The sequence below is a fragment of the Calliphora vicina genome, chromosome 2 (assembly GCF_958450345.1).
Source record: "Calliphora vicina chromosome 2, idCalVici1.1, whole genome shotgun sequence".
Taxonomy (NCBI): Eukaryota; Metazoa; Arthropoda; class Insecta; order Diptera; family Calliphoridae; genus Calliphora; species Calliphora vicina.
This window is the reverse complement of record NC_088781.1, coordinates 37,468,961-37,541,049: the sequence shown is the minus strand read 5'-3', so window position 1 is coordinate 37,541,049 and position 72,089 is coordinate 37,468,961. Positions and strand designations below refer to the sequence as shown.

At 30.4% G+C, this 72,089-nt stretch overlaps 4 protein-coding genes across 4 annotated transcripts; 1 reads left to right on the top strand and 3 right to left on the bottom strand.

Moving 5' to 3' along the window:
- Nucleotides 1–2,479: 2,479 nt before the first annotated feature.
- On the top strand, nucleotides 2,480–4,904 carry LOC135952131 (mucin-2). The gene is made up of 3 exons (XM_065501935.1): nucleotides 2,480–2,595; nucleotides 2,669–3,043; nucleotides 3,112–4,904. The coding sequence occupies exons 1-3, from the start codon at nucleotides 2,539–2,541 to the stop codon at nucleotides 4,792–4,794; spliced, it is 2,115 nt and encodes a 704-aa protein (XP_065358007.1). The 5' UTR covers nucleotides 2,480–2,538; the 3' UTR covers nucleotides 4,795–4,904.
- Nucleotides 4,905–42,295: 37,391 nt separating this feature from the next.
- On the bottom strand, nucleotides 42,296–46,556 carry LOC135951284 (angiopoietin-related protein 1-like). The gene is made up of 8 exons (XM_065500901.1): nucleotides 46,478–46,556; nucleotides 46,299–46,411; nucleotides 45,712–45,834; nucleotides 45,559–45,653; nucleotides 43,454–43,541; nucleotides 43,268–43,384; nucleotides 42,577–43,206; nucleotides 42,296–42,508 (listed from the first exon to the last, which is right to left on the bottom strand). The coding sequence occupies exons 1-8, from the start codon at nucleotides 46,529–46,531 to the stop codon at nucleotides 42,406–42,408; spliced, it is 1,323 nt and encodes a 440-aa protein (XP_065356973.1). The 5' UTR covers nucleotides 46,532–46,556; the 3' UTR covers nucleotides 42,296–42,405.
- Nucleotides 46,557–49,435: 2,879 nt separating this feature from the next.
- Nucleotides 49,436–50,653, bottom strand: LOC135951519 (angiopoietin-related protein 2-like). Its single transcript, XM_065501181.1, has 4 exons — nucleotides 50,587–50,653; nucleotides 50,395–50,511; nucleotides 49,703–50,335; nucleotides 49,436–49,644 (listed from the first exon to the last, which is right to left on the bottom strand). The coding sequence occupies exons 1-4, from the start codon at nucleotides 50,604–50,606 to the stop codon at nucleotides 49,539–49,541; spliced, it is 876 nt and encodes a 291-aa protein (XP_065357253.1). The 5' UTR covers nucleotides 50,607–50,653; the 3' UTR covers nucleotides 49,436–49,538.
- Nucleotides 50,654–50,737: 84 nt separating this feature from the next.
- Nucleotides 50,738–63,333, bottom strand: LOC135950391 (uncharacterized). Its single transcript, XM_065499938.1, has 6 exons — nucleotides 63,257–63,333; nucleotides 53,054–53,121; nucleotides 52,894–52,958; nucleotides 51,122–51,212; nucleotides 50,935–51,051; nucleotides 50,738–50,858 (listed from the first exon to the last, which is right to left on the bottom strand). Exons 1-6 carry the CDS (start codon nucleotides 63,302–63,304, stop codon nucleotides 50,738–50,740), a joined length of 510 nt encoding a protein of 169 aa, XP_065356010.1. The 5' UTR covers nucleotides 63,305–63,333.
- Nucleotides 63,334–72,089: the final 8,756 nt, after the last annotated feature.

Here is a 72,089-nt window from a genome sequence, read left to right as displayed (position 1 = left end):
CAAATTTCATGATACTTTTATTTTTCATAAAGAAACACTTAAAATTTGCATTTGTGTAAAAACTTAACCCTTAAATGCATGATTTTTACTTTTATTTTTCTATAAAGTATCAAATATTTAGTTGATTTTTATTTATTATATTTCCTTTAGCTTTAGTTTGATTTAGAATTTCGTTAGCTGAAACTTTTGGTACTCCATTTGATTTTTCTGAATTAGAATCTGAATTATATTCGTCTAAAATTAAGTGGAACTGGAATGTAGACAATTGGCAACAATATGCATTAAAGGGTTAACCCTTTATCTATCGTAGTAAAATTTGGTTCTAAAAATTTAGTTTATCCTTAAAAAAATCCGCTCTGCCGATATATACCGTGTGCTATCTTATTAACTGTTGATGCATTTAAACTATATATAGGGCCATTCAAAAAATTCTGATTAAATTCTTATGAATTTAAAAAATATATGTATATATTTTCAACCTATTTTTGTAGGTATTTTAAAGTACCATCAAAAAATTGTGTTTATGGCTTAAAAATGCGGGATTTACAATAGATGGCGTATCTATTTTTGATTTTTTCTTCTAATAACTCATTTGTCATTTTGAAAGGTAAATATCTGTCATTTATTCTCACTTAGTTATTGAAAATTATAGTGTTTCTAGTTTGGTAAGATTTAGTTTTCATGTTCTTCGAAAATGTCGAATTTTGTGCCAACAAAGCGTCATATAATTTGAAAAAAAAGTGATGCTGAAGCATATAGACTGCATCGGTGTCAACATGCGAGAGATGGTTTGTGCGTTTGACACCGAGCACAAATATCGCCCAGTCCAGCCAAATGAGTTTGAAGACCAAGAACTGGAGACATTACTCCATGAAGATTGTTGTCAAACTCAACAAGAGCTTGCAAAATCATTGGGAGTAGGATTCACCCAAAAGCAGTGAAATTGCTTATAGCACGAATTGAAGCTGAGAGACTTTGAATAACGATTTTGTATTTTGTCTGCTTCAACGCTCTAAAATAAAATCATTTTGCATCGCATCATCACTTGCGATGAAAAATGGATCCACTACGATAACACGAAGCGTAAGAGATCGTATGTGAAGCCCGGCCAGCTAGCCGAATCGACACCAAAGCCAAATATCCATGGCGCTAAGGTAATTCTCGTTATTTGGTGGGACCAAAAAATTCCTATCTATTATGAGCTACTGAAATCTGGCGAGACCATAACAGGGAACCTTTACCGCACGCAACTGATTTGTTTGAAGCGAAAATATGCGGCAAGATATAAAACTGTAATATTCCATCATGACAACGCTAGGCTATATGTTGCAATAGCTATTAAAAACTATTTAGAATTAAGTGGTTGGGAAGTTTCCCCTCACTCCCTTTGCAGAACACTCACTCTGGGATAGACTTCACTTCAGAATAGGGTATCGGAAATTGGCTTGATTCGTTCTTGGTCTCGCAATATGAACAGCCCTTTTGGCTCTGAATCATATGGTCAATACAATGGCCAATACTTTGAATAAATTTGTAAAATTTGTATTAATCCCGCAGAACTCAGTTTTTCTTCATCGTGTCAGATGAAAAAATTATATAAAATGAAAATACTTCAACCCAAAAAGTTTAGCAGTCCTTAAAAATATATGCTTTTCCCCAGAGACAAAAATTTTGTTTGAGAACACTCAAAAAATATTATTTTCATAAAAATGTTCCCATTATAGCTTTTGTAGTTGCGATGTGGTCAACATACGCTTAAAATTGGATATGTCCTGGGATACCTTTCCTGAGCTCTTTAATTCTTTTTTTGACGAGGGCCCAAATCCACAGGCCGAAGTTCTGTACAGTTGGGTTGATTTGACTCTTGGGTGGACAGTTGGGTGAATTTGACTCCCGTGGTACAAAATTTTGCTAATTAAAGTGATTCTCAGAAGTAGGCCTTATATTGGAGCTATGACTATGACTAAGAACATGTATCACTATAATTGTTCCTTAACTATATTAATAAATATTACAATTGAAAATAAAGTACATAATTAAATGCATTTTACAAGTACCAGTGATTAATAGGCTCATAAATTCTTACTAAAAACTTAATTGTCTGACATAGTAAGGGCCAAAAGAAGATAAGTTATCATCAACTGGCGATTCCCAACGTCTAGCTACGTTACTGCCTAAATCAGGTATTATCAAAAAGATATAAAAAGTTTTGATAAGAAAGTGTTGAAAACAAATGATTCTAAGAATTAGGCAAATATATGCATGTAGTTATATATATTTTAATAAAATAAAATTCTACAATGGCATGTTATAAAAATTATTTAGACACTTTATCAAATGCTGTGAGTCAGTGTTATATTATTGTATAAAATGAAATTATTGTATTTGTAATTAGTTATTTATTATCATTCTGTTATCTTTGATAAAAGTAAATAAATAAATAAAAACACAGAAAAAAGCTAAATTTTGTATATTTAAATATAATGAATGTGAAAACATTTATTTAATTCGGAAGTGAAAACTAGACGAAACGCAACCATGAAAGTTGCATATGGTGTTTTGGCCATAGTATTGCTGGTCTTCAGCAATAATTTGGTAAGTTTTATATGGATTTTCTTTTAATAATGTAATAAATTTAATCATTTAGTTTTACTTCTTTCAATACTAGACTTCTGGTTATGTTTTGGACTCAACTGAAAATAGAAATGAAGATTTAAGTGATACGATTCAAGCATGGAATCTATTATACGATGCCATTTTCAAGAGTAACGACGTGGAAAAACATTTTAAACTGCCTGAAGATGTTCCCATTGGTTTGGAAAACTTCCAATGTTTTCTAGACTACAAATTGAGAAATATAGAGATATTGTCACAAGTTGGCCAGGAAATCAGACAATGTGTTGATGTTTCTTCGAAGGATTTGGAACATTATTTTAAACGACACTCTTTTAAGCGCCTAAGGAAACATTTGTCACGTGACATTATACGTTGCAAGAACAGAAGTAAGGATTCTGATTCATATCTGGACTGTTTTGTTGATGTTGTAAGTAGAAAATTGTGTTTTTAATAAAATTGGCTTGAGTTTTTTTATTGGTATACTTTAATATTTAGGTTCTTAAAAGTTTTAAAGATTTGAAACTTGAAAATCAACATGTTAACAAGGCTACCAAAAAGTGTGTACGTTTCGCATTAGAACAGCTGTCTAGTGATTTAATTAATACAAATGAAAAACTACAAACTTGTTTGGCAGATAACTCGTATCCTCCATTAGCTGTAAACTCTACGGTTTCTCCGCAATTAAACTCTACTTGGAGTCCTGTGCAAAATTCAACTTGGGGTCCCTGGCCCAACACAACCTGGAATCCCTGGCCAAATACAACATGGAATCCTTGGCCTAATACCACATGGAATCCCTGGCCCAACACAACCTGGAATCCCTGGCCTAATACCACATGGAATCCTTGGCCCAATACCACATGGAATCCTTGGCCGAACACAACATGGAATCCCTGGCCTAATTCAACTTGGAACCCTTGGGAAAATAGTACCGCAGTACCACCAAATTTGAACACAACTTGGAGTCCCTGGCCCAACACTACATGGAATCCTTGGCCTAATACCACTTGGAATCCCTGGCCCAACTCAACCTGGAATCCATGGCCAAATACGACATGGAATCCCTGGCCTAACACAACATGGAATCCATGGCCTAATTCAACTTGGAACCCTTGGGAAAATAGTACCGCGGTACCACCAAATTTGAACACAACTTGGGGTCCCTGGCCCAACACTACATGGAATCCTTGGCCTAATACCACTTGGAATCCCTGGCCCAACACAACCTGGAATCCATGGCCAAATACGACATGGAATCCCTGGCCTAACACAACATGGAGTCCCTGGCCTAACTCAACTTGGAATCCTTGGGAAAATAGTACCGCAGTATCACCAAATTTGAACACCACTTGGAGTCCCTGGCCCAACACTACATGGAATCCCTGGCCTAATACCACATGGAGTCCCTGGCCTAACTCAACGTGGAATCCCTGGCCGAATACCACATGGAATCCATGGCCTAATTCAACTTGGAACCCTTGGGAAAATAGCACCGCAGTACCACCAAATTTGAACACAACATGGAGTCCATGGCCAAATACGACTTGGAATCCCTGGCCTAACTCAACATGGAATCCTTGGCCGAATACCACATGGAGTCCATGGCCTAATTCAACTTGGAACCCTTGGGAAAATAGTACCACAGTACCGCCAAATTTGAACACAACTTGGAGTCCCTGGCCCAACACAACATGGAATCCCTGGCCCAACACAACATGGAATCCCTGGCCCAACACAACATGGAATCCCTGGCCGAATACCACTTGGAATCCCTGGCCCAATACAACCTGGAATCCCTGGCCCAACACAACATGGAATCCCTGGCCGAATACTACTTGGAATCCATGGCCTAACACAACCTGGAATCCCTGGCCTAATACCACATGGAATCCCTGGCCCAATACCACTTGGAACCCTTGGCAGAATAGTACCGCATTACCACCATCTGTTAATTCAACATGGAACCCTTGGCCCAACTCCACCTGGAATCCCTGGCAAAATACAACATTAAGTCCAGCACAAAATCTCACCACTACGTCGCCATCCTCGTCCAATACCACTTGGAGTTCGCCACTAAACACAACAGAGAACGGCAATAATGTTACGACAACAATTGCAACAGATACTCCTACTACATGGTGGGGCAAGGTATGGAAAAAGATTACCTCAATATTTTAAAAAAAATTAACGTCATAAGATAAAGAAAAATCATTGTAAATAAAATTCAAACATTAAGTGTAAATAATAAAACAGTCAAGCAATATAAAAATAAAATAATAATTTTTAAATACACGTTTTTTGACGTTATTGATAAAATACAGTGGGAGATAAGAGAACAATTACAAGATAAAAACAAGTAAGAGTACTATATTCGGCCGTGCCGAATCTTAAATACCCTCCACCTAAATATGATGGTATAAAAACTGAAATAATATAACAATTGTTAGAAAGACTGGTTTAAGCAGAAGATATATTATTTCAAATGTTTAAGCAGAAGATATTTTATTTCAAATGTACAAAAAAAAATTCAGCAATTTATAACTGAAATTCCTATTAGAACGTATGGAATTGAACAATTTATATACTTAATAATTAGTTAACACGTTTGGATCAACATTTTGCCCATTTAACCTAAAGTGAAGAAACAGAGTATAAAAAAGGTATACTAATATATTTAGACAAATTTCAAAATATTTGGTTGTGTTACTTATGTGTGAGCTATGACCTATTATGACTCGATTGTCATAAAATATTTTTACGTGATTTTTATGTATTTATATGAGAGCTGTGGCCAATTATGCACCAATATTCACAAAATTCAGTATTATGATTTTTGAATACAAATTACTGATCTGTGTACTATTTTGGTTTAATATATGGATGCTATGACCTATTATGGTCCTAAGTGTTTAAGGGCTATTTTTGTAGAATTTCATATAAACAACGCTATTAACAAGAGTGGACCTTATATGGGAGCTATGCCGAATTATGGACCAATATTTAAAAAATCTTGTAGTACGATTCTTGGATACAAATTAATGATCGGTGTAAAATTTTGGTTCAGTATAGATTTTTTTGGATATTTGTGCAGGTTAATGTGTTTTCCTGGAGTCGTTCTTATATGGAAGTTATGACCAATTATGGGCCTATCATCATAAAATTTGGAACATCGATTTTTGTATATAGTGAATAAATTTGTTTTGGATTTCAACCTGATAACTATATTTGTAAGAAATTTATGAGGATTTTAGTGATTTTCGGGAGTGGACCTTATACAGGAGCTATGGATAAATATGGACCGATATTCACAAAATCCAGAAGTATGATTACTGGATACAAATTATTGATCTGTGCGTTATTTCATTTTGATATCGATATGTTTTTAATATTTTTTAAGGTTAATATATTTTTTCGGAAATGGGCCTTATAGGGGAACTGCGACCAATTATCGGCCAATCTGCATAAAATTTGGTACAGTGATATCTATATATATGAGTATAATTTTTGTCGAATTTTAGCATGATAAATGGATTTATAAGAGATTTATGAGTACTTAACTGATTTTTGGAAGTTGACCTTATATGGAAGCTATGGTCAAATATGGACCGATATTCACAAAATCCAGTAGTATGATTTCTAAGTATAAATATACGGATGTGTGTGAAATTTTGTTTTGATATTGATATTTTTTAGATATTTATGTAGGTTATTGTGTTTTTCGGAAGTGGTCCTTATATGGGAGCTATAACCAATTATGGACCGATCTTCATAGAATTAGGTACAACGATTTTGGTATATATGGGGATTATTTATGTCGAATTTCGACTTGATAGCGACATTTATAAGACATTTATGCTTATTTAAGAGATTTTCGGATTTACTTTATATGTGGGCTATGGTCAAATATGGGCTGCGAAAAATTTTGTAATATAATTTTTTTTACCACGAAACTTATTTTTGCTGTATTTTCTATGGATAGTGCTATTCTGTAGGCGTTTATAGACCATAGCATCATATTTCGAGAAGAAATTTGTATGGGGGCTAGGAGAAATCATTGACCGATTCTTATAATTTTCACCAGAGTTACTCCTTTTATCATGAAAGTAACGAGTGCAAAATTTTACGATATTAGCTGCCATATATTTACATAAAATTTCCAAAAATATGTGAAAATTATCAATTTTTTTTTAATTCATAACTTTGGTTCCACTTTACCGATTTCGCTGATTTTCAATACCCGACTGCTTAGGACAATAGTAAACATTTTTCTTGCAACTCTACTAAGTTTGTTTGTGTATTTTGGACGTGGGCGTGCTTTACACGGACGGACAGAGAGACGGACATGGCTCAATCGACTTAGAATTTCATAAGGATCAATAATATATATACTTTGTTGGGTCTCAGATGAATATTTCTCAATGTTACACACAGAATGACAAACTTATATATACCTTCATTCACCACTTATGGTGGTGGAGGGTATAATAAATATAGCAGATATTTAGAGAATGTGGTTTTAAACTTTATTATATACATGTTGAGCTTCTGTAGGTGGTAGAATGCAGTCCGATTATTAATGTTCAAGACATTTTCTGAGGGGGACCTGCGATACATATTACAGTATAATTTCAGAGTATTTAGAATTTATTTGTGCAACATTTTATCAGGATTTCCGCATAATCAACATATCTATAGCTGCTCAAACTGTATTCTGGTCAGACATTTGTATAAAGGCTAGGTGAAATCATTGACCGATATTGCCTATTTTCAATTCCAAACAAACCTTCTCATCACAGAGTAATTTTCAGCCATCTAGCTCCTTTCCTTTGTGCCATATCGTATTTTCAACAGACCGACAAACGGACGGAAATAGCTAGATCGCCTTAGAATCTTACGAGGACCCATAATCTATATTGCAACAAAAATATACAAACGGAATGACAAAATCAATTTAACCCCCATCTTTTTTAATGGTGAGTATAATAAGTATGTACATTACATATGAAATATTAAAGTAAGTAAATACTCGTATACATTTTCAAGTTTCTTCACATTAAATTTAATCAGTTTATTACAGGATTCCAATTTAAATCCACTGCTCCCTAATAAACATATTTTTATATTTTTTTACGGAAATCATAACCTTTTTCCACCTTTCTGCCGTTATGATTTTTTAGCCTCCCACATTAATCATGTTTTAGGGAAACAATTTATTTTTTGGTAAATCACGTGTCAAAAAATAAATGTCCCTTTTTTATGGAAACAAAAATAAACCTAAAAATATCATACACCTCCCAGGAGTATGTATGCTTAACATTTCCACATAGTTTATGTAACTAATAATAACTCAATAGAATAAATGACACAGTCATTACAAACACTCATGCAGGAACTTCTAAAACAAAATCCATAACTAAATGAACTTGTAACTACAGCATGTAGCAGCATCAATCTTAAAAACAAAATTCGTTTATATTCAAAAACATAAATGAAAAGAAAGGAAAAATAACTGATATAAGGATAATAAACGTTAAGAAGATAATGTTGCAGAGAAAGAGAAAAATGAAATACACATTATCATACCTTCTGATGTAGGCGACATAGCATGTAAATTTCGTCATGCATACAAAGGAATGTCATCAACTAAATCACCAATGCCACCATCGCCATTAGCATCATCTACTATAATGATAAATCTGCTTTAGTTAGCAATGGGATGTAGGAGCATTAAAAAGAATGAAGAAAAAAAAGGAAATATGAAGAACAAAATAAATGTTAGGTTTAGTAGACATTGCTGTTAACTATATGTCTAAACTATTTACATAGATGGGAAAAATCGACTCAAATCTGGTTCGTTGTTTGATGAAGAAGGTTGGCCTAGTACAGGCGCGGATCCAGGGGGATTAAAAAAGGAAAACCGAAAAGTTTTAATATAAAAAAAAAAATTGAAAATAAAATTTTAATTTATCGAACCAAGCACCCCAAGTTCGATACCTGGCAGAGGACGAAAAAATTTAAATCGTGGTTTTCGAGTTTTTAAAATTAACCTCCCTCTAAACAATCCATCCAAGAAGCCCCACTCCTCCACTTGGAAAAGAGGGATAACATCATGGAAAAGGTCAGGCAGCCCGAAATCCCCTGGGAGAAAAAGGTAGGAATCAAAGATCAGCAAGGTTCCCCACCACTACACCAAATACACAGAGGGCGTTGTTTCTAGGCAACAACAGATGGCATCACCATTATCCTAGACCAGCTACAGCAGACCAATTATCTACTTAGCTGGAACAACAACCGATTAACGAAACTGACAAAATTCAATAATTACAATCGATTGAATCCTTTTGGCAACATCATACATGTATCCGAGGACCCGCTACAGCAGACCAATCATCTAATTAGCTGGAACAACAACCGTTTAAACTGATACAAACAATAACAATGGATTTAATGGCAAGATCGTACATGGAGACGCACGATACTCCAATAATTAGGACAGTGCAATCTACATTGGAAATACGCGAAAAACAACTGCAAAAATTCGTATAAGACGGAGATGCTTTGTCGAAGGTAAATGCCCCCAAGAGGGGTAGTGGAGAAAAAAAATTAAACGAATTCATTCCTGAAAGAACGGCTTGATGCATCTGAATTTTACTATGCTAGATTAATGCATGTAAATATTATCGGGATCAAAATATTGTTATGAAAATGTATTATCAACTTGAATTTAACGGTTTGTAATGGCTGCTTGCAACATTCATCATATTTATTAACACTTCCATCAGTAGAAACTCCTACTCATCAACAATAATGACAACAGACTGTTAACATTGTTTTTAAGTATGACAACATTAACTGGTAAATAACTGGTAAAGCTTTAACATTAAAGCTGCTAAAAGCTCTAGGTGAACACTCCAATTTTGTTCGTTACATAATTCATGAAACTACTAGAAGATGACACTGTGTTTATAAATAGTAACATCGTATTGCAGAGGAGTTATTATATCATAGGCGCTGTCAGACTTAACATTGTATTACTAGGTATTCTTGTAAATTTTAAAGTATGTGTATTAAAATATAGTGACTATTTAAACTGTTGTGTTAATTTAAATAAAGAAATGTTAAAATTTGTAAGCAATAACTCAAGTGTTGGCATAATCGCAATGCTGTTTCTGTGACACCATACTTTATACATCTAATTAAGTTATTTCGTTAAATTTATCTCAACGACTATAAATATTATGACAGTAAAGATATAAGAGAAGGGATATTACTTATAGCCTGCATTTTTAATCGCCATGAGGACCTGTCCCACTCATGCTCTGGGTGCATCCCACCCTTACATTTATTGGTAATGGCGGAGACCTATAGTAGTGCATCCAGACTACCGGGAATATCCCGTGTAATGTCGGGAGATCTGGTTGGGCACATGTGCATTCTAGGCATCTTTGCAAATGATCCTAGTATTGCAATATCGGACTATATGTCACTCTGGTGTTAAATAGGAAGTTTAGGGTCCTTATACCTGCAAGGGACGAGTAGTTAAATCAAACATGATGGCAAAATAATACCGATCAAGTATGGTTTACTGATGGTTCCAAACAGGCTAATGGTGACACTGGGGTTGGTATCTATGATCCCAATTTTCAAAGGGGTATCCCAATGGGTATCCCAATGCTGGCGACCGAGCAAAAGGCGGTATAACTTTCAATGTAATCTCCTAATGTCGGCGCTAATAATTTACGGACCTGACTTTACCGGCAAACAAAAGCACACGTTACTGCAATTCAGGAAGTCTCATGGTGGGAAAAGACAGTTTCCATCTAGAAATGCTCGAATTCGGATGTGGATTCGTAGTTAACAAGAGACTGCGTTATTTGCTCCACCGTTTCGGGTATTTATGCGTTTAAGTGGACGCTATTAGAATATGGGTGTAATTTTTAAATACCTCGTTAATTTCTTCTCGGAAATTAATTCAAAATTCTGTCTTCAGGCAAAGGCAGAAGCTGTTGGTGATATAAGATTTCATCACAGACTCGTACATAGGCTAACTTCTTTAAATAACTTAATGACAAAAGGAATGCTACAAGCGTTGTGGATGTAGGCTCAATGCGAGGTGCAAAGATCTACTCAGATCGTTGTATCTGAGGTGCGAAAAGGATTATATAGATCAATAGACGTATGCAACAATAGATGAAGAAAAATTTATACTTTTCTTTAAAACAATCGTCGCAGAGTAATCGTATAAACTTTATACTATAAAGGCAAAAGGAAGCATGAAGTACTACGAAGGGAAATACTGAATGTTATGGTGAATGTGTGCCATGGGTTTCAATATGCGAAAGATGGCTTGTGCAATTCGGAAGTGATCATTTTGACATGGAATTCAAATATCTCCCTGGCCATCCAAACAAGATTGAAGACCAAGAATTTAAAGTATTACTTCATGAAGATTATTGTCCAACTCAACAGGAGCTTGTACAAGAAACCGTAATATTACATCATGACAACGCTTGGCTACATGTTGCAACAATACCTGTTAAAAACTATTCAGAATGAAGTAGATGGGAGGTTTTGCATCACCCGCCTTATAATCCATACCTTGCCCCATCTGGCTACTATTTCTTCGATCGAAGAGGAACGCTCTCTCTGTGATTCGCTTTACTTTAGAACAGAAAATCAGATATTGGCTTGATTCGTTCTTGGCCTTAAAAAATTAGCAATTCCTTTTATGACATTTATAATAAAAATCACAACTTAATTGTTATTTTCGAATTTTTGATTATTATTTTTTTTGTCAGACTTTCATTTTTATTTTTTTGTCAGAAATAACTGATATTTTTTGTCAGAGGAGTACACCGGGACATAAATCAACTTAAATGGACATTACTACCTCACTAAGTAGGAGAATAACAATGTTTCATAAATTTTTACCACTAGTTTTTTGTGCTGCTATTTTTAACAATCAGGTGATGAAAATACCATTTAAAAACATAGAAATGAAACGAAGTAAATATAATCCTTAGTATTATTATGAAGTCTCTACTTTGTTTTGCAGATACGCAAATAACTTTAAATGCTTAAGCTTTATATATTTTTGTTAAAACACTTCTTCTTAAATAAATTATACTTTTTTCTCTATATCATCAGCAAAGCTAAGTTTTTGTACTTTAAAAAAAAAATAAAACTGATTTCTTAATTTAGTATTTTAAAAAATGTAAAACAAAGCTCATTTTTCTTTAAGAAAACTTTAAAACTAATTGTAAATACAAATTTATTACACTTTTGTACTTTTCCTATATTCACTCTGTCAATATTTTTAATTAAATTCATATCACAGGCATTCCTTTAATGTTCCAATCACTAAGCTGATGTTTCTTTTGTTCAAAATCCTCTAAAGATGACTTTGTTTGTGTAAAGACAAATATAAAGTTATATTGCATAAAATTCTTGTGCTCCAACCGAGACATGTTGGCACCATGACAACACTTTAATTATGATTTCCATATCGAAAAGGCAACAGCAGGATTTTGAACTCTTTGACCAAATACTCACATAAGTATGAAGGATTTTGTGTAAAATTAATTTAAAATATCATAGATATAGAAAACAATAAAGGATTGGTATGCACATTTCTGTACAATGCAAAATATTAGTAGTATTAAAAACAAAGACAGAAATTTTATTAAGTATTATTTGTTATGTTTAAATAATTCACAAAGGATTCAAATATCATCATTGTTAATCCAAAACAAGTAAGAGAGCTATATTCGGCTATGCCGAATCTTATATACCCTTCTCCAAATTATACTTCAAAATACAAATTTTAAATATTTTTGGGTAAACAAAATTTATTTTTTTTTTCATTTTATTTTTTAAAAAAATGAATTGTTATTGGAAATTTTTTTAAATTTTAAAAGTATTTTTCTTAAATTGAAAAAAAAAATTTTGTTTTTAAATTTTATTTTGGTGAAAATAAAATTCAGGTTAAAAAATATTTTTCCGATTTTGACCCATTGTAGGTCCAACTTACTATGGTCTTATATACGTCGCACAGTGGTATGAGAAAAAAAAAGAGGGAAATAAATCTGTAACTTCTTAACGCTTAGTCCGATTTGAATGAAATTTCACACGCGCAAAGTTTTGTCGAGTTTATGTTTTGAATTTGGACCTCATGGGCCCACCAGGAGCGCGGCCAGGTGTCCCCAAAGTAGGACACCTTGGGTATGTTCAATTTTAAAAATGATCCTATTTCTTCGTTTGTGTTCCGATTTCAAATTACGTATATGGAATATTCTCGTCGATTTCTACATAAAACCTCGTCGTAGATATCAATTATCTCTTATAGCTTAGGAGATATTCGCATTTGAAAATTAAATTTTCAACATTTTTACCCACCCTACTCCAGTTTTTTGATGACCGCGGTTCCAAAAATTTCCCGATTTTCTCCATTTTTCTTTTATAGGTTCAACAACAAACGTATATATCAAATAAAGAAAGAATTGTTTAAAAAGCAAAGTTCCAATTTTGAATTTAAAAAATTTAAAAAAAAGTACTTTTATTCTTTTTAAGTTATCTAAAAAATTTATAAGAGGATGTATAAGGGGCATTTCATGTCAAGTGAACCAACTTTTGAAATCGATGTCTTCCGATCGGGATGAAATTTGCACCAAGGTTAGCTCTATTGGATAGACACAATTTTCAACAACATCGGTCGAGAACTCTCTGAGTTATAGGGGGTAAAATTTTGACAATTTGGTCAAACAGGGGTTTTTTCTTATCCATGTAACTTATTACCTATTGTTCTTAGCAAAATGCGTCCCAAATAGTATAGATAGCTATTTCTTCGATCTTTCGAAAAAAAAATATTTAAAAAAAAAATAAAAAATTTTTAATATTTTTTTTCCGAAATCAAAAACTTTTTTTTTTTCTTAAAATAAAGTTTAGATATTTTCCTTGAACACCTACTTGGTCGCTTAGTGGGATGCGAGTGGGATATCTATCAAAATAAATATTTTGTAACTCAAAACATAAAATTTTTGACTTTTTTTGCAAAATCAAAAACTTTGTTGACTTTTTTTTTCAAAATGGACCCTTTTTTAATCTTTTTTTTAGGTCAAACAAAAGCTTAGATATTATCCTTGAAGACCCCTTTGGTCGCTTAGTGGGATGCGAGTGGGATATCTATCAAAATAAATATTTTTTAACTCAAGACTTACAATTTTTGACTTTTTTTTTTGCAAATACGATTTTTTTTCCAAATGGGCCCTTTTTTTAAAATTTTGTAGTCAAAAGAAAGCTTAGGTCCATTCCTTTAAGATATTTTTAGTCCCTTAGTGGGATGCGAGTGGGATATCTATCAAAATAAATATTTTGTAACGCAAGACATACAATTTTTTATTTTTTTTTTGCAAAATCAAAATTTTTTTCCAATATGGGCCCTTTTTTAATTTTTTTTTTGCTCAAAAGAAAGCCTAGGTCCATTCCTTTAAGATATTTTTAGTCCCTTAGTGGGATGCGAGTGGGATATCTATCAAAATAAATATTTTGTAACAATTTTTTAATTTTTTTTTGCAAAATCGAAATTTTTTTCCAATATGGGACTTTTTTTTAAAAATTTTTTTTTGCTCAAAAGAAAGCTTAGGTCTTTTCCTTTAAGACCTATTTTGTCACTTAGGAAGATGTGAGTAGGATATCTATTAAAATAAAAATGTTGTAACTCAAGACATTCAATTATTGACTTTTTTTTTGCAAATTCGAATTTTTTTTCAAAATGGGGCCTTTTTTAAAAATTTTTTTTAGTCAAAAGAAAGCATAGGTCCATTCCTTTAAGATATTTTAGGTCCCTTAGTGGGATACGAGTGGGATATCTATCAAAATAAATATTTTGTAACTCAAGATATACAATTTTTGATTTTTTGGCAAAATCAAAAACTTTTTTGACTATTTTTTAAAATGGGCCCTTTTTGTAATTTTTTTTTTTGCTATAAAGAAAGCTTAGGCCTATTCCTTTAAGATGGTTTTGATCGCTTAGTGGGATGCGAGTGGGATATATATCAAAATAAATGTTTTGTAACTCAAGACATACAATTTTTGTGTTAAAACATTTATTTTGATAGATATCCCACTCGCATCCCACTAAGGGACTAAAAATATCTTAAAGGAATGGACCTAGGCTTTCTTTTGAGCAAAAAATTAAAAAAGGGCCCATATTGGAAAAAAATTTTGATTTTGCAAAAAAAAATTAAAAAATTGTATGTCTTGCGTTACAAAATATTTATTTTGATAGATATCCCACTCGCATCCCACTAAGGGACTAAAAATATCTTAAAGGAATGGACCTAAGCTTTCTTTTGACTACAAAAAAAATTTTAAAAAAAGGGCCCATTTGGAAAAAAAATCGTATTTGCAAAAAAAAAGTCAAAAATTGTAAGTCTTGAGTTAAAAAATATTTATTTTGATAGATATCCCACTCGCATCCCACTAAGCGACCAAAAGGGTCTTCAAGGATAATATCTAAGCTTTTGTTTGACCTAAAAAAAAAGATTAAAAAAGGGTCCATTTTGAAAAAAAAAAGTCAACAAAGTTTTTGATTTTGCAAAAAAAGTCAAAACTTTTATGTTTTGAGTTACAAAATATTTATTTTGATAGATATCCCACTCGCATCCCACTAAGCGACCAAGTAGGTGTTCAAGGAAAATATCTAAACTTTATTTTAAGAAAAAAAAAAAAAAAAAGGACCCATTTTAAAAAAAAGTCAAAAAAGTTTTTGATTTCGGAAAAAAAATATTAAAAATTTTTTATTTTTTTTTTTAAATATTTTTTTTTCGAAAGATCGAAGAAATAGCTATCTATACTATTTGGGACACATTTTGCTAAGAACAATAGGTAATAAGTTACATGGATAAGAAATAACACCTGTTTGACCAAATTGTCAAAATTTTACCCCCTATAACTCAGAGAGTTCTCGACCGATGTTGTTGAAAAATTGTGTCTGAGTTACTATCCAATAGAGCTAACCTTGGTGCAAATTTCATCCCGATCGGAAGACATCGATTTCAAAAGTTGCTTCACTTGACATGAAATGCCCCATAATGAATTTGTACTTTTTGAAAAGCAAACTTTACATCAAATATCTTAAATGAAAAAATTATTTATAATTTTTGATAATGAGGGAACCAGGTCCATTCCAAAAACGCCTATTTTTATGTAAAATTCAACTTTAGGTCAAAAATTCTCAAATTGCATAGTAGATATCAAAATATAGAAACCTATTTTAGATGGCCAATATGTTCTTAATTATTTTGTAAAGGGTTCCGATAACCCCGCCCCTGGTATGGATATTATAGTCAAAAAACGAAAAAATCCCATTTTTGGGAATTGCCGGATTCCTGATTATAAATTTCAAAATTTGTTTTTATTTTTCCATTTTCAATATCTAAAATCTAAATAAAGGTAAAATTTCATTAAAAAATATTCATAAATAAAAATTTTATTTCAATTTGAAATATTTGTATCGTCGCAAAATTTAAATTAGAAAATTTTTTTGTCATATTTTTCGAAAAAGTATTTCATGATTTTTTTAATTGACAAAAGTTATAAATATTATTGAAAAATAGACAAAATTCCCTAACCATTGATATATAACATGTCTACCTTATGTTTTTACGTGGCAAATTAATTAGAGAAAACTTAACACCTCGCAGAGAATTTACTTAACACTATTATTTTCAGTCATAAAAAGATTGTTAAGTAGGCGCAAACATACTTTTTTATGAATTTCTACAGCCACTTTTTTACGATCAATCCTTAAATTTTATATCTTTATTTGAACGACGCTTGTGAAAAAATAATGCTATCGCCGAATATGTCTCTTACCAAAGCCATTTAGGCACCTGCAGTATGTGCTATGGCTCCCTCTTGTTGAAACTAGAATGGTTGAATGGTTTTTCACAGCTGGCCTAACAAAATTTTACAACATTGCTGATGAACAGTCTTATCCGTAGCCCAAATCCTAGAGTTTTGCTTGTTGAAATAGCCATTTAATAATCATTATCAACTTGTGAATAAAGTTGAACCAAATCCCACATATGAAACCAATTAATGTACTAAAATGTTAAAGACTAAGACATGAACTTAAGTTGTTCCATGCTCCCAAAGACGACGTAATAATCTTCAACATTGTTATCTGCTCAACCCACATCTTCATTCTCTACACCACAATCGCTACAATCACAGTACTTGCAACATTTAACGCAGCAGCAACAGCCATCACCGTTCACATTATCGACAACGGTCCGAAGATAAGGGGTAATATCCATATTGAAGATCAACTGAAATTGTCCCTAAAGAAAATTGTCATAGGTAACTAGGGTTTTTTAATTTCCCGACCTTTTTTGATTCCCCGGGAAATCGGGAAATTTTTTTCTACATTCCCGGGTACCCGGGTATTCCCGAAATATATAATGATACTGTTATTATAGCCAAATTTCATATAAAAACTTAATGTTATAATTATTAAATATCAGAGCTTCGAATTAATTAATAAAATTTTTTATTTAGCTTAATTCACTAAAATCTTAATCCGTAATTAACAGATGTCAGCCTTTCATTCCATAAATCTATTTCTAATATTTAATTTTTTAGATTCGTTCCAAAGCATTTGTTTAAACTCTATTAATTTTAAAGTTAATTAATAACAAAATTTATTCAAACTTTGAATGATTAAATTTTTGTTAAATCAAATCATTTACAAAATTAATTGAAAAAATTGTCTTAAGCCTTTTTGAACTAGATTTGAATTGAAGAAAAATTTAATCATTTAATACATTTTTTATACTATTTTGTTATGGATTTGAAGAAGAGATTTAAAGCAATTAGTAGGATTCAATAAAAAATGAATTCTATAAATAATGAATTCTGAAAACTCCAAATAAATAATAATAATAATAAGCGGTCTATTATCGCCGATATATAAGAAAAAAACTGTAAAAAATTTTAACTGTTTTTTGGTGAAAAAATAGAGTTCTAACTTGTTTTCTATATATTTTCGTAAATTTTTAATTGCCGAGATTCCCGACTAAATATCCCGGGAATCGGGTAGTGAGAAATGTGTATCGGGAATTCCCGGGATAAAAACCCTATAAGTAACCCAACCAATCCGATAACATAAGATAAAAATTGAAAAAACTTGCGAATAATCCCTGTAAACAGAAACAAAGTTCAACGAAAAGACGGCACCGGAAGCAAAGGTGGAGGTATCGCATTTATTATGCACAACTGCGTGTAATTATATGCAGCTGGAAACCAATATCTCGCTCTTACAGTCAGATAGGTGGAAATGGAGTTAAATCTCTTTAATATCTACATTCTTAACAGCAGAAAAAGCGATACTTACAGATGAGCGTGATGAAATCTGAGGTACTAATCCCGACGAGATAACAATCGTCCAGCTGAATCATGATATAAGATTACTAAAAATGCTAGATCATATCAAGAACTCCAATTTTGAATTTTCTATATATAAAACTTATTTGGAACGGAATTTGTGGAGATACATATTTAAATTAAATATTTATGACCGATAAAGTGAAATTTCGGAAGGACATTTGTATGGGGGCTAGGTGAAATAATGGGCCGATTTCAGCCAGTTTCAATAGGCTCGGCAGCCAACTTGACAAAACTAATGATGCAGAAGTTCTTATTTTTGAGGCTACTTTCACATGCAATTGTCAGAATTGAGTCCCAAAATCATGTGTTGTACTGAGATAATCAAAGCAGTCGAAATGCTGTCTTCAGATGAGAAGTATTTTACCAGTTAGGAAATATGACGATGATTCGTGCAGGATACATTTGATTGCAGCTCTTACTTAAAGATTCTGCCGCGTAAACCAACAGTCATTAGAAAGATTATGATAAATGATTAATGATGATTAAACAATTCAGTCTCATTTACTGCAGACGTAAAGCATACTACCAAATTGAATAAATATGCTTAACATATTCCAATTAGTTTTAATTTTAAGAGTTTAATATTTATTTAACTAACTTGCTGTTTTCTTTAAAATGTATCATAATTCATTACCAAAATTTTAAGTATGATTACTTTACCTGTATTCCATTTAAAAAACATTTCTTTCTAACTCTATTTTCTAATTCATAAATGCTTTCCTTGCTATTTAAGCTACTAGGTAACTAGGTTTCTTTTAATCCTTCCATTTTTTATATATATACATAAATAGTATTTGACGTGAGCATTTACTAGGTTTTTAGTTTTCATTTTATAGTGTTTTTTTGTTGTTGATTTCTTTGCTATCACTAAATCTCTTTGAAATCTTCTTACTCCTCACTGGGAATATAAAAAAAAACACAATCCTGCATAAATTTTTTTTTTTTTGTGTACAAACATTTACATCTAACAAAGTGCAAAATAGCAACCATAAAAATCTATACAAACTAAATGTCGGTGGCATTCATTTACTGCTGCGGGTGGTGTCTAAGGAAGGAAACACAAATGAACGTGACTTACTAAAAAAATAACACATCCTCTCATATTACACTGGTAGCTAAAAGTAATGAAAGTGTTAGGTTCCCAGAAGTTAAACAAGTATGTGCTCTAACTAGAGCAGACAGAAGTCAATTAGTTACTTTATATATCCCAGGTTATCTAGCGTGAAGTCAATTGTCACTTAAGTGTCTCCAAGTAATCTAGAGTGTAGTCATTTTAAACGTTTATTTTTGTACTGCACTTTAGAAATTAGTTATTTTTCTCACCAGAAGTAATCTATTGGAGAGTTGTCGAATGAAGCATTGCTTACGAGGAACCAGTTATTGGATTAAGAATGAGATGAGTTTTTAACTGACTATTTCAGATCAATTAAATATTTGAGATCATCTTAAAATAACTTGTTAGTAGCTGATGAAGTAAGCAGTTAGGTAGCTAGTAAGATGAATGACTCGATATACCCAGTATGTGAATCGTGTTAAATATACTTGTCAAGTAGTTAGTTATGTAACTAGTTGTCCCCCTAAATGATAGGTAAATTCACTAGTTCAGGTCAGTCTCCTAGAACTGCTGGATTAGAAGAATTATAAGTTCCTTACTATATTTGAAATTTGTTTCATACCATAAGTATTTTGTTTGCAAGTAGCTCCACTGCACTCTTAACTACCTTATGCATTAAAAAATCAAGGATATGGGAGGGAGGGAAAATGTCCATCCAATTACACAATTAATATATTAGTTAGTATTTAGGAATTTTTAAGTAGATTTGTCAACATATCTTATTGATTTTGTATCGTAAATTTATATTTAGCTATCACTGTACTACAATGTACTATAAATATATGCTCTATTTATATTCCTGTTATTTTTTCACATGCTACTGTATGAATGACTAGAATTTTTAATTAAAACCAGTAGTTGTTCATATGAAGAGAAGTTACATTTTTTTGAGTTTGGTCCAAATACAAACAAAAAAATACATAAAAAACCTAAACGAAACTAAATATTTTTTAAGGGAAATGGTTATATTTGATTTATATTTGTTGAACTTTTTCTAAATAGAAAATTAAAACTTGTTTTGTACAAGAATGTTTAAATGATTGAAAGAAGGAATCCTGGATTTTAAAATTTAAAATGAAACACGTAGCAAATATGTTAAGTTTGTTAAAAATTTAACTTTTAGTGAGTTACTTCTAAATAATTTACTTTAGCAACAACTAAAACGCTTTTGAATTTAAATTTTAAGATTGACTACCGCTTTGAAACGGATGAAAGGTAACGCTAACGCAAATATGGATTATTTCGGTAATGGTAACTATTTTAACGATAACTTTAAAATCAGTTTGGATTAAATTTCTAATCAATTTTACCATAAATTTCAACGGTAAATAAGTGGTTTACTGAATTTCGATGCAAATAAATTTTGCAGAAATGAAGAAGTTTGTATTGCGAACAGTAGACAAATTTTTGTGTGTTTTTTGAAACAGTGTCAGATTTCTATGGTCAGATTTCATACATGGAGAGATTCATTCTTTTATAATTTCTTTGCGTGGAAACACATTGGATTCTCGTAATATAAAACGGAGTATGTACTTTCCATTCTGGCTAATTCGTCTGCCTTTGAAAGAGCATTCTTCAGTGAGAGGCCTTCATCTGCGCTGCATGCAGAGATGGCCATTATATACAATATAGTGTTCAGTGAGTCTGAAGGACTAGTTTTTAGTGCTCCAGTTATTCCTATGCAGGCTGATCTCTGGACTAGTTGGTCTACAACATGGTTTCTTCGAATTACAGTCCACCATATAAGAGATCCATAAGTAAAAATTGGATATGCTATTGACCTATGTTAGGACTAAGTCCCCATATTTTACCAAACATCTTACGACATGTGTAATGGGCCTCCGCTGCCTTTTTAACCCTATGTTGAGTATCTAGTTCCCATTTAGAGTAGAGGATAATACCCAGATATTTTGCATTATTGCATCTATGAGTATTTTCAAAATTTTAAGCTGGAAAAATGTTAAACAATTTATTGCATATCATTAACGATAGTTTAGGGTTAACAGTATTTTCGATTATTTCGGTAAGAAATAATATCGTTATGAAAAGTAAGCAAACCAGTAGTTTAGAGCTAATGGTGGCTTAGCTCTAATGGTAGACAATATTGATTAGTTTTCTTATCCCCATTTTCTTAACCCTACATTACCATAGTGGGGAGGGTTTATGCACTTTTTTTTATTAATATTAGTCTAATACCCACCTTAGAATCACTTGATTAAATGATGTCCATCCATTCGCCTGGCTGGCGGCCGTATAAACTTTGTGCGCAAAGAACAGATCGGAATTTTGAAGATATTTTGATCAAATTTTACACATTCATGTTTTTCGGCTCAAGGACAAAGCCTATTGAAACAGCCTATTAAAATCGGTCCATTATTTCACCTAATCTCAGTAAAAATTTCCTAAAATTGGACTTTATCGGTCATACATATTTAATTTATATGGGCATCTACATAAATTTTGCTCCAAATAAGTTTTATATATATTGGTCTATAACACTATACAACAAAATCAATTTTTTCCAAAATTACAAGGTCAGACCAATAAATTTTGATAGAGGAGAGGAAAAAAAGACAAGTGTATCGGCGTTTACGTCTGAAATTCATTTGAGTTAAACTTTACCAACTCTGGGATATTCTTATTGTTAATCGGCATAAGAATCCATGTGATCCTAACAATTTAGGTATCAAATGCTGGACATTGTATGGTAATGAAGTGGAATTGCCTAGAGCTAAAAAAATGTAATTAATGAATACTTCCTATCCACATTTGCTATCGAAGGTAAAATAATAGAGATATTAGAGATTTTTAGTTAAATATTTTTTGTCATGCTAAATTTTTGGGGTACTTTAAAATAAAATTCTTAATAAATGCGAAATTATCCCTAGCCTCTCTTGGTTATGTCCTATTTCTCACTTTCTGGTTGAATTTTTCGTTTTGGTGTATTCAGGGACTTACAGTAAAATTTCACGGACAATATTTTTGCGGAACATTTTAACCCCTTAAATCCCTGTATTAATGGCGTTTTTTGCTCTTTTTTAAAAGAAGTACAAAAAAGACCCATGCCTTGAGAATTTAGAGGGTTAACATAATCTACAAAAAATGTTCTCCATAACATTTTACATAAATTTGCTGAACATATTTTATACCTGAAATGTAAGGATCACATGGTTTCTTATGTCGATTAGCAATAAGAATGTGCCAGAGTTGGGAAACTTTAACGCCCCCCCCCCTCCTCAAATGAAATTCCGATGTAAACTTTCAAAACGCCGATACACGTGTCTTTTTTTGTCTCCTCTATCAAAATTTATTGGTCTGACCTTGTAATTTTTTTTTTGTGTTGTATAGTGTAATTAGTCATAGCTCCCATATAAACCCACTTCCGAAAATCACTTTAACGTGCATACATCAGTGATGTTCATGCCATACAACAATTGTTCAAAAAATTTACACACATTTGTTATGCTCTTTTAAAGAGAATAACAAATGTCTCATTTTTTTAGAAATTCATTAAGCATTGTTGTTGGTTGTTTTTTGGACGAAGCATAGCAAACACACGCGTTTCAATTACAATTGAACACAAAACAACAAAGTCAAAAATAAATAAAAATAAAAACCTGGTTCAGGTAGAAGGAATGGTCCACATGATGTTTCTAAAGCCAAAAAAATAGAACGCATTTTCAAAAGAGCTCCCAACACATCCGGTAGGAAAGCAGCCCGGTTAGCTCAGTGCTCGGACTATTTGGTACGAAAAGTTAAAGCTAATGCAGGTTTAAAAACATACAAGGCTCAAAAAGTTCCTGACAGGAACGCTACTAAAAATTTAGAGGCCAAAAACAGAGCACGGAAATTGAAGTCAAGTTTTATAAAAAAATATTCTTGCTGCATAATGGATGACGAAACGTATGTTCTGGCAGATTTTTCGCAACTTCCAGGTCAAAAATTTTATGTTGCTGATGCTCGAGGGAATGTTGAAGAAAAGTTTAGGACCCAAAAGCAGACAAAATTTCCCAGAAAGTTCTTGGTATGGCAAGCAATATGCAGTTGCGGCAAAAGAAGCCACTCATTTGTTACAACGGGCTCTATAAATACCGAAATTTACATCAAGGAATGTTTACAAAAAAGGCTGCTTCCATTCATAAGACTTCATAATGTGTCCACTTATTTTTGGCCTGACTTGGCATCCTGTCACTATGGCAAACAAGCCCTTGAGTGGTACAAGAACAATAATGTGGTATTTGTACCAAGAGAGGCAAATCCTCCAAACTGCCCGGAGCTAAGGCCAGTGGAGAGATATTGGGCTCTTGTTAAAAGAGAATTGAAGAGTACAAAAAAGGTGTCCAAAAGTGTGGTAGATTTTAAACGGAGATGGACTACATGTTCGAGCAAAGTGACAGAAAGCACTATAAAAACGTTAATGGAAGGGTTTCCGAAAAAGGTTCAAAATTTCATCACTAGTGATTAAAACTATAAAAATAATTTTTTTTGTAAATTGTAATAATAATTTCAATCAAATAAAAAAAAATTAAAGCTGTAAGTTTAGTGGTTTCTTTTTTATAAACATATATGTATGTTAAGAATTTTTCGATCTCACTCCTTAGTTTAAACTGACTATGTTAAATTTTTTAATTTAATTGGCTTGTTTTAGGCTAAAATTGCAGTTAAAACTAAGCTCCCAATGAATTTGAATATGATTGTTTATTTGCTATTATAAAATTGTTTATTGAAACCGAATGTATGTATATTTTCTATTAATTTTTTTTGTTTTTGTATACATATATTTACAGAATACAAACATTATTTAATTTTGGTAGTGTCAATTAACTCTTTTCACAACCAATTTTATTAGTGTTTTTTGGTACACACTTAATGATCAATGGTACTTTACTGATACTTATGATCTGTATTCTTCTTCTCTGTAAATTTGTTAGTTAGTTCGCGATCGAGTTTTTGTTTTGTGATCCTCATAATGTAAAATATTGGTTAGAAAACTTCCAGGAAGAAGATTATCGTACAACGTGACTCTGCTAATTTACTACAATTGACAATTGGAAAAAAAGTGTACAGGAGTTGTTGGGGATGTTTTTGGCAACACGAAATATAATTTATAGTGTTCGAGATCGAGCTGAAATGAGTGTAGAGGAGCGTTAAAATGTAGTGGTAGCCCTAGACCTAAAATAACTGAGCGCCTAATGTCAGACAACTTCATTAAAACTCTCAGATTTCAACCAGAACTCTTCCGAGGGATCTTAAAGAAGAATGTGATGTAGTCATTTCCCATGAAACAGTTAGACAGGCCATAATAAAAAACGAATATTCAACCAGAGTAACATACAAAAAACTACTGCTTTCTGTACCAAATGTAGAAAAACGTTTTTTCTTCGCGTCGATTATTGGGATGACGTTATATTATGCGACGAGACTTAAATGATCTTGTTTTACAACAAAGTGCCATCTAGAGTTTGACGTAAGGTGATACTTTAAAATTTCGATTATAATTTGGGAATATATCTCAAGCAAAGGATTGAAAGACTTATGTTTTGCTGAAACAATCATATTCGCGGAACAATATTTAAACACTCTGAAGAACAATTTGCTAAGAAATGCAACTAAATTTGGGTTTATCAGGACAATAAACTACAATGCAAATTTTATCTAAACTTAAATTGTATATAGTGGGGATGTGGCTTCTGTATAATTTCGGCGATGTTATAGACATGACAGCAAAAGGTCTCATCGTCAATCCACTGAAAAGAAAAATATCGCTAAAAGGCCACCAAAAAACAATACTGTAAAATTAGAAGAGTTACAAAAGAAATAGAACAATATGACATATAAAAAAACAAAAAATCATCTGCATTGCGTGGTATATCCTAAGCGTGGTCATACCAAATATTAAAAATGCCAAACAAGTAAATAGATTAGTCATTTAATTACTTAAAACTCACTTCTTGTAATTTGTGAAAAGAGTTAATTGACACTACCAAAATTAAATAGTATTTTATTTTCACTTCCTGTTCGTTTCTTTTACATTGGACTTGAACTTTTTCCATATACACGATTTATATATACTGTGTATATTCATAATAATCCAAAAAAGTTTATATATCGAAATAATAAGTAAGTGGTATTTTTCTTGCTATCAAAGTTGAAAATATAATTTTTTTTCAATGTGAAAACTCATTCGATATTTTGGACAACAATGTTTCGAAAGAACTTTTAATTATTTTAAAATATAGTACCCTCTGAATGGAACATAAATAACAAATTATTTTTCAGATACTCTTATTTTTGCAAAATCGATTTCAATCTATTAGATAAACTAAAAACATTAAAAACTTAAGCAATTTAATTTTGTTTTAATAAAACCTTACATTTTGTATTTTTATCATCTTCATGCTTTTTAGAATGTTGTTGTATCTATTCTTTAGCAAAACATTTACAGTTGACAGTTTTATATTCATAAAAAAAAAACTTTTAAACTGTCACATCTTGACAATTAAATTGTCTGTGATTTTTACTGCCTTGTTATCAAAAGCACAAGCACGAAAATAAAAAACTAAACTTTCTTAAGATTCCTTTCTATTTATTTCCCCCCAACTTTCTTGTAAAGTTTATTTAAATTATTTTACAATACTCTAGAGTATTTAAAAATATATTTACTTCATTTATGTATATCTCCGGCTCTCTTCAAACAATTTTTAATTGTCCACTGTGATTTTATGGCTTTTAATTTAAAATTGTTATTTTAGCAAGTAACAGTTTGATTATAATTGAAACCACAACCACTGTCGACAATGTTATTTACATGTATGCAAAAAATCGCTTTATCGCGTATATTAGTCTAACACCCACCTTAAAGTATACCGATCGACTTAGAATCACTTTCTGAGTCGATAAACCTTGTGCGCAGAGTACAGGTCGCAATTTTAAAGATATTTCGATCAAATTTGGTATATATCATGCTCAAGAACCAAGCCTATTGAAACTGGCTGAAATCGGTCCATTATTTCACCTAGCCCCCATACAAATGTCCTCCCGAAATTGGACTTTATCGGTCATAAATGTTTAATTTATATATGTATCTCCACAAATTCCGCTCCAAATAAGTTTTATATACACAAAATTTGGTGACATGAATTTTGGATGGACGATCGGTCCATAATTAGTCATAGCTTCCATATAGACCCGCTTCCGAAAATCACTTTAACGTGCATAAATCGCTTAAAAATGTTGGTATACACACAAAATTCAACATAGTTAACTTTAATATAGACATAAATCACATGACCTAATTTCATGGTGATCGGTCCATAATTGGTCATAGCCCCCATATAAGGCCCACTTCCGAAAATCACTCAAAAATATAAATTATTGAAATTTAAAAAGAAAAATGTTTTTGCTCTTTTACTTAGTGTAGGGTATTATATGGTCGGGCTTGACCGACCATACTTCCTTACTTGTTTTTTGATGTATCACTGTCAAGGAAGTCAAAAAGTTCTGATACTTTAAACAATTTTCAGCTAAATGTCAAAAAATGTGTTCTGTCGACAGCGGTCCCAATTGTAATCCAGCTATAAAATTATACTGACAGTATGTTAATTTCAAAATACAATGACAATATTTAAATACGTTGCTGTGTTCTTGTATTTATTTAAATTGTATTTAATTCACATTTATGTACTTATTTAACAAAAACAACAATGACATGATTTTAACTGTCGGTTTTCTCTTATAATCAAATCACTTGTTAAGCATCGTTGAGTCGAGCATCAACTTTGAATAAATAATCGACTGGTATCGTATGGAAACAATGTTCAGGACATTTCCTTTGAGTTGAGTGTATTTTTTAATGTAAGTTGTTAAAAATTAACTTTAACTGCGAGGTTTTTGAATTTAAGTTTGAAGTGTTTTTGGTTGGCCAACTAATTTCTTTCTAGTTTCTATGTTTTTCTGCTCTATAAATTTCACATTTTACATTTTTAACTTAATTTTTAATTTAAATGTTTAGCTGAACTCCCTCTAAAATATTTATTTATCCGTTGTTTGTATGTAGTATGTTACATAAAATAAATATTTCCCCTTAAAAACAACATTTAAAATAAACATAGACGTTATTTCAGCTGAATGACATATTTTTGTTTCTCATATGAGCTTAGAGTGACCAGGTTACAGACAAGAACATAATGGATTAACAAATTCTCATTACACACACGACCTAAATTGAAATTATTTCAATATGAAGCCTATTTCTATTAAATTTTATGCTCGTTAAAGTGATAGTCGGAATTATAGATAGATCCGCAAGAAATGTTTAAATGTGATTTTTTTTTATATAAAAACTTATTTGTGGAAGATATTGTATGGATCAGACATTTGTTGGGTGTATGACTCAAAAATTCGGGATCTACAATAGATGGCGTATCTTTTCAACGCGGTTTTTGTTTTTATACCCTTCCCCATGGGAGGCTAGGTTATATATAAGTTTGTCATTCCGTTTGTAATTTCTACTTTTTTCATCGTTATAGATATCGAAGTCGATATAACCATGTCCGTCTGTATGGTGAAATAAATTTTCGGTAGCCCCCAATTGATTTACAAACTCGATTAATACATCAATATATTGATATTTAAAATCTGGATTACTAAGGGTATGGTCACACATGGCAAATATTTGCTCAAAAAAGCGTAACCACTTTTTTTAGCACAAATTTGTTTGACATGTTTACTCTTACAAGTGTTTTGTAAGATCAACTAGCATCAAATAAAATAAAACTAAATTTTTTGTTTTGAATCATCCTAAGTAAAATAAGTTTTTGAAATAAATAAAAGAATTCAAATGTATTTTATTTAGTGGTTACGTTTTTTCCGTCAAATATTTGTCATGTGAGACCCTACCTTAAGTCATTAATATAGACAATATGGATATCTAATGATAGATATTTCAAAGTCCATTGCAACGATGTATATAAGGCTATATACATCGTAATGGGTCAATTTAAATTTTTTTTACTAATAAATTTAAAAAAAAATTAAAGAAAAACATTTAAAAAAAAATTGGTAAAGTGTATATAAGACTCGGCACAACAAGTTGTTAAGAACTTATTAAGAACAAAGTTTTTTTTTTGCTTCGAAAATGTAGAATTTTTTACCAAGTGCCGCTGAAGATCACCGATTGCTGACCGAAGCTTATGGTGAATGTGTTTCATCGGTCTCAAGAGATGGTTTGTGCTGTTCAGAATTGTTTTTATGACACTGAAGCAAATATCCAGGCCAGCCGAAATAGTTTGAAGACCAAGAATTGTAGGCACTACTCCATGAAGATTGCTATAAAATTAAAAAGTAGCTTGGGAGCTACTCAAGCAGCAAGGATTCATCCAAAAAGAGGGAAATTATGTACCATATGAACTGAAGCCGAGATATCTTGAAAGACGATTTTGCTTGCCCGAATTTATGCTTGAACTCTCTAAAAGGAAATCATTTTTGCTCCGAATCATTACTTACGATGAAAAATGGATCCATTACAATAACCCGAAGCGTAAGAGGTCGTATGTGAAGCCCCGTCAACCAGCCGATTTGACACCAAAGCCAAATATCCATAGCAGGTTATATCTATTATGAGCTGGCCATTTTCAGCTATGACCTCTTCCCATATTTCAGGAAATATATGGATTCCCAGCCAATGGAACTACTCATCTTTTGAGGACAAGAACGAATCCAGCTAATTTTGGATACTCTGTTCTGGAGTGAATCGTATCGCAGATAGAGCGTTATGCAATGATCGAAACAAATAGTAGTCGGATGTGTCAAGTTCTGGACTATAAAGCGGGTGATGCAAAACTTCCCAACCACTTCATTCTACATACTGTTTAACAGGTATTGCAACATGTGGTTGAGTGTTTTCATGATGGAATATTACGGTTTTAAGTCTGGTATTACGATTTTAACAGCTCATAATAGATAATACCCTTTTGCTCCCACCAAATACAGGGAATTACCTTAGCGCCATGGATATTTGGCTTTGGTGTCGATTCAGCTTGTTGGATGGGCTTCACATAAGATCTCTTACGCTTCGGGTTATCGTACTGGATCATTTTTCAACGCAAGTAATGATACAGTGCAAAAATGATTTTCTTTTAAAGCATCATTTCATACATACGAAATCGTCTTTCAGGGTCTCTCAGCTTCATGGTACCAAATTTCCATCATTTTGTATGAATCCTGCTGCTTAAAAACGTTTTGATTAGCTCACAATGATTTTATAAGCTCTTGTTTAGTTTTCATGGAGTAATACATCGAATTACTGATCTTCAAACTTTTTTGGCTGGTCTGGGCGATCTTTGTCTTCCGTATCAAAATCATGTTGAAACCGATGAAACGCATTCACCATAACCTTCTGTGAGTAATCGGTGTGCTTTAGCGGCACCTTTTTCAAATTTAAGAAGTACAGCAAAACTTTCCCGCGCCATCTATCCCTAATTTTTTTAGTCATATACTCAATAGTTATAGCCATTATTGGATTCAAAAAAGAAGATCAAATAAGGATTGTCTCTTATCCGACAAGAAACAATGAAGGACAAATTTTCTACATGTAAATCTGGCCACCACAAATATTTCCCTCATACATTACAAAAGTTTTTTGGAAAAAAAATTCTCACTTGCTAAAACAACATGTCTGCTGTATAGCTGCTCTATATAAGTATGTAAGAACTGTCACCATCCATCCATCTGTCTGCCCACCTTAACTTCCGTCAAATAAACGAATTAAGTACAAGTACATTTGTACATATATTTAAACATATAAAACGCAAAAAAGCAAACATTTGATGTAATTTTGACTTTAATATTATTAACATACAAGAACTTTGTAAAACTCTATATTTTAACTATACGAAATGATAATGTTTTTTTTCTTCTATAAAATCCCTTTGAGGTTGTAATGTAAAATACTCATACATTTTGTATGTACTGACTACTTCTTACGTTCTTCGCAATGTTTACATTAAAGAAAAGGATTAAAAACTTGTTTTTTTTTTGTATTCTTATATCCTTTCCACGACTAGACATTTAAATACTTATATCCTGTAGGAAAGGAAAATGTAGGATTTGAATAACAAATAAAAGAGATAAAGCAATGAAAACATCAAAAGGTAAAAGTATTTATGGAAAAGTTGTAAGTTGCTTGATATTTATTTGGAATTACATACTACATTTCATTTGAGTTGCAATATTTAAATGATGTTTTTCTTTTTTTTTATAAACAAATAGAAGAATAATGTTGTGTAAATACATATTAGCAATCTTATAGATGTTTAGTTATAAGCATTTAGTTTATGGGTCACAAATGTGTCAAACTTGTGTGTTTTGCCGAAGGATTTGAAAATGTTTGTGTTTCTTAAATTCTTGAAATATTGTTTGCTCAACATCTTTATAATGTTTTGATAAAGATTTGAAATTAACTGGTTTCAACTGTTGGAAATGTGTTTATTTAAGAATGAAAATACATATTACAATTAATTTACTACTCGTCAACTATTTCCATTTGTATTTCAGAAATTTCTTATTTTCAGAATTTTAATATTTTACATTTAGTTTACATGCACTTGCAAAGAAATTGATTTCTATATTGATATAGTCATTCCTTTTGTAACATATCGATATATTAGTCGCAGAACCAAAACTTATATATATTCTGGGTCCTCATAAGATGCTAAGACGATCTAGCTATGTCCGTCCGTCTATCTGTTGGAGGCACGATTGGCCCTCAAGGGAAGAACGTAGAGGAATGCAATTTTCCAAAAATATTATTTGTTGATCTGAAAAGTTTGGTATTGCAAATGTGCAAAATCAATGTAGTAGAACCAGAGTCATGGACAACCTCCAAAAAGCTGATATTTTTCCAAAAATATTTTGGTATGGGCGTGGTAAAATAAAATGTTTACATTATACCGCCAATGACATCAAACAAAAACTGTTGATCGACCTTTTCTTCGATTCTTATAGATAGTTTATAGTTAGTTTATATTCAGGCTTTCAAGATCAGTGATTGTTGTCAAAAAATATTTGTTAATCGATAGAGCTCCTGAGACACCCCAAAAGCATATCGAAAGATTAGAAGCCAATTGCTCTCTAATGGCTCGATCAAGAGAAAAAATCGATTAAAGTTGGAGGCATTTCATTACAATAAGTACTTATATCCTTATGACTACAGGAATCACAAGGACGTACTGATAAGCTATAAGAGATAATTGACAGCTACGACGAGGTTTTTTTGTAGTGCTCGATGAACATACACGAGGTGTCCTACTTTAAGGAACCTTGGTCGCGCCCCTGGTTGGCCCATGCGGTCTAAGTTCAAAATTTAAACTCGAAAATACTTCTTCTATGTGCATGTAAAATTTCATTCAAATCGGACTTACCGTTTAGAAGTTACATATTTATTTCCGTCTATTTTTTTTCTATACCACTGTGCGTTGTTTTCGATATTAGGAAGGACGCATGAGTTGTACTTTCGGATATTTTAAATTAAGTGCTTGGAAATCGGAGTGGCGCCGGAAATGTTACTTATAAGCGACTCAGGCGGCTCAATAATTTGTGGCAAAACAACTTTACCATTCGAACAGCACATTCCCAACATTTTAAAACGCGGCTATGTTTGTTCATTGCGCCATCCGCTGTTATCCAAAACTGGAGTAGGATGGGTAAAAATTTTGAAAATTTAATTTTCAAATGTGAATATCTCCTAAGCTATAAGATAAAATTGATAGCTTGATAGAGGTTTTTTGTAGTGCTCGATGAGGAGATTCCATATGTGTAATTTTCGTTCGTTTTAAAAATTGAACATACCCTAGGTGTCCTACTTGAAGGACCCTTGGTCGCGCCCCTAGTTGACCCATGAGGTCTAAGTTCAAAACTTAAACTTGACAACACTTCCTCTTTGTGCACGCGAAATTTCATTCAAATTGGACTTACCGTTTATATACCTTTAAAGATCAAGGCCAAATGTATCGCAGAATTTGATCATTACACCGGCTTCCCAATGATAATGCTAAGTTCCTTAAAATTTATTTCACTAGAAATGAAGCTACAGAAGCCGAATGCTATCGACGAATATGCGTGTGCATTTGCTGCAATACCCTTCTGCTGAAACATTCTCAAAACAATTGTTGGCCATCGGAAATGGAAAAATTACAATAGATCCCGCCATAAATGAGATTTCGTTTCCTCCGAACTTCTGTCAAATGCAAATGACTATCCCAAGTCTTACAGCCAACTACAAAAATTCGGATTGGCTGTGGGATGGTGGAATTTTGGCACCAAAAATTATGATGTCAACAAGCTCAATGATCAAATTCAATGGAAACTGCCTGGCGTCAATTATTCTACAGAATTTTTGAATTCATCAGAACCAGCCGGAATGCCACCACATGTATAATCATTGAAGGTTTGATCACCGATAATGCTTCTCCTCAACTTGAAGGCGCCAAAATTATGCAACGGAATAAGATTGACCATCAAAAAATGTTCAACAAATTTAATTGAGGCAACAATCATCGGTGGCAGATTCATGGCATTGCACCGTACTTATTGATATATGCTATAACTTTGTCATATGACGACTTCATTCGCCGACATCTGGCTACAGATGATAAGTGTTTCAAGTGCGAAGTCAAGGGCCGAATTTCCGCATTCGATATAGAGTAAAATCAATCCCAATCAAGTTTCTCATGTGGTGAGACTTAATTGGGTACTAAATCTACTCTCTTATACATACAGTGGTGGCCAGGAATTTAAGACAAAAATTGTTTGCTAAATTCCATGTAATTGTCAATTGTTTTTTCAAATCTTTCCACAAATATGTATGAATGCTGACTGTTTTAACACACAAGTGTGTTTTATTCGACTGTGGCAATTCATACATATTCACCACAAACACATAAAATTTTTCTACAACTTGACCAAACATTTTTTTTTTTTTTAAATAAACATATTTTCTCACATTTATATCATTATAATTTTATTATTATAAAATATTCGGACCAAATTTCGTATTTTTAGTTCCATTAGTTTCGATGATATCATGTTATTAACAGCGGATGTTCGCTGAGGGTCAACGTATTTCCACATATATTTGTCCATATATGTTTTACCGATTTTTCCAAACATTTTTCAGAAACTAGAAACATTAGTTATAAATTTCATACCCTTAGAGGTCCTTTTATTTTGGCTTTATCGCACTTAAAATTCAGTTGATGAAAAAAATTCAAGTATTTGTCTTAAATTGGTGGCCACCACCACGAACATTTATAGTTAAATGTTTCTATACAACTATGATAAATACTACTATTATTTCATTTAAATTCCTGAGTAGAGACATATTAAGCTTCCCCCACTTAACATGCATATTAAATAAGTAAATCATAAATATTGAATGGTCCATTAAAATGATTTATAATAATTTAATATTACAAGTATTTGCAAATATAACAAAAGAATCACAATGTTAAATACACCCTAAAAAAAATACCATGAATTGATAACATTCTTAAAAGTATCTATCCCCTTGCAATAATTAAAATTAAAATGGGAAAAACTTTTGAAATTGAATCATCATTAAATCAACCACCATTTAAATAAAATTGAAAGCTTTTTAAAAAATATAACAACAACTAACTATTACCAGAATATTAAGTTAAATCCTGAACAAAAGCAACAAACTAAATGGAACAATAATAATAAGAACAACATCAGCACCATTATGAAGGGAGATCAAAAACCAAACAGTGCAAGAAATGAAAAAAAATAAGAAAACACACAGTAAAGGACAATGTTGAACAGGACAGTGAACAGTGAAGATGAAAACAAACTATAACATTATCAAAATACTTATAAAAATTACAGAGTACTTAATATCTTATCGAAGTTCAAATTTTATATAAGAATGGTGTAAAATCACTAGGGTATTCGTATTATTCGATTTTTCTCTTGTTCGAATAAAACGAATATGAGATTTTAACTTGTTCGAATAATTCGATCACACGTTTAAAATTAATCGAATTATTCCAATAATTTAAATTTTTTAAAAAATTAAAGAATGAATTTTTGATGTCGGTTTTTAATATTTTATTGTTAAATAAAAACGAAAAATAACATTAATTTACAATTCAAGTATCACAGAAAAAAGTTTCAACATAAATATTATGATTTGATTTCATTGATTTCAATTCATAACATTTATAAATAATTTCTTAAATATTAAGATTTTGTTCATATTTTATGTTTTTAAATTAAATCTAGAAGGCTTGAAAAATATAATTTTAATTTCATTTATATTTTTATGTTGTTCAAAAATGTTTGAAATTTTTCTTGGAAAATTTTTTATTTATTTTTATAATTTTCAGCTACAAAATGAGCCAATATGCGCGAAAATTATTAAATTTTTTTAAGGGGATGATATGCTTTATGTTTATTTATATTTTATTATGTTTAATGATATTTTTAATTTTCAGATATTGTTGATTCATCTTAAAATATTGGCCAGTATATGGCTATTATGCAAATAGTTTTGAATTAATTCATTAGATAATGCAATTATAATTCAATTTATTGTAAAATGTTATTAAATTTATGCAAAAAAAGCAAAAATTTCCGTCATGTACAAATTAATAATATTTATGAACATGTTCTTATTCTGAATGAAAAAAGTTTGGGAAAAAAAAATCAAGTTCGATTAATAATATTTATTACAAAATTCATTCCAATTATGAATTTATTTTTTCTGTGTATTGATAATGTTAAAAAACATTAGAAAACAAAGTACATCATTAAATTTTCAACAGAAATATTCTGATCAGAATAACTCCCGAACAATCTACAAAACAATTGCTTTAAAAAATTTGAGCTAGTTGGACATGATCCTGCATTCAAATCTTATATATAAATAGGCCACACGTTTTTTTGTGGTACACTTTTAAGTATGTTATTGTCCACCAATATTGATGAAATATATATGGTTTAAAAGATTATTTTCTCTAGATGAGCACAATATAAATTTTTTTTAAAAAATTATTTCCATAAAAGTGTTAAAAGGCGTTCTAAATTTGCTTGAAAAACAACAACAACATGTTTACGCACATCTAAATACACGTGTATTTGTACAAAAACGTGAAAAAATATTTTTGCGTATAGTCAAAGTAACTGTATTATTTCGTTATTAGTGGTCGAATTTTGACCACCAGGCGATCCTAGTATAATATAAACGTATTAAGAACTATTTTATGTCGTTCATTAATTCGGGTTTAAATTGAGTAACTAATTATTTAGTAGATTAATAATTCACTATTTCTAAATTATTTTTAACAGAATCTTTGCTTAATAAAGTGGTCTTGGGGAATTACACAATAAAGGAAATTACACAATAAAGCGAATAACACAATAAAGGGAAAAGGGTGCAAAGTTTGATATCATTTTCAGTGACCGTGGCTAATTTGAAGTCAGGCAGTGCATGATTGACGCATTTATAAATACGCAAAAAGTTTATTACACATTCAAAATTCAGAGGAGGATCATGAGGGGATCTCAAGCTAATAAATATTAAGAACAATTTCCTCGTATTTCGAATAATAATCGAAAAACTTTAAATATATTCATGGGCATATCATTGTAATTAGTTAACCGATTATTATACACTGAGGCTTAAATTTTCTGAGTATATCACCAAAAAGCCTTATCTGAAGAAAAAGGATAATACATTTTAATATGGTCCTTTAAGTATATTTTAAAATAAATATCCCTAGATGTTGAACATTATTATTTAAATCATAGACCATAATGTAAACATAAATATGTCAAAAATATAAACTGATTCTATAAAACGTTTCTTAAAAATAAAAAAGTGCCGCTGAAGAACACCTATTGCTCACCAAAGCTAATGATAAATGTGTTCCATCGGTTTCAACGTGCGAGTAATTTTTTGTGTGGTTCAGAAGTGGTGATTTTTACACGAGGGGCAAAGATCGCCCAGGTCAGCCAACAAATTTTGAAGTCCAAAAATACTACTACATGAAGATTGTTGTAGAACTCAACATAAGCTTGTAACATAATTGGGAGCTACACCAAAAGCTAATAAATTGAGTACCATACGAATCGGAGCCGAGAAACCATGAAATACGATTTTGCACGTCCGAAATTATGCTTGAACGATATAAAAGAAAATCGTTTTTGCACCGAATCATTACTTGCGATGAAAACTGGATCCCTTACGATAACCAGAAGCGTAAGAGATCGCATGTGAAGCCCGGCCTACCAGACAAAATATCCATGGCGCTAAGGTAATTCTGTATATTTGCTGGGAGCAAAATAGACTCTAATGAGCAGCTGAAATCTGGACAGACCATCTCAGGGAACTTGTACCGAATGCAGCTGATTCGTTTGAAACGAGATAAGCCCCCGGAAAAATATTCAAAAATATTGCACTTTTTATACCCTCCACCACCTTAAGTGGTGAATGAGGGTATATATAAGTTTGTCATTCCGTGTGTAACATTGAGAAGTATTCGTCTGAGACCCAACAAAGTATATATATTATTGATCCTTATGAAATTCTAAGTCGATTGAGCTATGTCCCTCTGTCTGTCTGTCTGTGTAAAACACGCTCACGTCCAAAATAGACAAACAAAATTGGTAAGCTTACAAGAAAAATGTTTACTGTTCTGGTATTGAAAGTATCCACACAAAATTCAGGAAAAATAAGTTTTGTGCTCAAAAAAATCACAACACCAAATTTTTTGTAGATCGGCCCATATTTGACCATAGCCCCCATATAAAGTTCAATTCTGAAAATCACTTAAATAAGCATAAATGTCTTATTAATATCGCTATTAAGTTTAAATAGTCCCAATATATACCAAAATCGCTATACCTAATTCTATGAAGATCGGCCAATAATTGGTTATAGCTCCCATATAAGGACCACTTCCGAAAAACACATTAACCTATATAAATATCTGAAAAATATCAGTATCAAAACAAAATTTTATACAAATCTCTAATTTATATTTAGAAATCATACTACGGGATTTTGTGAATATCGGTCCATATTTGACCATAGCTCCCATATAAGGTCCACTTCTGAAAATCAGTTAAGTACTCATAAATCTCTTATGAATAGCTTTATCATGCTAAATGGTATTTTTTACAATTTTGCCCATAGGGTCCACATTACCTTCAGGACTGGGAAAATATTTTGGGGATAGATAGGAAGCACATTAAGGTTTCCAAAACTGCTTTCCGTTTTCTGATCACAGCTTTGAGATTTTAGAAAATGTGTACCAAATTTATAAAAAAAATAGGTCACATTCCGAAGGGCGTAGTGGCGACATATTCGAAAAATAGGACATGTGTTTTACACCAAAATATTCTCCATAAAGATGCCTTACAGACAAACATAAAATTGTTATATGCTCTCAAAGAAAGTTTTTTTTAATAAAAAAAATAGTTAAGTCACCTTTTCGTAGGGTATTATATGGTCAAGCCCGACCATATAATACCCTACACTGATTAAATGAGCAAAAACATTTTTCCTTTAAAATATCAAATTTTTTTTATTCGTGAGTGATTTTCGGAAGTGGGCCTTATATGGGAGCTACGACCAATTATGGACCGATTACCATGAAATTAGGTCGCGTAATTTATGTCTATATAAAAGTTTATTATGTTGAATTTTGTGAGTATACCAAAATTTTTAAGCGATTTATGCACTTTAAAGTGATTTTCGGAAGCGGGTCTATATAGGAGCTATGACTAATTATGGACCGATCGTAACAAAATTTGGTGACATATATATAAAACTTATTGTGGAGATACATTTATAAATTAAACATTTATGACCGATAAAGTCCAATGGGGGCTAGGTGAAATAATGGACCGATTTCAGCCAGTTTCAATAGGCTTAGTCCTTGGGCCGAAAAAATAATATGTACCAAATTTGATCGAAATATCTTCAAAATTGCGACCTGTGCTCTGCGCACAAGGTTTACATGGACAGCCAGCCAACCAGACGGACGGACGGACGGACGGACATCGTTTAATCGACTCAGAAAGTGATTCTAAGTCTATCGGTATACTTTAAGGTGGGTGTTAGACCAATATTTTTGGGCGTTATAAACATCTGCACAAACGCATAAATCGTAGGGTATAAAAATAGCGAAGCTATGGCAAAATTTTAAAATTTCAACTCGGAAATTATAAGATTTTTTATTGCGTCCCAAGTTTAAAGAAGTGTTCAATATAAAAAAATTAGTTTAACAATTTTATTTTCGAATGCATATGAAAACAATTTGACTACAATTCCATGCACCACTGTAGTGTCAACTTTAACGACCAAGTTATAAAAAGCATCAAAGCATACAAAAACATTAAAGTCAAGGACAATATTAATGCTGATTTCTTTTAATATACAAAGGACTTTTTTTCTAACACAATAGCGTTTAAATTAACTAAATTCATTACAAAGGACATCCTTTTTACAAATACACAACCAAAGACCAACTGACACAAACGCACACATATTAATACACTAACATCTGGCTGCATGAATACATATAAAAAAGTGTCCCTTTTCTTTACTACATCGAGAGAGTCAGTCAAAAGAGTCTATTGTTTAGTGTTTCCTTCGGCCTGCCGTTTGATGTCATTTTCGGAAGTATTGTGTATTGTGGCATTGTATAAAAAGGATAAAGTTTAACGTGTCTAATGTAATTTAACAAATTACAGTTAATTTGATTGAAAACTTTGTTTATATTTTGCTTGTCTGGCTTTTTTTTTAGAAAATTCTTCAGGATGTATTCAATAAGTTTTGAATTTTATCAGAGAAAGTGTCATAAAATACTAAATAGAGTCACTATTTTCCAAAATTAAGTCCTGTAGTTTGCCTGCAAGGCTTAAATGAATGGAGAAATGAAAATGCTAAATCAATTTAACCCGCTAACAGTGAATTATAAGAATGGAAATCCGAGGAATATTGGGAATATGTTATTTCTCTGAGCCGGAAATAAATATATGAATATTTGTCTCATTCAATAAAGCAAAGAATGAAAAAAATAAATATTTGGAATTAGATTTGAAAAAATATTCAATGATATTTAATATTGATACGTTTTATCTTTTCAATAAACCGGATTCTTTTAATGGCTAATAAAAGCACGAAGTCATTTTAACTTAGAAACTCACTGTTACTTTTTATATACACAGCGCTATCTTCTAGTAAATTCTAGTATTATCTATTTCTACAGTGTTTACCCAGAGCTTTTAAGGCTGCTTCACAGATAATGTTTTCAAACTTATAATCAATGTTAATAACAGCATGTTATCAACATTGCTTACAAATAAAAGTTTCTACCAATGAAAATGTTGATAAACCTGATGTATATTTCAAGCAGCAGTTACAGGCAGCACAGTGGTATGAGAAACAAGTAAGAAAGTATGGTCGGTCAAGCCCGAGCATATAATACCCTACACCAAGTAAATCAGTAAAAATATTTTTCTTTTAAAATATCAATAATTTATATTTTTGAGTGATTTTCGGAAGTGGGCCTTATACGAGAGCTATGACCAATTATGGACCGATCACCATAAAATTAGGTCGTGTGATTTATTAGACTAATATTTTTGGGCGTTACAAACATCTGCACAAACGCATAATACCCTCCCCACTATGGTGGTGTAGGGTATAAAAATAGAATGAAATAACTTCTAAACCCTTAGTCACATGCGCAGAGAGGAAGTGCAGTTTAAGTTTTGCACATGGGCCTAATGAGCCAATGGGACTAATGAGAACCTGGCCCAGGGGTCCCCAAAGTAGGAAACCTCGGGTATGTTCAATTTTAAAAATGATCCTATTTCTTCGTTTGTGTTCCAATCACTACATAAAACCATCAATTATCTCTTATAGCTTAGGAGATATTCGCATTTAAAAATTAAATTTTCAATATTTTTACCCACCCTATTCCAGTTTTTGATGACCGCGGTTCCAAATATTTCCCGATTTTCTCCATTTTTCCTTTGTGGAATTAACAACATACGTATATATCAAATAAAAAGAGACTGAATCCAAAGTTACATGCATTTGAATTTAAAAAATTTAAAAAAGGCGATTTTTCACTATTTTTTTTGGGAAAAAAGTACTTTTATTCTTTTTAAGTTATCTAAAAAATTTCTAAGAGGATGTATAATGAATTTGTACTGCTTCAGTTATGATTATTAAACAGTTCTTTCTATATTGGATACATCTGTTGTTCATTCCACAAAAGAAAACTGGAGAAAATCGGGAAATATTTGGAACCGCGGTCATCAAAAAACTGGAGTAGGGTGGGTAAAAATGTTGAAAGCTGTAGGAGATAATTGATTCGTAGCTATCAATTTATGTAGTCTCGGCAAGAAGATTCTACATGTGTAATTTAGGAACACAAACGAAGAAATAGGAACATTTTTAAAATTGAACATACCCGAGGTGTCCTACTTTGGGGACCCCTGGTCCCGCTCCTGGTCCTGCTCTTGGTAGGCTCATGAGGTCCAAATTGAAAACATAAACTCAACTACTCCTTTCATTTCCTTTTTTTGCATGTGAAATTTCATTCATATCGGACTGAGTGTTTTACAGATTTACTTCCCTCTTTTTTGTTCTCATACCACTGTGGGCCGTTAAATTCATATTGATAATGCATTTTCATAAGAATATTTATGTATAGAAATTATCTAACTTAACTCGTTAGTTTAGCGATTTAGAGGTCACTTTACTAACCACCTTTTCGATAGTATTTAAAACATAGATAATTGGCATTTTGCCAAAAATAGTACAATTTATTTTTTATATTAAAACTTTAAGGTTTTGGGGGGGGGGGTTAATTAAATTTTATTCACCCCCTGGATCCGCTCCTTTAGAATCTATATATATAAATATGAGGGTATGTTTGTTGGTTTGTTTGTTTGAAGTCTACGGCAAAACGTCTGATTTGTACCTAGAAGGAACTATAAAGCGTCCTATACAAAGTAAACAGTTTTTAGCCAGTATGGTGTGAACTGTATTAGTGAGAGGTTCAACAGATTACACGATTTATTTGGTTACCATTGTACGTAGTTCAGTTGAAAACGGACGCAATTGGATTAGTGGGCGTGGCAACCCCATTCAGAGAAAACAGCTATTTTCAAATACAGTGCAGTCGCGATAATATGAAGACCCTAATATATGAACACCCCAAAATATGAACACTATTTTACTTCCATGGCTAATCTAAAATATGAACTTAGTGCAAAACCTTTAAAATATGAACAGCTTATTTTTGTTTTTTTAACGGATTTTATCTATCTTCACAGAGTTGATATCTAAATCAACAAGGTAGTGGCTAAATTCCAATTCAACTGCATAATAATTTGGTGATTTCACTGGCTGTTTGTTTGGGAAAAATGTTTGTAGATGGGAATTAGATGCCAATCGCAAATATGAACAATCTTGTAAAAATGAACTGGCCTGGTTTTAATTAGTTCATATTATGGCGATTGCACTGTATCTGGAGAATTATAAATACTAAAGTCTTTCTGCTTTCTACAAATCAATTTCCTATTACTACACGAAGTTTGGTTAAAAATGGGCGGTATCGGAACAACCTCCCATACAAAGTATAGTTATTTTTGAATATCTAGAGAAATATTATTTCGAATATCTTCAAATTTAGTCTGAATCACTTCCTTATTATTATACGTAGTTTGGATGAAAACGGGCGGGATTGTCTCTCCACTATACACTAGATAGTTGTTATTGAATATCTGGAGAATTGTAACTGTTAAATCCTCTAAAACTTGGCATGAGTTATTTTTTAAATGAAATCAAAATGGGTGAAACCAAGTAATTAGTTGTTTTACAATATCCGAATAACAGTAATTTCGAGAGCCTTAAAACTTTGTTCAAATTACTTGCTGTCAGTGTCTGAAAAAAGTTGGCTTGGCCCTCACATACCGAGTAAATATTTATTATCGAATATCTGCACAACTATAATAAATAGTAAGAATCTCGAAACATAGCTTCACAAAAACATAAAATCGAAACCATTTATAATAACACAATTTTAATGCTGAACATTCACATTGAATTTTTATTTTTTACCTAAATGATATTGACAAATTTTGTTTAAACATACATACATATGTATTACATATGTATGTATATAAAATTTTTAAAAACTTCGTATCATAAAATACATGATTTTACAATTATATACTCTTGACTCCTTACTGTCCCACCTTACACCGGCTGATCCATATAGACCAGTAGGTTGTCTGAAATGTAAGTTATAACGATTAGCTGGGAATATTGTTTAATAGCAATTCTAAATTAAATAACTTACGCATATCCACAATTATCATACCACCATCCGCCTTTTAAAATCTTGGCACAATTTGATTCAGTCGAATCATTATCATAATCGATGGTGCTAAATTTTTCACCCGTATAATATGACATACCATCTACAGCCGAGCCATCATATGTGCCTAAAGATTTTAATTTATATATTTCCGTGGCATCTCCTACTAAAAAGTTATCATACAAGGCATAACTAGACACCCCAGAAGCACTCTCTAAATGAACATATAATAGCTGCCGACCATTATTTTTGATGAGAGCATTTAAATTCTGCAACCCTATCCAGTATTCGCCCTCCACATTACCAAATCCATTTACGTAGTCAGACCAAGGTCGTGTAAAATTTTCCGAACCATCAAAGCGTCTTAAAATATGCATCCAATTACCACCAGCAATTTCCATGTCACAAAATACCATAATTTGTTTTGCTTTATTTCCGGGTAAATATATTTTGTAATAACCGCTCTTATGAGTGCACTTGGTAGCTGCTTTGCAATCTGTTGGTTCAGAGTCCGGTTGGCAGTGCTCTTTTTTAAATTCTGGTAACTGATCAATACGTACATCAAATAATGGTTTCTTATCGTAGGCTTCGGAAGCTATAAATTTAGATAATCTAGAAAGCAATTAATTTTGTTTTGAATTCTGAAGGCAAATTCACTAATAAAATTATTTACTGTGTTGTGATGTGATCAATGCGTAAATTTAAATCATTATTTGATTTACTTTCGGTTTCCTTATTTTTTACTAATTCTAAATACTTTTCTTCCAAATCGATGTACTTTTCCTTGAATCTAAAATATAAAATAGAAGTGTGATTAAAACAATTTTGAATTAATTTTAATTATTTCACGATCAGATACCTTTTCTCCGATAACGTTACAGTATTTAATTCATCCAATAAATTTGAATAATTTCCTTTCATTTCTGATATTTCCTGTACTAAAATTTCTTGTAAAGAAAGTAAATGTTAAAAATAATTTTGGGAATCTTTCATCCATTCGGTTGCATGCTTGTTTTACTATATCCATTATTTCTTTTTTTTTTTGTTGGGAGAGACAAACATTTTCGACAAGGCATCGGTCCTTATATCTTCCAAATTTGTGACAACTTGGTACATAGTAGTGTTCTTTTTTGTTATGAATACATTTAATTGACTGTTCCGAACTAGTTAGTGATTTTATCCATCAGTTAGTGTGACAGCTAGCTACTAGGGTATTCGAATTATTCGATTTTTCTCTTGTTCGAATAAAACGAATAATTCGAATAAGTGGTTTTAACTTGTTCGAATAATAATAATAATTTAAAATTAATCGAATTATTCGAATAATTGAAATTTTTTTAAAAAGTAAAGAATGAAGTTTTGATGTCGGCTTTTTAATATTTTATTGTTAAAGAAAAACAAAAAATAACGTTAAAGTTAACAATTCAAGTATTGATAATGTTAAAAAACATTCAAAAACAAAGTCCATCATTAAATTTTCAACAGAAATATTCTGATCAGATTAACTCCCGAACAATATACAATTGTTTTGTAGAAGCAAACCATTTAGTTTCCGTTTTGGAGCTATGCTTTAAAAAGTTTGAGCTAGTTGGACATGATCCTGAATTCAAATACAATATAAACGTATTAAGAACTTTTTAATGTCGTTCATTAATTCGGGTTTTAATTATTCCTTATTAAGTTAATTATTCACTATTTCTAAATTATTTATAACATATTGTATTATACATCAAGCTCTATCAACGTTGCCGAATCTTTGCTTAATAATGTGGTCTTGGGAAATTACACAATAAAGGGAATCTGTCCAAAGTTTGATATCATTGCCAGTGAACGTGGCTAATTTGAAGTTAGGCAGTGCATGATGACGCATTTACAAATACGATAAAAATGTATTACCATATTAAACAAAGATTTTCATGATTTTCTTGCACGTTACGTTAGTTTGTAATATTTGTATTTATCATTCGATTTATTAAATATTTTGAAACACTTACGTACGCGGTTAATAACATCACTTATATACATATATTTTAAGATCATGGCCTTCATCTATTTCAATATAATCATTATAAATGTCATCCTTAATATCACTTTCGACGACCGTTTAAAAATCACATTATCCATCACATTCAACTCCACTTTAATCTAAATTAATATTTTGATTATTAATTGCGTTCTTCTAATATTTCGCCAGCTAAATAACAAATATTTTATTTCGTACCTTTTATTTTCATTGGTTCAAGTCCTAAGTTAAAAATTTTGAAAGATTTGTTTTTAGAATTGTAACTTCTTGCAGTAATATTTATATTTTTATAGAAGGAGCTATCGAAACACTCATCTACAGTGATCGAAAGTCCCTTTGTCGTTAGTTATTTGTCGAATTTCAGAAAAAATACAATGTTTGTCAGTCATTATTACTTATTTAAATTTGAAATTATGAAAAATTTTAAGCAATTTAATAAATTTAAATATATATGAACATTTATTCGTTTTATTCGATTATTCTACATAAAATTGTTCGAATTATTCGTTATTCGAAAATGGTAATTTTTAAATTCTTCGAATAATTATTCGTAAGAAATTATTCGATTAATCGAACGATCATTAGTCGAATGAATATCCTACTAGCTACATAAGTAGTTAATTGACTAGTTGATCCTTTTTGATTATGATAATGAAAAAATTAAAAAAAAAGTTTGAAATAACAATTTCCATGCAATAGTTTTATAATTTTTAGTTTTGTTATCATAAATTACAGAACACAATGGTAAGATTCATTAGCTTTAATATATTATTAAAAATGAGTCTATCAGTTCGTTATTATCGTTAATGTTAGCTATTTAAAACCCACATTTTAAGGAGATTCTTAAATTTTATATGGATATGGAGAAATGGTTTGCCAAATATTATAGAAATTAGAAAAGATAATTGGAAATGCAAGCAAGCAGTTAAATTATTACTTACTCTGCTGGGATTCTAATTTTTCAATTTTACTGTTCAATTGAGTTTTTAAATCATCAAACGATTGTTTATCCACATATTGCTGTTTGTTTTTAGAACTGAAAAGTAGCATTGTTTTAAATTGTATAAATGTACATAATTTGTATGATTGCTTACTTATCTGTCAATGGATCCAAACGAGTATTTAAAACATCAAGATATTGTTTAACAGCACCTAAGTTTTCAATAACCTGAGCTTGAAATTTGTTATCTATAAACGAGCCACCATCACTGGGATTTCTTAAAAATCAGAAATATGTAGTCAGTATTATGTACATACATACTTATATGGGGGATTTCATGTCAAGTGAACAAACTTTTGAAATCGTTATCTTCACATCGGGATGAAATTTTCATCAAGATCGTTCAAGAACTCTCTGAGTTAGAGGGTGCCAAAATTTGACGTGTAACTTATTACCTATTGTTCTTAGCAAAATGTGTGCCAAATATTTTAGATAGCTATTTCATCAATCTTTCGAAAAAAAAAATATTAATAAAAAATTTCGCAAAAAAATTTTACAAAATGGTCCCTTTTTTGAATTTGCCAAAAACAAAATCAAAAATTGGTTCCATTGACATGAAATCCCCCATATACATATATTTGTTTAACAACTTTTTATAAAATGTGTACTTCTATCATAATCAATTTTTCTTGTTTTTTTAAATTTGAATATTTAACCTAGATTCGTTAAAATTAAACTCACTTTTCACTTACAGCATCCAGTCGTACCTTCAATATATCAATAGATTTTTTAACACTTTCTATCTGAACAAAAAAATTCAAATACATTTCTTCGACAGTGTTCATCTCAGAGCTCTGGAAAAAAATCACACCAAAATTACAAATATTGAAAATTATTTTAACATTTAATAAAATTCTTACCACCCCACCACACATTATTATGGACACAATAATAATTAAGTAATTTAAATACATCGTAGTAATGTTGTTGAAGTGAAGGTTAATTCTCAAATGGCATATTTTTGAGACATATTTCGAATTGCATTCATGATGAATAATTAACAAAAAAATCAGAGATGATAAGAAACTAATTTCCGTTTAAAAATAATTCTGTTATCAGCATTTAACTAACGAATTAACAGGAATGCTTTTTGCAACAGTATTGCCTTTATACGATCACATTTTACGACACACATCTGAAACGTTAACGACAATAAAGCTAATCTGATCTGCTTGTAGACCCAGAGAAAAAACATGGTTACGACAACTACACTGTATTCTTTATAACAATATCACTGGATCACTGTAACAGAATTATTTTTCAAACAACTAAATAATGATAACTATGCAAACATATTGTATTATTTACAACCATTTAACCTTACAAATAACCATTAATTGTTAAGTTTCTATATGTGTACCCTTAGTATGTTTAGGATGCAAACATAATATGTTTACTTTTAAAGGTTTTGAATTAGAGTTTACTGTTGGTATTTGTGTAACCTTTGATATTTTTACAACTTAACTTTGAGTGTCTGTAAATCTTTTTCGCTCTATAGTTTTATTTATATAATATAAAAAGTCTTTCATTAAGAACTTCCGAATATAGAAATTCATAAAAAACAAGTAAGAAAGTATGGTCGGTCAAGCTCGACCATATAATACCCTACACTAAGTAAATAAGCAAAAACATTTTTCTTTTAAAATATCAATAATTTATATTCGTGAGTGATTTTCGGAACTGGGCCTTCTATGGGAGCTATGATCAATTATGGACCGATCACCATGAAATTAAGTAGTGTGATTTATGTCTATATGAAAATTATTTATGTTGAATTTTATATACCAATATTTTTAAGAGAATTATGCACGTTAAAGTGATTTTCGGAAGAGGGTCTATATGGGAGCTATGACTAATTATGGACCGATCGTAACAAAATTTTTTGACATGAATTTCGTATATGGGGGATTTCACGTCAAGTGAACCCACTTTTAAAATCGATGTCTTCCGATCCGAAATTTGCACCAAGGATAGACCTATTGGATAGTAATTAAGACACAATTTTTCAACAAGATCGGTCAAGAACTCTCGGAGTTAGAGGGGGTCAAAATTTGACATTTTGGCCAAACATGTGATTTTTCTCATCCATGTAACTTACTACCTATTGTTCTTAGCTGAATGTGTCCCAACTAGTTTAAATAGCTATTTCTTCAATCTTTCGAAAAAAAAATATTTAAAAAAAAAATAAAAAAAATTTTAATATTTTTTTCCCGAAATCAAAAACTTTTTTGACTTTTTTTTTCAAAATGGCCCTTTTTATACCCTTCACTTTCGTGAAGGGTTCCGTTTGTAATTTCCACAATATAATTTTCCGACCCTATAAAGTATATAAGTTCTGGATCCTTATAGATAGCGGTCGATTAAGCCATGTCCGTCTGTCTGTTGAAATCAATTTTCTGAAAACACCAGATATCTTCGGGATCCAAATTTTCAATAATTCTATCATACTTTCGAGAAGTTTCCTATTTAAAATCAGCAAAATCGGTCCACAAATGACTGAGATATGAGGAAAAAACCAGGACAAACACGATTTTTGCCCTATTTTTACCTATATCTGGATTACTAAGTCATTAATATAGACAATATGGATATCTAATGATAGATATTTCAAAGACCTTTACGTATATAAAACCATTGTAAGATGGACCTACAATGGGTTTAAAAACCCGAAAACAATATTTTTTAAAAAAACCCAAAATTTTTTTTTTTAATTTAAAAAAAATAATTTTAAAATTGATAAAAAAAATTTAAATTTAAGAAATTTAGAAAAAAAAATTTAAATTAACAATTCGAAAAACACGTTTTTTCCAAAAAATTAAAAAAACAACTTTGGGAAAAAAAATAAATTTTGTTTACCTAAAAATATTTAAAATTTGTATTTTGAAGTATAATTTGGTGAAGGGTATATAAGATTCGGCATTGCCGAATATAGCTCTCTTATTCGAACGTTTTTCCAAAATGGGCCTTGTTTTCAAAATTTTTTTTAAAGTTGGTTCACTTGACGTGAAATCCCCCATATACAAAACTTATTTGGAGCCAAATCTGTGTAGATACATATATAAATTAAACAATTATGACCTATAAAGTCCAATTTCGGGAGGACATTTATATGGGGGCTACGTGAAATAATCTACCGATTTCAGCCAGTTTCAATAGGCTTGGTCCTTGGGCTGGTTGTATGTTCATGTAAACCTTGTGCGCAAAGTAAAGGTCGCAATTTATCTATTGAAAATGCAAAAATGAAAACAAATTTTTAAATTTATTATCAGGATTCCCAAAAAAGTTTTGAAAAATCCCAAAAATGGATTTTTTTAGTTTTTTTGTCTATATTATCCATACCAGGGGCAAGGTTATCGGAACTCTTTACAAAGTATTTAAGAACATATTTGATCATCTAAAACGGGTTACTATATTATGATATCGACATGCGATTTGAGGAATTTTATCCTAAAATTGAATTTTACATACAAAACATGCGTTTTTTGGATGGACCTGGTCCACTCGGTATCAAAAATTTTATTTAAAATATTTTATGAAAAGTTAGACTTTCAGATAGTATAAATTTATTATACATTTTTTTAGAAATTTGTTAGATATCTTAAAAACAATAAAATTAGTTTAAATTATTAACGTTTAAAGCGACTACTCTATAGATTATTTAGCGACAATTGTTGAATACTTTTCAATAATTTTCTTTATCAAATTCTGGACATTCAAAATTTTTCAGACAATTTTTCATAAATCGCTTAAAACTTATTTTTTAAGATACAAAATTTAACATAAATATGTTAAATTTAAAAGCGAAACATTCTATTAAATTTCGATGAATAACAACCATGTAGGGCTGATACAAACAAGTAAGTAGAATTTATTTTTGTTAAAAAAAAAATCATACATTTTGTTAAAAGTTAACTAAAATATTTAAAAACTTCGTATCATAAAATACATGATTTTAGAAAAATATGTTACTGATTTCTCGTTTTCCCATCTCACACCATCGGTTTTTCGATAAATACCAGTAGGTTCTCTGAAATTTAAATTGTTGGTAACCATTAATAGTGAAAATTGTAAACTAAATAACTTACGCAAATCCACATGCATTATACCACCATCCGCCTTTTTTATTCTCAGCACAATTGCCAGATTTCAATTCGTCATTATCGTTGTCGAAGGTGCTAAATTTGTTATTTAAAAATTGCGACATCGCATCTACAGCTGATCCATCGTATGTGCCTAAAGACTTTAGTTTGTATATTTCAGTGACATCTCCTACTAAAAAGTTATCATACAAAGCATAACCAGTCACCTCTGAAGCATTCTCTAAATGAACATATAATGCCTGTCGACCATTTTTGTTAGTGAGGGCATTTAGATCTTCCAAACCTATCCAGTACTCGCCCTCCACATTACCAAATCCATGTACATAGTCAGACCAAGGACGTGTAAAATTTTCCGAACCATCAATTCGTCTTAAAATATGCATCCAATTACCACCAGCAATTTCCATGTCACAAAATACCATAATTTGTTTTGCTTTATTTCCAGGTAAATATATTTTGTAATAACCGCTCTTATGAGTGCACTTGGTAGCTGATTTGCAATCTGTTGGTTCAGAGTCCGGTTGGCAGTGCTCTTTTTTAAATTCTGGTAGCTGATCAATACGTACATCAAATAATGATTTCTTTTCGTAGGCTTCGTAAGCTATGCAGTTCGATAATCTAGAAAGCAATTTTTCGTTTTAAGTTGTGAATGAATATTAGCTAATTAAATTATTTACTGTATTGTGATGTTATCCATACATAAATTTAAATCACTATTTGATTTCCTTTCGGTTTCTTTATTTTTTACTATTTTTAAATAATTTTCTTCCAACACGTTGTACTTTTCCATCAGTCTAAAATATAAAATAGAAGCGTGAACATTTTTTGTTTAAAGTTCTGAATGAAAATTAACTAATAAAATTATTTACTCTGTTGTGATGTTATCCATACGTAAATTTAAATCATTTTTAAATTCTGCATACTTTTCATCCAAATCAATGTTCAATCTAAAATATAAAATAGAAGCGTGAACATTTTTTTGTTTTAAATTCTGAATGAAAATTCCTTAAAAAAAATTATTTACTCCGTTGCGATGTTATCCATATGTGAATTTAAATCATTTTTCAATTTACTGTCGGTTTCTTTATTTTTCATTAATTCCAAATACTTTTCATCCAAATCGTTGTATTTTTCCATCAGTCTAAAATATAAAATAGAAGCGTGAACATTTTTTGGTTTTAAATTCCGAATGAAAGTTCGCTAATAAAATTATTTACTGTGATGTGAAGTTATCCATACGTAAATTTAAGTAATTCTTAGATTTGCTGTTGTCTTCTTTGTTTCTTATTAATTCGAAATACTTTTTCTCCAAATCGATGTGGTTTTCCATCAAACTATAATGTAAAATAGAAATGTTATCCAACTACATAATGTTAAATAAAACTTATTTCATTATCAAGATACCTTTTCTGCGATAACTTAACAGTATTTAATTCATCCAATAAGTTTGAATAATTTGTTTGCATTTCTGACAGTTTTTCCTGTAGTGAATTTTCTTGTAAAGAAAGTTATAGTTAAAAATAATTTGTTGAACCTCTACCTATTCGTTTTCTTTGCTCGCTTGTTATACATATCAATGATATTATTTTCCTTTTGTATTGGAGGAAGACAAACATTTTCGACAAGGCATCTTCCTGACATCATCCAAATTTTTAAATTTTATGGTTATACAAAATTTTAAATTCTAAGGCAATTTTAAATTCTCTTTGGATTGGCTTTTATTTAAGTTCCGAGTTCATGTTTTATATAAGAATGTTGAAAAATCTGTCAGTTTTAGTTGTACACAACATGTTAGCCGATTCCCCAATATTAAATGAACTAATAAGTAAATTCTATTACATAAACTATGTATGTATATCTACTTATTTTTCAAGCAAAAACCTTGAAAAAACTTGACATGACTATTGATAATTTTTGGGAAAAGATTTTAAAAAAGTTTATTGTGACAATCTTTTATATTTATCTTAAGCGAATGATTAATAAAACAATTTCAATCAATCTAACTTACACACAGTTACTAAAGTATACGTACGATCGACTTTTTGGTTTTTTTTTTAAAAATCTATATATTTTAAAATACAAGGCTTGACTCATTCATTCACTCACTCACTCATTCCCTGGCTCATCAGTCATGAGGGAGTGAGTAAATGAATGAGTCAGGATTTGTATTTTTAAATATATAGATTTTTTTTAAAAAAAGCCCAAAAAGTCGATCGAACGTAAACTTTTGTAACTGTGTGTATTTTAAGATAATTTTGACAAATCAATTTTTGTTTTCCTCCATCCGTTCCTCTATCTCACAAGAAAATAAAAGTGGAATAAAATTGAATTAATCTATATCGACAGAGTTCACTGGGTTTGACATTTGTGTTCAAAAAGTCGAAAATAGTGAAACCGAATTCAGTATAGAAACTTGTTAGTTTTCGTTCGACTTGTTGTTGAGTCATCGTTTGTATAGAAGTGGGATTAATGAAACACAGATTAGGTTTCATTCGCTTATAAGCGATGTTATCTATGGAAAATATTGTTTTTGCCATTTTGACAGATTTTTTTTTTGTTTATTTTTGTACTATGTCTTGGAGACTTGGCCAACTCGATTTTAAGTAGCAACCTAAGTTGGACTATAACGGATATAGTGACGTACACTTATGTAAGTTATTTGGGTGCTACCGAAAGTTGATTTCAACAAGGGTAAAGGGTAAAAAGAAATGAATTTCGACATATCCTTATTATTATTCTGTTATTGTCCGAACTGTTTTTTTTTTTTGATGACACATTATAATAGCTAATTCCCAAAAATTTATAAAATTGTTCAACTATTTATAAAAATATACACAAATATGCAAATGAATATTTCCCCATTTTAAATTCTGAATTTTATATAACAAAAGCCTTATACATAGGTGAAAATACATAAAAGAATTTCTAGAAATAAAACAACGATTTATTAACTAAAATATGATACTCAAAATCAGACTATCAGTTCAAATGTTATCATCAATTTCACTTGAGGTATTTTGAAATGATATTTTGAAAACACTTCGAGAAAACCAAACAATAGAGAATTTTGAAATATTGGAGAACCTACAATTTGTATTGATTCAAACTGTTTTTTGTGTCTATTAGATATGTTCAATACAAGCCAAGAATCCAAAACACAATTATTTCATACTTACCCGGTTGGGATTGGAAATTCGCCATTTTAATGCTTGTAGAACGAGTGTTTTGCTTGCCTAAAACACTAAAAAATTAAGCTTTGTTTATTAGAATCCATAAAATAATACAGTTTATACTGTTTTTATATATTTGTACAAGATTTGTTAAAATCAGACGCACCTATCATAAATTCGTTGTATTGTGGCAGGAGTTTTATATTTTATTTCTAAATCAAGCATAGAAGAGCTCTAGAAAAATCGCAAAAATATTAAAAATATTTAAAGTTATTTAAATATTTAATAAAATTCTCACCACACACATTATTGTGGACACAATAATAATTAAATGTTTTAAATACATCGCAGTGTGCGATATATAATGTTGTTGAAGTGAAGCTTAAAACACAAGTGGCTTATTTTTGGGACTTTTTAATAGACGTGAGAAATGATATGAAACTAATTTCAGTTTATAAATAGCTTTATTATCTGCATCTACCTAAAGCATTTGTAGCAAACAATAACAAAAGTAAAATTTAATCTACTCAGCTTGTAGAATGACTTTAGCTCCTATGAATAACACATATTCCGCTCTTTTTATGTTTAAGCTGTACGTAATTGTAATCAAATATGATTATGAAAATCTGCTTTTGCTGATATCAAAAAATAGTTGATGAGCAATTTAATTGCAACAACTGAATTTGTTGCCACTTGAATGATTCGATAGAATACACATGTAGTTTTTTTCGGATCTAGTCAGAAGATCAAATATTCGTCAATGCCTAATCTTATACATATAGCACTAGCAATATAAACGGGCTCCAATTGTTGTGCATTTTGTTTAAAAGCATTTATCTGGCTCAATCGATTTTATTAATTTTATATTTCATATAACTAGAAAATATTAGTGGAAAGTTTCAACTTGGTAGATTCATGCATTTAAATGTTATCGGGATAAAAATCTATACTGAACCAAAATTTTACACCGTTTAGTAATTTGTATCCAAGAATCGTACTACAAGATTTTTTAAATATTGGTCCATAATTCGGCATAGCTCCCATATAAGGTCCACTCTTGTTAATAGCGTTGTTTATATGAAATTCTACAAAAATAGCCCTTAAATACTTAGGACCATAATAGGTCATAGCATCCATATATTAAACCAAAATAGTATACAGATTAGTAATTTGAATTCATAAATCATAATACTGAATTTTGTGAATATTGGTCCATAATTGGCCACAGCTCTCATATAAATACATAAAAATCACGTTTAAATATTTTATGACAATCGAATCATAATAGGTCATAGCTCCCACATAAGTCGCACAACCAAATATTTTGAAATTTGTCTAAATATATTTGTATACCCTTTTTATACTCTGTTTCTTTACTTGAGGTTAAAAGGGAAAAATGTTGATCCAAACGTATTAACTAATTATTAAGTATATAAATTGTTAAATTTCGCACGTTCTAATATTAATTTCAATTATAAATTGCAGAATTATATAAAATTTTTTGTACATTTGAAATAAAATATCTTCTGCGTAGACTAGTCTTTCTAACAATTGTTATATCATTTCAGTTGTTATACCATCATATTTAGGTGGAGGGTATTTAAGATTCGGCACGGCCTCAAAAAAAAAGCTTGGGTCTTTTTCTTTAAGACCTATTTGGTCCCTTAGTGGGATGCGAGTGGGATATCTATCAAAATAAATATTTTGTAACTCACGAAATACAATTTTTGAAATTTTTTTGCAAAATCGAAATTTTTTCCAATATGGATCATTTTTTAAAAAATTTTTTTTTTGCTCAAAACAAAGCTTAGGTCTTTTCCTTTAAGACCTATTTGGTCGCATAGTGGGATATCTATCAAAATAATGTATATATACATAATTATATTTTATTACAATTGACATTAAGGTTAGCAAATAAGAAATATATAATGTACCATTTATTACATTAGAAACTAATATTGGATAGACTAAATATATAGTGAATCATAAGATAATAGAATCAATGAATCAATTTAAATGGAAAACTTGTTACTTGATCAACTACATAACTAGTTATTTTAACATGAACGGGTACCAAGTGACCTCAAAAAGTCTGTTACAGAGACATATCATAGACAGTCCAATAATAACACAAGTTTACAAATCAAAAATTTTTGTTTGCTCATGGAATGAAACTTATATTTTTGAGAAGAGCTAGGGACGCTAGTTAATTGACCATTTTTTGTTTCCCACCTATACGTCAAAAATTTGAGATATATGGGTTTTTATTTTTCACCTGCCCTGAATACTACTAATGCATACTGTAGTGTACCGAATTGTAGTAATTAAGTATTTACATCGTTTTTGGGTACTCAACACTCTGGCGAAGCTACTAGATACATTCAGAGTTGTATTCTTTTGACAAATTCCAAAAAAAAATAACGGGAATAAAATAAATACTATTTAAAAGTACATCTTTCCTGTAGATAAACGTTAATAAATCGCTATTAAATACAAAACTCTAAAGTAAGTACTATTTTAAAATGTCTTCTAAAAAGTTTAAAATAAACCCATACCATTTTTGTTTTATTTGCGGAAAAATTATTCAATCAAATCGAGGTTTTCCTATAACACAAACACTGCAAAATGCTTATTTACATTAAAAAATTTCGAAAAAGCTTTAGATAAGACAAAACCAGCATTTCAATATTTATGCAGCGTGTTCCCGAGTCTTTCTGAGGCTAAACTAAAAGAAGGGATATTTGTGGGTCCTGAAATAAGAAAAATTTTGGTTGATACCAAATTTATGTGTCTGTTAATCGATGTTGAAAATGCAGCATGGAATTCTTTTAAACTTGTTGTTCAAGAATTTTTGGGGAATAAGAAAAGTCAAAATTACAATGATATTGTTGCGAATTTATTACATAATTTTGAACTGATGGGTGTAAATATGTCCTTCAAAATTCACTTTTTTACATTCTCATGTGGATTTTTTCCCGGAAAAACTCGGACACATGAGTGACGAACATGGAGAGCGTTTCCATCAAGATTTGAAGTTTTTCGAGAGGAATTATCAAGGTTTTTGGGATCAGAATATGCTAGGAGACTACTGTTGGATTGTCGTGAGGGAGACAAATGAAAATAATTATAAAAAGGGGACTAAAACACTTCACATTTAATTTTTTATGTCCTAATTTAATGTAAATTTTTATATGTTTCGTTTTAAATAAATATCTCAAAAGTTTGACGTCCAGGATTTTTTTTAATATTTTTTCCGAAGTTAGAAGACCTATATACACAAATCCCCATATGTTTCAATTCATGAGCATAAACCTTGTAAACTAGTGTAACCAGAATTAATTCTGGTTGGAAAAATTACTACATTCTAAAGTGCAGTACAAAATAAATGTTTAGAGTGACTACACTCTAGATTACTTAGAGACACTAAAGTAACAATTGATATCACGCTAGGTTACATGGGATGTCAGTATACTTAAGCAAAAAGAAAATAAACTGTATGAGAATTATACTAACACAATTTGTGTAAAACCAGTTTGTACGAATTACTAACAAAAAAGTGCAGTACAAAATAAACGTTTAATCACAATTGCGCATGGACCTCTTATTCATGACGTGGGCATTCACAATTTTTCAGAGTTCCCATACAAATCTAAAAAATTATCACTTATATTTTTAAAGATATAAAATTCAGCATAAATAAATTAAATTTAAAAGCGAAACATTCTATTAAATTTCGATAAATAACACACATGTGGGGCAGCAAGTAGTATTTATTTTTGTTAAAAAAAATCATATATTTTGTTAAAACTTAACTAAAAAATTTAAAAACTTCGTATCATAAAATACATGATTTTAGAAAAATATGTTTTTGGTTTCTCGTTTTCCCATCTTACACCAACGGTTTTTCTATAAATACCAGTAGGTTCTCTGAAATTTAAGTTGTTGGTAACCATTAATAGTGAAAATTATTTAACAAAAATTGTAAACTAAATAACTTACGCAAATCCACATGCATTATACCACCATCCGCCTTTTCTATTCTCAGCACAATTGCCAGATTTCAATTCGTCATTATCGTTGTCGAAGGTGCTAAATTTTTTATTTAAAAATTGCGACATCGCATCTACAGCTGATCCATCGTATGTGCCTAAAGATTTTAGTTTGTATGTTTCAGTGACATCTCCTACTAAAAAGTTATCATACAAAGCATAACTAGACAACCCTGAAGCCTTCTCTAAATGAACATATAATGCCTGTCGACCATTTTTGTTAGTGAGGGCATTTAGATCTTCCAAACCTATCCAGTACTCGCCCTCCACATTACCAAATCCATGTACATAGTCAGACCAAGGACGTGTAAAATTTTCCGAACCATCAATTCGTCTTAAAATATGCATCCAATTACCACCAGCAATTACCATGTCACAAAATACCATAATTTGTTTTGCCTTATTTCCAGGTAAATATATTTTGTAATAACCGCTCTTATGAGTGCACTTGGTAGCTGCTTTGCAATCTGTTGGTTCTGAGTCCGGTTGGCAATACGTACATCAAATAATGATTTCTTTTCGTAGGCTTCGTAAGCTATGCAGTTCGATAATCTAGAAAACAATTTTTAGTTTTAAGTTCTGAAATAAAATTAGCTAATTAAATTATTTACTGTATTGTGATGTTATCCATACATAAATTTAAATCACCATTTGATTTCCTTTCTGTTTCCTTATTTTTTACTATTTCTAAATAATTTTCTTCCAAATTGTTGTACTTTTCCTTCTGTCTATAATATAAAATAGTAGCATGAACATTTTTTGTTTAAAGCTCTGAATGAAAATTAACTTTATTATTTATTTACTCTGTATTGATGTTATCCATACGCAAATTTAAATAATTTTTAAATTCTGCATACTTTTCATCCAAATCGATGAACTTTTCCTTCAATCTAGAATATATAATAGAAGTGTGAAAATGTTTTGTTTTAAATTCTTAATGAAAATTCGCTAATAAAATTATTTACTGTGATGTGATGTTATCCATACTTAAATTTAAGTCATTTTTCAATTTACTGTTGTCGGTTTCCAAATCGTTGTACTTTTTCGTCAGTCTAAAATATTAAATAGAAGCGTGAACATTTTTTTTTTTAAATTCTGAATGAAAATTCGCTAATAATATTATTTACTGTGTTGTGATGTTATCCATACGTAAATTTAAATAAATTTTCAATTTACTGTGGTCGGTTTCTTTATTTTGCATTAATTCCAAATACTTTTCATCCAAATTGATGTACTTTTCCGTCAGTCTAAAATATAAAATAGAAGCGTGAACATTTTTTTTTTAAATTCTTAATGAATATTCGCTAATAAAATGATTTACTGTGATGTGATGTTAGCCATACGTAAATTTAAATCATTTTTCAATTTACTGTCGTCGGTTTCCAAATCGTTGTACTTTTTCGTCAGTCTAAAATATTAAATAGAAGCGTGAACATTTTTTTTTTTAATTCTGAATGAAAATTCGCTAATAATATTATTATTTACTGTGTTGTGATATTATCCATACGTAAATTTAAATAAATTTTCAATTTACTGTGGTCGGTTTCTTTATTTTTCATTAATTCCAAATACTTCTCATCCAAATTGATGTACTTATCCGTCAGTCTAAAATATAAAATAGAAGCGTGAACATTTTTTTTTTAAATTATGAATGAATATTCGCTAATAAAATGATTTACTGTGATGTGATGTTAGCCATACGTAAATTTAAATCATTTTTCAATTTACTGTCGTCGGTTTCCAAATCGTTGTACTTTTTCGCCAGTCTAAAATATAAAATAAAAGAGTGAACATTTTTTGTTTTAAATTCTGAATGAAAATTCGCTAATAAAATTATTTACTGTGATGTGATGTTATCCATACGTAAATTTAAGTAATTTTTCAATTTACTGTCGTCGGTTTCTTTATTTTTCATTAATTCCAAATACTTTTCATCCAAATTGATGTACTTTTCCGTCAGTCTAAAATATAAAATAGAAGCGTGAACATTTTTTTTTAAATTCTGAATGAAAATTCGCTAATAAAATTATTTACTGTGATGTGATGTTATCCATACGTAAATTTAAGTAATTTTTCAATTTACTGTCGTCGGTTTCCAAATCGTTGTACTTTTTCGTCAGTCTAAAATATTAAATAGAAGCGTGAACATTTTTTTTTTAAATTCTGAATGAAAATTCGCTAATAATATTATTATTTACTGTGTTGTGATGTTATCCATACGTAAATTTAAATAAATTTTCAATTTACTGTCGTCGGTTTCTTTATTTTTCATTAATTGCAAATACTTTTCATCCAAATCGATGTACTTTTCCGTCAGTCTAAAATATAAAATAGAAGCATGAACATTTTTTTTTTAAATTCTGAATTAAAATTTGCTAATAAAATGATTTACTGTGATGTGATGTTATCCATACGTAAATTTAAATTTTTATTTGATTTACTTTCGGTTTCTATATTTTTTGCTAATACTAAATGCTTTTCTTCCAAATCATTATACTTTTCTTTCAATCTAAAATATAAAATAGAAGTGTGAACATATTTTGTTTTAAATTTTGAATTCTGAATTTACTCTGTTCCGATGCTATCCATACGTGAATTTAAATTATTTTTCAATTTAATGTCGTCGGTTTCTTTATTTTTCATTAATTCGAAATACTTTTCTTTCAGATCGATGAACTTTTCCGTCAGTCTAGAACATAAATTAAAATAAAATTCTGAATGAAAATTCGGTAAAAATAATTATTTACTGTGTTGTGACGTTAACCATACGTGAATTTAACTCATTTCTAGATCTACTATCGGTTTCTCTATGTTTCATTAATTCCAAATACTTTTCTTCCAAATCGATGTACATTTCCGTCACTCTAAAATAAAAAATAGAAGCGTGAACATTTTTTATTTTAAACTCTAAATAAAAATTCGCTAATAAAATTATTTACTGTTTTGTGATATTATCCACCAAAAAAAATAAATAATTTTTCAAATTACAGTCGGTTTCTATATTTTTCATTAATTCCAAATACTTTTTATCCAAATCGATGTACTTTTCCGTCAGTCTAAAATATAAAATAGAAGCGTGAACATTTTTTGTTCTAAATTCCGAATGAAAATTCGCTAATAAAATTATTTACTGTGATGTGATATTATCCATACGTAAATTTAAATAATTTTTCAATTTTCTGTCGTCGGTTTCCAAATCGTTGTACTTTTTCGACAGTCTAAAATATAACATTAAATAGTGAACATTTTTTTTAAAAATTCTGAATGAAAATTCACTAATAAAATTCTTTACTGTGATGTGATGTTATCCATACGTAAATTTAAGTCATTTTTCAATTTACTGTCGTCGGTTTCCAAATCGTTGTACTTTTGCGTCAGTCTAAAATATTAAATAAAAGAGTGAACATTTTTTGTTTTAAATTCTGAATGAAAATTCACTTATAAAATTATTTACTGTGTTGTGATGTTATCAATACGTAAATTTAAATAAATTTTCAATTTACTGTGGTCGTTTTCTTTATTTTTCATTAATTCCAAATATTTTTCATCCAAATCGATGTACTTTTCCGTCAGTCTAAAATATAAAATAGAAGCGTAAACATTTTTTTTTAAATTCTGAATGAATATTCGCTAATACTGTGATGTGATGTTAGCCATACGTAAATTTAAATCATTTTTCAATTTACTGTTGTCGGTTTCCAAATCGTTGTACTTTTTCGCCAGTCTAAAATATAAAATAAAAGAGTGAACATTTTTTTTTTAAATTCTGAATGAAAATTCGCTAATAAAATTATTTACTGTGATGTGATGTTATCCATACGTAAATTTAAATCATTTTTCAATTTACTGTCGTCGGTTTCCAAATCGTTGTACTTCTGCGTCAGTCTAAAATATAAAATAAAAGAGTGAACATTTTTTGTTTTAAATTCTGAATGAAAATTCACTAATTAAATTATTTACTGTGTTGTGATGTTATCCATACGTAAATTTAAATAATTTTTCAATTTGCTGTCGTCGGTTTCTTTATTTTTCATTAATTCTAAATACTTTTCATCCAAATCGTTGTATTTTTCCGTCAGTCTAAAATATAAAATAGAAGCGTGAACATTTTTTTTTTTTAAATTCTGTATGAAAATTCCTTAAAAAAAATTATTTACTCCGTAATTACATACTCCATACGTGAATTTAAATCATTTTTAAATTTACTGTCGTCGGTTTCTTTATTTTTCATTAATTCCGAAAAATTTTCTTCCAAATCGATGTACTTTTTCTTCAGTTTTAAATAAAAATTTTTCAATCTGAAATATAACATTTTTTGTTTCAAATTCTGAATGAAAATTCACTAATAAAATAATTTACTGTTTTGTGAAGTTATCCATACGTGAACTTAAATCATTTTTAGATCTACTATCGGTTTCTTTATTTTTCATTAATTCCAAATACTTTTCATCCAAATCGTTGTACTTTTCCGTCAGTCTAAAATATAATATAGAAGCGAGAACATTTTTTGTTTTAAATGCTAAATAAAAATTCGCTAATAAAATTATTTACTGTTTTGTGATGTTATCCACTAGAGAATTTAAATAAGTTTTCGATTTACAGTCGGTTTCTTTATTTTTTACTAATTCTAAATACTTTTCATCCAATTCGTTGAACTTTTCCTTCAAACTAAAATGTAAAATAGAAGTGTTATCAAACCAGTTTTAAATAAAACTTATTTCATTATCAAAATACCTTTTCTCCGATATCTTAACAGTATTTAATTCATCCAATAAGTTTGAATAATATTCTTCCATTTCAGAAATTTTTTCTTCCAAATCGATGTACATTTTCGACAGTCTAAAATGAAAAATAGAAGCTTGAACATTTTTTTTAAATTCTAAATAAAAATTCGCTAATAAAATTATTTAAAGTTTTGTGATGTTATTCACTCGTAAATTTAAATAATTTTTTCTTTATTTTTTAAAACGCTATTAGATTTAGTTTCGGTTTCTTTATTTTTAACTAATTCTAAATACTTTTCATCCAATTCGTTGAACTTTTCCTTCAAACTAAAATGTAAAATAGAAGTATTATCAAACCAGTTTTAAATAAAACTTATTTCATTATCAAGATACCTTTTCTCCGGTAACTTAACAGTATTTAATTCATCCAATAAGTTGGAATAATTTTCTTGCATTTCATACATTTTTTCCTGTAGTACAATATCTTGTAAGGAAAGTAATTGTTAAAAATAATTTGTTGAACCTTCTTCCTATTCCATTGGTTTGTTTTACTATATTATTAGATATTTTATTTTCCTTTTGTATTGGGGGCAGACAAACATTATCGACAAGGCATAGGACCTTGCATCTTCCAAATTTGTGAAAACTTGGTATATAGTGGGTTCATTTATGGTTATACACAATTTTAAGTTCTACGGTAATTTTAAATTCTCTTTGGATTGGCTTTTATTTAGATTCCGAGTTCATGTTTTATATATAAGTAGTTGAAAAATCTGTGAATTTCAATTGTATACATCTTGTTAAACGATTCTCCAATTTTTAATCTCTAGTTTAAATATATTTTTTAAGAAATACATTACATAAATAATAAGTAAGAGTGCTAAATTGGGCTGTTTCGAATCTTGTATACCTTTAACTAAGTATTTTTTATTTTTCTTGTACATTTTTTTTATCTTTAATAGTTATCTTAAAGTAATAACTATTAAAGATAAAAAAAATTTACAAGAAAAATAAAAAATGTTGATGAAAATAAATGGTGAAAAAAATTTCACTGAAAAAAAGGGAGCTATATTCGAATCATTCGATTATAGCCTAAATTTAGTCGATACTACCAAATAATAATAAGGATTTTTTTTAAGCCCGATAGAACTTGCGAAGGGGTTATAGTCTGTATAGTCTGGCAAGACATCATGAATAGATTGACGTTAAAACAACGTCAATCTAAATCGCTAAAATTTTATTTAGCGATTTTGGCTTAACAGATGAGATCAATCAACAACTACAGACTCCATTACGTCCAGCAAAATGCACCGTTTAGTGCACCATTTTACTGTCTACATTCTGAAGATGATGCTTATGAAAAAATATGCTTAGTTTTTTAAAATTCATACAAAATGTACTAAAAACAGGTTATGCTGTTTTTATATATTTATGTATTTATATTATGTATATAAGATTTAAAATCACACCCACCTTTCAATAAGTCCTGCTTCCGCATTTTGCTCTCCTTCACTATTAATCATATAAGAGCTCTAGAAAAATCCCACCAATATTACAAATATTGAAAGTTATTTAAATATTTAATAAAATTCTCACCACACACATTATTGTGGACACAATAATAATTAAATGTTTTAAATACATCGCAGTGTGCGATAGATAATGTTGTTGAAGTGAAGCTTAAAACACAAGTGGCTTATTTTTTAGACTTTTTAATAGACGTGAGAAATGATAAGAAATTAATTTTGAGTTCAAAAATAGCTTTATTATCTGCATCTACCTAAAGCATTTTCATCACACTTCTCAAACAACAACAAAAGTAAAATATAATCTACTCTGCTTGTAGAATGATTTTTTGACGTATCTCCTATAAATAAAACATATTCCTCTCTTTTTATGTTTAAGCTGTAAGTAATTGCAATCAAATACGATCGTATAAACCTGCTTTAGCTGATATCAAAAAATAGTTGATGAGCAATTTAATTGCAACAAGTGAATTTGTTTTTTAGTCATTGCTCCCATATAAGTCCCGATGTACTTTAACGTACATAAATCTCCTAAAAACATTGGTACACACATAAAATTCAACATAAATAACTTTCATAAACACACAAATAACACGACCTAATTTCATGGTGATCGGTCAATAATTGGTCATAGCTCCCATATAAGACCCACTACGAAAATTGAAAAGAAAAATATTACTTAGTGTAGGGTATTATATGGTCGGGCTTGACCGACCATAATTTCTTACTTGTTTGTTAAGATAATTTGAAGATATTTATGACAAAATTCATGGTGATAATAATTAAAAAAAAAAAACATATGGAAAATTCGTACGTTCGCGACCGGTACTTAAGCCAATTAAACAAAAACCAATAGACATATTTTATTGTGTAAATATCGGATAGAGACCTACATTAGTACACTTTTAAAATAAATTAATTGCTTTTAAATAATCCGTTCCATTTCGCAGATTTTTTCAATTCACTACTGTCAGCTAAAGTTGACTTATATTTTGCGTACGTTCGTTACCACATGTTTATAACTATCATTATGAAAACATAAAGTCGATGGAATCCATCTTTTGCACAAAACATAGAGCTACCAAAATGCTATCGAATTGCAAAAAAAAATGCTAGGAAAAATTTTTTCCTATATTCTTTAAACATCAAAAGCGTACGAACTTACGTTCGTTACTCCAGGAAATGCCCACATATAATCTGGGTGATCATAAGATTATAAGGCGATCTAGCATGTCCGTCCGTCTGTCTTTGTGTTAAAAACACGATAGGGCGCAAACAAAATGAGCTAGCTGGCTGAAATTTTCCACAAATACTGTTGATAAGGCTTATTTGGACAATATCGGTTCATGATTTCACCTAGCCCTCAGACAAATGACCACCCGAAATATTTCAAATAATTTAGAGTTAACGGTATTTACGATTGTATCGGTAAAGGAATTTTAGCGGTAACGGTAATTGCAGTTATTTCGGTAACGGTCATTTCAGGTTAACTACCGTAATGGTATCCAACTTTTTACATTTATTACCATTTAACTTGAATTATATTTATCTTAAAACTCAATTTTTTCTACAAATATTACTGTTAGTACTTTAACACTGAAGTCACAAACTGTAAACAACATAAACAATATATTAAAGAAAAGTGACATTAAAAAGTAGACATGGAGCAGGAGTGATATTTTTTTTCTTGCACATCATAGGAAATAGCTACAGGAAACCAAAATAAAAACATCAACAGTAAGAAATTATATTTAAGCTACCCAGCAGATTCCTTATAAACAGTAATTTTCATTAATTTCTGATCACTTGGCTGACTGCAAGTTATATATTTTGGACGGGGTTAAAATGTTGGATAATACAAGTAAATGCAATCAAAAGCAAGCACATAACGTTTTCACTTACGAGATAAAGTTGTCCACCAGTGACACTAAACAGTGTGAACATCCCACAATCTGATCACGTTACATACCTTGGTATTCATTTAGACCATTGGTAGGCAAATAGAGGCATTTAATTTGTGTGCATGTTTGGGTAAAAAATAAAATATTCGCAACAACATCAAGCAAATGAATGAAATGTGTGTATTTTTACGCGCTAGGGCGTAACTCTTTTATTCACATTCGGGTTGTTTGACGAAAATCATCGTAACCTGAACAATATGAACTCCTACCATGGATTTAGACAGACGCCTTATTTGGCGTCGGCACATAGAATCCATGAGGCTCCACATGAAACTAAAAGCTTCAAATTTACACTGGCTAATCCACTATCAATCGAAATGAATCCTTAACTGCAAAGTCATCCTGTATAATACAGTCTTAAAGCCAAATTCAATAACAGTATAGATCTTATACTGAGGGAATAATCCAAAATTCTTAGAACCATGACGAGAGCTCTATGATACATAAGAAATGTGAACATCCACAGATACTTAGAAGTACCTTTGGTCAAGAACGAATATAGAAAAACTCATGAAGCTTATTTGTTAAAATTACATCATCATCCTAATCCACTCGCAAGGCTACTTACAGTAACTCAAGACAGATCAAGGCTGCGTAGAGCTGATTTACCACACATCTAATTCCCAAATATGATTCTCCACTGAGAGAACAATAATTGTTTAGTTTTAAGATTAAATTACTTATTGTAAGGCCTAGACAAATAAATCTTGTTAAAATTGTTTTCCAAAAAATAGGGTTTTCGTGCACTTTTGTTGTATAGGACGAAAAATTGTTTTTTTTACTTTTTTTAAAATAACTTCCAGGGACTCCTAATTTTTCAATAACAATATTTTGTAAAGTTGTAGCCACGGTAAATTTGAATAACTCTTGTGAACATATCAATTGAATCCGAACATATCTAGGTATTCTAAATAGCTGTCAAAAATCACTTTGTAGCTTAAAAATTTTAGTTTTTTACTATTTTTTGACTCTAACACAAACATTTTTTGTTAAGAATGTATGTTCGAGTGTATACTTCTCTATTGTGCTGGAATAACGAAGAATGGCCAAATCATTATCGGTATGATCCGGGCGCATCACTTTATCCAATCTTGATCACGCAAGACCGTCTTGATGCAAGATATGAAATAACATTAAAATTTTTGAAAGTGGGCAAGGTTTGTGGAGCTCCTGAAGAGTAAATATAAGCTTTTTATATACGTTTTTGATATCGGCGGAAACTTTATGACTTGGAGATTGACATTTTAGTGAAATCAATTAATTTTATGTTCTTTCGGACGTATTTTACCGTAAAAACTAACAATATTATAAAATGGTGATTTTCCATCAAGAAAAATAAAAACTTTGAATTAATGTAAAATTTGAACAGTTACAGATATCACAATAAAATTTGGAAGTAATATAGACCTAAATGTTCTTAAGTTCGTATGGCATTACTAACGTTGCCATTCTTTGTTTTCAAACATCGAAATTCCTAAAACGGGGAAAATGTGTTCCAAAACCCGAGTTTTTTTCGAAAATAGCCTACTTTGACGTTATTTACAGTACGATAGTAAAAACGTTTTGTATGAATATAAAAAACATATAGGGCTATACAAATATGACGAGTTTTTGAGGATCGGTGCTTTGCGTTTTTAGAATTTTTTGGATAGGGCTGCGGGGTACAATGTCCGCTTACGTTAGTCAAATTTTACTTTATACGTTTTTGCATTAAGTTCTCTTTCCAGGTCATAAAAAAATTTATATAGCCACGAAGAAAATTAGTTTTTTATAAAAGAAAAAATATCGGGACTTTTTTGGGAAAAAACTTAAAAAACACACGCATACAAAGTTGAAATATATAAAAAGATGCTTCAACTTTGGATGCGAGTATCTTTTTATGGGGACGAAATAATTATCAGGTTTGTTTTATTTTATTTAGAATTTTGTCGCAAATATACGCCATATATATAAAAAATAAATTTCGACCTTTCGTTGGCCCATCATATATAAAATACAAAAAAAAGATCGAGCAAAATTTAAAAAAAAAAATTAAACCTAAATATATCTTGAACAGATAAAAGCATATTTTTGAGTTCTCAAGGACTATCTATATATTAAATTTCAGCTCATTCGGATCATAAATGGCTTTTTTTAAATATGTGACATTGAGGGTCCACTCACTGATCCCCATTCCGAACACCTCAGCCGAGTAAATACTATTTTAACAAAAAATCTTTGTTTTAGCGTCGAAAAATAGTAAAAAAAATTGTTAAGGTTCAAAGTGATTTTTATGTGCTATTTAGAGTGACTAGACACGTTCAGAATGCATTGATGTGTTCTCAAGAGTTGCTCCACTTTATCGTAGCTACAACTTTGCTAAATATTGTTAGTGAAAAATTAGGAGACTCTGGAAGTTATTCTAAAAAAAGTAAAAAAAAAAAAATTTCTTCCTATATTTTTTCAACAAAAGTGCACGAAAAAGCCATTTTTTGGAAAAAAATTTTAACAAAAAATATTTGGCGGACTCTTAGCTATATTATTGCCTTATAAAGTTAGCCGTATCACTAAGTCTGAATTAGCTGTTCACCAAAAACTGATGACACCTTTTTTAGAGGCCCCACTGATTTTCAGAAACTTTGGGGGCCCATAAAAATAAATCGGTCACCAAAATGGAGAAACTGAGTATAGGGTTTTACTACCCTTTGGTAGTAGAGTTGAACCTATATAGACATGATAGTGTGTTCACTGTTGCACTGTGTAATTGGAGGCATTGTCTACGACAACTCCTACTATTTTTGTCCATTGCTTATATGAGAACAATGCAGTGTACGGCATGCAAATCCAATGTGTTGACTACCTTAGACCAGCTATCAGTCAGTCTCCTTGTAACCTATGTAGGGTAAATTAATGTCACTCAGAAATGCTGGGTACACATTGTTGTTAGTAGCTCTTTCCTTAACACATAGATACACACACACATATGTGAGTGTAAAATACTCATTGCATATGTACAAGTATAAATGATGTATGATAAATAAACATGTGAATATGTCTTGGATAATAATGTGGATGTATAAATTCCTCTTCCATTTTTTTCCATTTCCTTGATAAATGCCTAAGGGCGATGCTGCTTTTGTATGTTTATTAGTTTGATTTACAACAAGATATTTGGGTATCTATGGTAATTTTAAAAGTAAAACTGTGTAGAACAATCTAGAGAGCAGAGTAGTTTCATTTCTTTGAAATAATAAACATTAAAATTAATGTATTTTGTATAAAATTTGCTTTAAACTAGTGAAAAACGAAAATATTTAAACCCCTTTTAAAAAAAATTTTCATTAAGGTTTTTTGAAAAAATTTTCCTTAACTATTAATATTTGTAAATCTATACTTTTAATTATAAACAAGTAAGAAAGTATGGTCGGTCAAGCCCGACCATATAATACCCTACACTAAGTAAAAGAGAAAAAAAATTTTTTCTTTTAAAATTTCAATAATTTATATTTTTGAGTGATTTTCGGCAGTGGGGTTATATGGGGGCTATGACCAATTATGGACCGATTACCATGAAATTAGGTCGTGTGATTTATGTCTATATTAAAGTTAACTATGTTGAATTTTGTGTGTTTACCAACATTTTTAAGCGATTTATGCACGTTAAAGTGATTTTCGGAAGCGGGTCTATATGGGAGCTATGACTAATTATGGACCGATCGTAACAAAATTTGGTGACATGAATTTCGTGTATATAAAACTTATTTGAAGCGGAATTTGTGGAGATACATATATAAATTAAACATTTATGACCGATAAAGTCCAATTTCGGGAGGACATTTGTATGGGGACTAGGTGAAATAATGGACCGATTTCAGCCAGTTTCAATAGGCTTGGTCCTTGAGCCGAAAAAAAAATATGTACCAAATTTGATCGAAATATCTTCAAAATTGCGACCTGTACTCTGCGCACAAGGTTTACATGGACAGCCAGCCAGCCAGCCGACCAGACGGACGGACATCGCTTAATCGACTCAGAAAGTGATTCTAAGTCGATCGGTATACTTTAAGGTGGGTGTTAGACTAATATTTTTGGGCGTTACAAACATCTGCACAAACGCATAATACCCTCCCCACTATGGTGGTGTAGGGTATAAAAATGCAATATATATTGAAGTAGAAAAGGATCTAATCCTAACCTCTTTATAAATTTACTTAACAGCAAATTTCTTTGTATTTAAAAATATATAAATAAATTGAAATTGAATTGAAAAAAAAAATATTTTAAGATTCTTTCAAAAGGTTTGTCTGCTCTGTTTTACATAAGTACTGATGCTCTTGCATATATTATTTAAAATGTAGATACCAGTATGTTTATTGTAATAAACACAATGATTATTATAAAGTTAAATAGCAACCAAAGCCGTCAGACAGGTCGTAATTCTAAAGAAATTATAATCTATAAATCTTCATTTCGTCTGGGAAATTAATGTGAAATATTTAATGGAATTTTGAAGAATTGTTTGACTTTTAAACTAGTCACTTAGCTTTTATATAATATATTTTAAGACGTATGAGTAATTATTAATTAATTAGAAAATAACTCATGCGTAGTGTGGTGTTTTGGAAATTCGTTTATTTAGTGGTAAATACTTAGTAAAAACCTGTTGAAACCCTTCGAAGCTTTTTAACAATTAAAAACTGAAATAAAAATGTATAAGTATTTTAGAGTAAACATTTTGTATATTATAAACTGTTCTAAATGAATGAGTTGGCTGCTTGGTATATGTGATATTTAGCAGGATTTAAGCAATCATGGAAAATCTACATGGTATTCTTTTTTTGAAATCTGAAATATCTTAACAAATGAAGAGCCGGAATAAATTGCGAAATGTGTAGTAAACCACCATAGCTCTCTTCACTAGGGTTTGTAAGGACAAACATTTTTCGATATTGTGCCATCGATTTTTCGATGGCTTTTTTTGACTTTTTCTCAACATTTAGTTTAATTTTTTTTTAGTAGGTAATAAAAACAAATCGGCTGATTTAATTTTTTGTATAAAGTGAAATTGTAGGCTAAAAACGATGGTGATAGTAGTTTTTCCAAAATAATGAGTTTTTGTCGGAAAAAAATTTTTTTACGCGTAAATTTTTATGGTTTTTAGTAGGTATGTTAAAAAAAAATCGTAGATTTCAAATTTTTTAACTATATCCTATCCAAAATGATGGCGATAGCAGTTTTTCCAAAATAATGTTTTTTTCTTGATGTTTTGGACGAGTTTTTTTCGAAAAATTTTTTTAACGCATTAATGTTTACCTATGGTTTTTAGTGGGTATGTTAAAAAAAATTCGTCAATTTAAATTTTTTTAAATATAACCCATACAAGGTAAAATTGTACGTTTAAAATGATGGCGATATAATTTTTTAAAAAAATATGTTTTTTTTGGGGGGGTTTTTAGACGAGTTTTTGTCGAATAAACTTATTTTCTTTCCATTTTTTTTTTATTTTTAATGCTCCACAATATCGATTGCTAAATCAACCAGTTTCCAAGATAATATTTCGAATCCAGAATAGTCTGTATACATGATTGACTGACTAATTTAGCATTACCCAATCCAAAAGGTAGAGACACTAAATTTTAACTATAGGATCCTCACTACCTAACTATGTAGATCCATTAAGAAGGGACTTCTGGAAATTCTAAGATATAAGAGATAAACTAATACAGATAAAGAAAAAAAATGCATCTACATAAAAAAGGAACAGGTGTTAGTAGTTTTTTTTTAAATTCTAACAATTTAGAAGAGAGAAAACGGGTATATACTGTATTTTTTATACTATTTTGACACCTTATGTATCTTTTGAATCAACAAATATAGAAATTAATTTTAAATCATATTAATTCTCAAAAAAATTAAAATAAATATTTTTTTTGTAAAAAAATATATGAGAGATCACCGATCGATCTACTTTTCTTTTTGCAAATTTTCATATAAATATCGAAATTGTTTACGAAGATTAAAGAATTTAAGTTTTTGTTAGATTTTCATATAATATTTTGCTAAAAATATATCAGTGATCAGCGATCGTTCGCCCTTTCTCTATTAAAAGCTTTACTATTTACAAATTTATAGACGATTTAAGAATTTTTGCGATTTTCATATAAAAATCGAAATGTTGTAAATAATATTTGCGTATTTACGATTAGACGATTGAGGATTTTTGAGATTTTCATATTATATAAACGAATTTTAAAAAATATGAGTGATCACTAGGGTGATCGATTCTCCGACATTTTTTTGAAACCGGTTTTCGGTTTCTTCGAAAAATTGCAATTTAATATAAATCGGTTTCGGTTTTTTAATAATAACCGGTTAACCGGATTTTTGGCAAAATATTAAGACGCCTAGAAATAAGAATAAAATAAGTTTTATTTTATATTAAAGATCTCATACTTATGATAAAGAATATACATATATTCTAATTACAAAAAATAAGTCTTTTTAAAACGCTTAAATACTTTTTAATTCTAATTTTGATTACTTCTTTTAATGTTCACAAAGTGTTCGGGTCAAATTCGTGAGTGGTTGATTTACTATTTATTTAATTTAAAAAATCAACAACTACGTTTTAGAAACACAAATCTGCAAAAAAAAAAAATGTTTGCACTTAAGGTCATTGGGTCAAATTTCACCTGGAGCTAAAATCTTAAAAATCTTTGTTACGCACAATTAAGTTAAATGTTTTCAGAGCTTTGGTAGCACTAACATATATCCGTCACTTTTTATCTTGCTGAGCATTATATTTGTATGAAAACTGGGATTCCCCTTGTACCAAAGCTATTGTTTTCTTATCCTTCATAAGATATTCGGGTCAAATTTGACACATTTTGAAATTAAAATTGTGTTTTTTCTAAAGTGAGTGGTTAATATTTTACAACTTTTATTTAATTTAAAAAGTCAACA

What these genes read in the sequence shown, in the direction of transcription:
- LOC135952131 (XM_065501935.1), top strand. Translation starts at nt 2,539, where the DNA reads ATGAAAGTTGCATATGGTGTTTTGGCCATAGTATTGCTGGTCTTCAGC. An exon ending in TGGTCTTCAGCAATAATTTG is followed by an intron (nt 2,596 to 2,668) that starts GTAAGTTTTATA and finishes TTTCAATACTAG; the next exon opens with ACTTCTGGTTATGTTTTGGA. An exon ending in TGGACTGTTTTGTTGATGTT is followed by an intron (nt 3,044 to 3,111) that starts GTAAGTAGAAAA and finishes TTTAATATTTAG; the next exon opens with GTTCTTAAAAGTTTTAAAGA.
- LOC135951284 (XM_065500901.1), bottom strand. Translation starts at nt 46,531, where the DNA reads ATGTATTTAAATTACTTAATTATTATTGTGTCCATAATAATGTGTGGT. An exon ending in TAATAATGTGTGGTGGGGTG is followed by an intron (nt 46,412 to 46,477) that starts GTAAGAATTTTA and finishes ATTTTTTTCCAG; the next exon opens with AGCTCTGAGATGAACACTGT. An exon ending in CTGGATGCTGTAAGTGAAAA is followed by an intron (nt 45,835 to 46,298) that starts GTGAGTTTAATT and finishes CTGATTTTTAAG; the next exon opens with AAATCCCAGTGATGGTGGCT.
- LOC135951519 (XM_065501181.1), bottom strand. Translation starts at nt 50,606, where the DNA reads ATGGATAACATCACAACAGA. An exon ending in ATGGATAACATCACAACAGA is followed by an intron (nt 50,512 to 50,586) that starts GTAAATAATTTT and finishes TTTATATTTTAG; the next exon opens with ACTGATGGAAAAGTACAACG. An exon ending in ATGGATAACATCACAATACA is followed by an intron (nt 50,336 to 50,394) that starts GTAAATAATTTA and finishes ATTGCTTTCTAG; the next exon opens with ATTATCGAACTGCATAGCTT.
- LOC135950391 (XM_065499938.1), bottom strand. Translation starts at nt 63,304, where the DNA reads ATGTATTTAAAACATTTAATTATTATTGTGTCCACAATAATGTGTGTG. An exon ending in TGTCCACAATAATGTGTGTG is followed by an intron (nt 53,122 to 63,256) that starts GTGAGAATTTTA and finishes CGATTTTTCTAG; the next exon opens with AGCTCTTCTATGCTTGATTT. An exon ending in ATACAACGAATTTATGATAG is followed by an intron (nt 52,959 to 53,053) that starts GTGCGTCTGATT and finishes TTAATTTTTTAG; the next exon opens with TGTTTTAGGCAAGCAAAACA.